Source organism: Phoca vitulina, unplaced genomic scaffold, assembly GCF_004348235.1.
Source record: "Phoca vitulina isolate PV1807 unplaced genomic scaffold, GSC_HSeal_1.0 scaffold23, whole genome shotgun sequence".
NCBI lineage: Eukaryota > Metazoa > Chordata > Mammalia > Carnivora > Phocidae > Phoca > Phoca vitulina.
This window is the reverse complement of record NW_022589726.1, coordinates 25,020,832-25,092,920: the sequence shown is the minus strand read 5'-3', so window position 1 is coordinate 25,092,920 and position 72,089 is coordinate 25,020,832. Positions and strand designations below refer to the sequence as shown.

Sequence of the window (72,089 nt, the reverse complement as noted above, 5' to 3'; positions counted from 1 at the left end):
TGAATATGTTTTTCCAGGCCTTTCTGGCTTGCCAGGTCTCTGTGGATAGGTCTGACATTATTCTGATGTTCCTCCCTCTGTACGTAAGGGATCTCTTCCCCCTAACTGCCCTTAAGATGGTTTCCTTGGTTCTAAGATTTGCAAGTTTTACTATTACATGCCGGGGTGTTGGCCTGTTTTCCTTGATCTAGGAGGGGTCCTCTCTGCCTCTAGGATGTGAATGTTTGTTTCATTCCCCAGATTAGGGATGTTCTCAGCTATAATTTGCTCAAATACATCTTCTAGTCCTCTCTCTCTCTCCACCCCCTCCGGTATTCCAATTATTCTGACATTGGAACGCTTCATGGTGTCACTTATTTCTCTGATTCTATTTTCATGGATTCTGAGTTGTTTTTCCCTGGCCTCCTTTTTTCCCTTTTTATCTATTATATTGTCTTCCAGGTCGCTTATTCATTCCTCTGCCTCAGTTACCCTAGCTGTTAGATTATCTAGATTGGATTGGATCTCATTGATAGCATTTTTAAGTTCTGCCAATTCAGCTTTCATTTCTGCCCTTAGAGACTCTATGTTGCCATTAATTGATTTCTCCATTCTAGCCATTGTCTTCACAATTGCTAGCCTGAATTCCATCTCCGACATCTTGGTTATATCTGCATCCATTTGTAAATTTGCAGCATAAGTCATGATCTCTGAGTCTTTTCTGTTTTGGGGGTTCCTTCTCCTAGTCATTCTGTTGATGGGTGTTTGAGGGAATGTATAGAGTCCAAATTATTGACCAGAACCCAAGCAAGATGCACCTGTTTTCTTGGGACCTTAGGGTTGCTGGCCTCTTGTTTTCCCAGCGTATCTTCCGGGGGAGGGGCCTGCCGCGCTGTTACTCAGGCAACCCTGTTTGGGCGGAGTTGCCCTGTGCCCCTGTGGCGGGGGATGGGCTCAGCGGGAATCAGTTTTGGGGGCTTTTGTTCTCTGGCGGCTTTCCCTGGCAGCATTCCCCGTCTCTTCTGCGAGTCAGAGCAGAAGAGGCCACTTCCAACCCTCTGCCTCAGGGCAGAGAGACCGCAGTCTGTTCTTCAGTGAGCTCTCCAGGCCACACTGTCTCCGTTTCTGTCCGTGCTGTTATAAACTGCAGCGCCCTGGGTTGTGCGCCCCTTCCAGCAGAGAGTTTTGACTTGAGATCAGTTGACTCAGGGTAGGGTTTAGGAAGACTCTCATACCTCTGAAATGGTGTTCAAAATTTTGTGTGTATATGCAAGCATGTCTTTAGAGCAGAACTTCTTGATCTTGGCATTCTGACATCTGGGGCCAGATAATTTTTTGTTGTGGGACCGTCCTATGCATTTAGGATGTTTAGCATTACCCCTGGCCTCTACCTACAAAATGCCACTAGCACAGCCCCCATCATCACTATCAAAAAATGCCTCCAGATGTTACCAATGTCCCTGGAGAACAAGTGATAAGGAGAGAGGGTCCACTGCTTTCATCAGATTCCCAAACAGGTTAAGAGCCACGGCTTTAGTCTGTAGAACTGGGGTCCTACTTACCTCCCCATTGATTAGGGCCCATGCTGGTCTGGCCTTTGGAATTCCCCTCGAAATGAAACCCATTGCTGTCGTGTTGTCCCACTCTCCTGGCTAACAAAGTGATGGGACACCATCACCCCCCTTCCCCCTGTTAAGTACAATCACCTAAAGATCTGTTATTTCAAAAATCTTTGACTAAGATCTCCCAATTGCCAAATGGCTTCAGAAAGTCTAAGGATTAATTTTAAAGAAGGGGAGGCATAAACCTCTTAGTTTGTTTATCTTGTTTTGATTCCCCATCATACAACCCAGTGCTTGACTCATGTAGTCAGTACATATTTGGCTAATGATTGAGTAACTGAATTGTGAAACCCACAGCATCTACGAGAGCTTATTCTTTTTTTTTTTTAACATTTTATTTTTAAGCAATCTCCACACCCAATGTGGGGCTCAAATTCACAACCCCAAAATCAAGAGTCACATGCTCCACCAACTGAGCCAACTGGCTGCCCCCATGAGAGCTTATTCTTAATTAAAAGATCCATAGTATGAGGCAGTTCTGGAGTTACTCTATACCATTAACTTGGACTCATTGGCAATAGATTCTCTCTTTTCTCCATGTAGGTTTGGCCTGTGTGCCGGTCACCGGTATCCCTCAAGGCATGTAGCATCCCAAGTCTCCTTATCATCTCCATTGGAACCCTCATGGGGTGTAGGATAGTTCTCATGCTTTGCTCTCCTTTTGCCAACAGGTCCATGGATTTTATTATTTGCTTTCCTTTTCTCTTTAAAACCACAACCCCTCCCCACTGCCCTTGGTGTTCTTTTCCAAATCTAATTCTGAAGTAGAATACAGTTATCTCTAGTGCCGTACACACACACACACAAACACACACCCCTTTCTTGCCTACCCTACACAGATTGGGTTAAACAAAATTGAGTTACACAGTGTTTCAAGAGATAACCTAAAACATAAAGACATAAAAAGATTAAAAGTACAAGTGTGAAATACCCCTCAAAAGAAAGCTGATGTAGCAAGTACAACAGCATCACCAAAGTTAAAGAGGTTTGCTACATGACAAAGGGTCTGATTCACTGGGAATACAAATCTAATGTTATATGTACTAATAAAATAACTTCAAAATATGTGAAGCAAAATTTGACAGAACTGTACAAGCAACTTGACAAATCCTCTATTACAGTGATATTTTATCGTAACATTCTCAGTAATTGGAGCAAACAAACCCTAATTTAATAAGTATATAAAGATTTGGCAACTACTAGCAAGCTTGATCTAATACACATATATATTTCAAATCTTGTCCATTCAATCCACTCTTCAATTAAATATTTCACACCAGTTTCTCTATGTAAGCCTTCACTTTCTCATTTCTATCCTCTCTTGGCTGATTTCCTTGCTACTTCACTGAGAAATTCTAAGCAGTAAAAATTTTTCCAGACTCCCTCTATCACATCTACCCACTCACTAGCATCTGCACCCATCCATACTCTGCCTTCCCACATTTACTACAGATGAGCTCTCTGTGCTTCTCTGTAGAGCTAGTCCCTGCTCTTGTACCCTGGAGCCCAGCCTCTCCAGCTTTCTTCCTCAAGTCCTTTCTCTTTCATTCTGTGGGATCACTCCTATTAGCATTCCCATTAGCATGACCCCATCTGCCCTGTGAATACTACCCCTTTCTCTGCTCCCCTTTGCTAGTAACTACCTTCTGCCTCCCAACACCTCTCCTGTGATACTCTCAATACTTCATACTCTAGCCTGGCTTTCTCATTCATGTCTCCATGAAACTGCTCTTGTTGATGGCTCCATTGCTAAATCCAAAGGTCTCTTCTGAGTTCCCATCTTACTGTACTATTATCAGCATTGACCCTGTTAATCACGCTCTCTTTTCTTCATTAGCTTCTAGGACACTCACCTTGTTGGCACTCCCCCCCCCCCCAAAGCTTGGTGCTTCTCAGTCTCTTTTACTGGTTCCTCATTTCCTCTCAAACCTCTTACCATTGGAGAGCCTCGGGGCTCCCTCCTCTCTTCCCATACTCACTCCCTTGGCACCCTCATCCAGTCTCTGTGTTAAATGCTCTCCATAAAGGGTAGCTACACTTGTGCTGAGCACAGCATTATGCATAGAAAAGCTGAATCACTATGTTGTACACCTGAAACTAACATAACATATATCAACTATACTCAAATAAAAACATATAAAAATTAACAATTTTTAAAAATTTAAATGTTGTCTATATGCAAATGACTCCAAAATATATATCTCTAGCCCAGGCTTCTGTCCTGAAATCTAAGTTTGTATATCTAATTACATACTGAACATCTCCACCTAAAGAGCTCATTGACATCACAAACTTAACATGTTTAAAACCTAACTTATAATCCACCCCCCCCCAAAAAAAACCCTAGCTCACCCAGAGACTTCCCTATCTCAATGAATGATGATTCCATCCCTCCATAAGCCCAGGCAAACCATCGAGTCATCCTTATCCCCTCTGTCTCATACCACCTTTATTCTGTCTGGAAATCCACTGGCTCTATCTTTAAAATAAATCCAGAATTCAACCACTTCTCTCTACTACCATGTTACTACCTTGGGTCCAAGCCACCATTATCTCCTCCAACTGTTACACTAACCTCCTGAATTTCCTGCTTCCATCCTTCTCCTTGTAGTCTCTTCTCAACCCAGTAGCCACAGTGACCCCTAAAAATATAAATATCATGCCACTTCCCCAATCTCCCTCACTCAGAGTAACAGCCAAAGACCTTATAAGGAAGGTCTTATTATCTGACCTCATCTTTCACTATACTCTGTTGCTTGTTCCCCTCCAGTCACACTAACTCCTTGCTGTCCTTTGAACATACCATACAGGCTCCCACTGACCAACATCTCTATCCATGTAATCTGTCTTCCCACTTAGATCCTTTGCACTCTCATTCCTGCTGCCTAAAAATGCTCTTTCCCTAGATACCCACATGACTAATGTCCTCACCTTCTTCAGGTCTTTGCTCAAATATCATCTTTGGAGAAGCCTTCCCTGATGCCTTTATTTACAATTGCAAAACACACCCCTGGCCCTCCTGTATTACTTTTCCCCCCTTTATCAGATTTTTACATACTTCTAATTTACTTACACACTATATTCATTATTTATTATCTGTCTTCCTCTACTAGAATATAAGCTCTTAAGTGCGAAGATTTCTATTTCATTCACTGATGTATCCCAGGCACCTCCTGGCACATTGTACATGCTTAGGAGGTATTTGTTAAATGAAAGAATGAATAACTGAACAAATGAACAAATGAATAAATGCATAGAACTTTGCATCCAATATTCTTGTCAAAACAAGTGGAATAATTACAAAATTTGAGCAAGTACTATTCTATAAATGAATCTAAACATATCTTAAAAATCACTACCATACATAGACTAGCGTGGAAACACACTTGCAACTCTAAAAGAGGAAGTACAGAGTCTCTCTGAAAGCAAAAAGAGGAATGCCTCACTCAGAATTCTATGCTCAGGTAATATTAATGGAAGAAATAATACCTATGAAATTTTAAATATATGTATAGCAGTAAAGATATGTATAGCTTGGAAACTGGAGTGCAATGAGGATAGAGTGTTCTAGGCAGAATGAAAGAACATGAGCAAAGATCCCAAGGCAGTAATGAGAGTATAAAGAGCAAGATGCACTGAAAAAAGCCTGGAGTGAGGAGATGGTGATGAATGATGAGGTCAGATTGAAAATTAAGTAGAGACCACTTCACAAAGATCCATGTGGCCTATTAAAAAATGTAAACTTTACCCTAAAAGCAAGGGGACTTCCAGTTCCTTCATCTCTTCACCAATGACCTTTCTTTCCATCCTATCAGCCACCCATCCTTATGGTTCCATCCTAGACCTCATCAGCACTAGAAACTACATCACTTCTAAAATCTTAATTTCAAATATTACACTTTCCAACCACCAGATTACTTGTTTATGTGATCTAAAAACCTTCACTTTCACCAAGACCCCCAATACATTGATCCCATGACTTTCTCCCTGATAATCAGCCCTGCCCCTTCTTTCCTTCCCTCATCTAGCCTAGCTTCTATGGTCCACCATCATAATCATGCTCTTTCCAAAGACTGTGCTCTCTCCAGGGTCTTTATCCTTTCATACTACTCTCCCAGCAAAACTCTGACTCTTAATCTGCTTTCCTCATATATGCACTGGCATTTGAAAATTGGTAGAGAAAAACCACATATGTAAACTTACTTGTTTCACTTGAAATTCATACTATAGACCGCAAATAGGTACTCAAAAAGACCCAGAAATCCTTCTCTGTTTCTCTGATAGATTTTCTTCCTTACCTCCTCTTTCATTTAATTTCCTTTTTCCTCTAACCTTCCATCACCCTTCCTCAGCCTTCACCTTCATTCTCAGCAGATGACTGCCTCATGCTTCAGTAAGAAGTCATAAATGAGAAGACTCTTCTCTCCCTCCACCTACAAGCAGACCTGCCTCTGCACTGCTCTTCCCTAGGAGTCCAGTGGAGAAAGTGCTCTCTCCTCCTATAGGAAGGCACCTCTTAAACCCAGCCCTTCATCCAATACCTTTTGCTGTCATCAAAATTGGCTCCTCTCTCCCTTTCCTACATTGTCATCATCCCCTTTCAATTCAGTCATTCCATTGTTATCTTAATATTCCCTAGTAACTCCAACTTAAAAGAAAAAAGACCTCACTTCATTGCATAAACCCCTCCAGCTTTCATGTTCTCTCTCCACTCCCCTACACAGCAAAACTGCTTCAAACTCTTGTATACTCAACCCTGTCTGCTGTCTTTTCATTCTCTCTTCAACCCCCTCCAGCCTGGCTTTCACTTCCTACCACTTCCTAACCATTCCAGTTATGGCTATTTTTGTCAACATCACTATCATCCTCTCTATTGTCAAATTCAAAGAACATATCTCTCCTTATCTTACCTCTCAGCAGCATTCCAGGGTCCTCTTCTGCTCTTTTCTCTCCACATTTTTTGTATGATCCCATACAATAGTTTTAAGTACCACCTAGATTTTGATGACTCCCAAATTGATATCTCCAGGAATGGTATCTCCTCTCAACCCTAAATGACCATAACCAGCTTAAACCAATGCCCAGTTTTCTGACTCACTAGCTTAATGAGTCCAAAATTGAATTTCCAATCCAAACCTATTCCCCATACCTTCACCATCTTAGAAATGCCTTCATCACTCATTTCCTTGGTCAACCCACAAGCCTCAGAATCTTTGCAATCCCTTCATTTACCTCATCTATCACATTTAATCCATCAGAAAGCCTCACTGATTCTAGCTTCAAAACTTGTCTCAAATGTGTCCATTTCTTTCTGTTCAAAAAAACCATCAGCTTTGTCCACTGTCATTGCCCTATTTCTCATCTAGTCTACAGAGTAGCCTTTTTCTTCCCTTCTTTCTTTCTTTATAATTTATACTTTTTTATTGACTTAGACTGTTTACTGAATTTGAATATAAGCTGTGTGGACAATGGCCACATCTAACTTGCTCACCATCATATTCCTATACTCTAGCACAGAGCCTCACACCAACACATAATTGTTGAATGAATTAAATAAGGAATCAATAAAATAGTAAGAGGAGAGTGACATGATCAAATCCATGTTTTAGGGCTGTGGTTCTTACCTGGGGGCAATCCCTTTCCTCCCACCCCGGGATATTTGGCAGGTCTCGAGATGTTCTTTATTGCCATGACAGAGGTGAAGGAGGATTTGCTAATGGGTAGAGGCTAGGTTGCTGATAAGCATTCCACAAGGCACAAGACAGCCCTGCATGACAAAGAATTATTTTACCCAAAATCCCCATAGCGCGAAGGTTAAGAAATCCTGTTTTAGAGAGCTCAAGACAAAGTTTAAAGAATAGACTACTGCTAATTAATCTCTTCCTCCATTGGCAATAGGAAGAACACTTAAGAGGTCATTCCAAGTAAGGGAGGATATCCTGGAATGGAATAAAGCATGCGCTATAAAGAGAAGTAAACACATGCTTAAGATGTATGGATATAAGAGAAATGTTTAGAGCTGACTGTATTTTGTGATTATACGGGGGGACAAGAGAGTCAGATAAACAGACAAAGATATCCACGATTACTTGCAGTCTTCTGGTTTAGATATCTAGATACAAGCAGTGTTTTCACAGAGTCTGAAAATACAGGAAGTTTAGCTCACTTGCAGAGGAAGATGCAATCAGTCCTGAATAAAACATGAAGTTAATAAATGGTTGTGGAACTCACAAGATGAGCCTAACAAATTCCATTGCTAAAGTAAACCCAAGATATAAATTCTCAGAGATAAATCAAGACACATCTTATAAAGGTGAAAACAATATGGCATGAATAAATAGCATGCAGTTATAGTTACAGTAGATATTTCACAGAAGTGAAGGGATAACATGATACAAGGTAAAAAAGAATAAAACTTCAAAAATTCAGTGATTAAAAACACCCAGGGAAAATAACAGATCACACAATAAAATGTGAACTGAACTTAAAATAGGTAAAGACAATAAAAAGAATAGAAAATCTTTAAACTGAATGTGTAATTTCTTTTTTTAAAAAAAAGATTTTATTTATTTATTAGAGAGGGAGTAAGAGCAGGGCAGGGAGGAACAGAGGGAGAGGGAGAAGCAGACTCCCCACTGAGCAGGGAGCCTGACGCAGGGCTTGATCCCAGGACCCTGAGATCATGACCTGAGTGGAAGGCAGTTGTTTAACTGACTGAGCCACCCAGGCACCCCAAACATGCAATCTCTTTTAGCACAAGTGATCAGTGAAAGGACTAATTTGTATAGTTTGCATAAAAGTAGTTTAGAAGTTTTATGATACATGGAGAAAAGATAATAGTATCCCACTTAAAACAGTGGCATTAGGGCTTCTGATTTTATTTCTGACCTTAATGACTTGAAGTTCTTCATCATAAAGAAGATTACTATATGTTTATAGGACCACGATATAAAAACATACTTCTGACCAAGAGAAATTGTACTTTAAGATCAAGGCTTAATTGTAAAAGACTAGGACATCTTAAATTAAGGGTTGTGGTAGGCTGAAAAACACACCTCATACCCCCACCCCAAGATAGCAGGTCCTAATCCCTGGCATCTGTAAATTTTACCTTATCTGGAAAAAGGGTTTTTGCAGATGTGATTAAGAGTCTTGAGATAGAGAGACTACCCTGAATTGTCTGAGTGAGCCCTACATGTAATCACATGTAATCTTACAAAAGGGAGACAGAGGGAGGTCTGATACAGACAGGAATAGAGTAGACACACGGAAGAGGAGGCCATGTGACTATGGAAAGAGACTGAAGCAATAGGGCCACAAGCCAAGGAATGCCAGGAGCCAGCAAAAGCTGGAAGAGGCAAGGAACAGAGTCTCCCCTAGAACCTCCAGAAGATGCCAGTCTTGCCAACACCGGGATTTCAGCCCTGTAATGTTGATCTTGGACTTCCTGCTCCTGGAACTGTGAGAGAACACATTTCTGTTATTTTAAAGCCACCACGTTTTCAGTAATCTGTTATTATAGCAGCCACAGGAAATTAATACAAAAGTATCTCTTAAATGTTTATAATGTTAAAATAGTTTCAATTGTACCAATATAGAATAGAATGAAATACAGATAATACTGTTATAAACTGGATTGTATCATTCCAGAATTCATATGTTGAAGGCCTAACCCCCCAGTGTGCTATATTTGGACATAGAGCCTTTAAGGAGGTCATTAAGGTTAAATGAAGGCATCAAGGTGGGGCACTAATCTGATAGAATGATGACCTTACAAGAAGAGACACCAGAGGCTCTCTCTCTCCACACAAGCATGGAAGAAAGGCCATGTGAACACATAGTGGGAAGGTCATCTGCAGGCCAGGAAGTGAGGTCTCATCAAAACCAACCCTGCTGGTCTCTTGATCTTGGACTTCTGGCCTCCAGAACTTTGAGAAAATAAATTTCTGCTGTTTAAGCCACCGAATCTATGGTATTCTGTTATGACAGCATAACTTAAGTAATACAAATATGCTTTCTACTTTGCCCTTATCAAAACACCATCTTGCATCATCATGTCACCAATTGTTTACATTTTCCTCCACAACTGAAGTTTGTGCTCAATGTTATACCACGTAAGAAGAAAAAGACTGGATTGTAGAAAACTATCGCATTTCACACTGCACCTGCCAAACTTTGGAAATGGCCATGCCAAGCCTAGGCTGACTTAGGCCAGCTCTGCATGCCACGACCACACTTCCCTGGCTTCCCTCACTCACCCATTACTTCATTTAACAAGAGAGCTCTCAAAAAGACAAATATGTGGGAAAACTGGAAGGAAACTCACATATCATTTAATTTCAAATCAAACAAATATATTTATTGTGGAATTATTGAATTCCAGGCTCCCTGCTATTGATGGAGAGGGGAAAATACAGACAGATTTTCTAAACTTACAGAGCTTAAAGTCTATCTAGATTCATGAGACCGGGAAAACAAAAGATGAAGAGGTAATTACAACGGTGATGAGGGTGTTGGGAAGAGGGAGCACCCAGTAGAAATTTCACCTGGGAGTCCAGGGGAGACCTGAAGGCTGGGTGAGAGTAGGCGAGGAGAAACGTTTGTCGGTGGGGAGCAGAGAAGGACAACAGTCTGGGATTAGCTTGTGCAAAGGCTTGTGAGAGTTACAAGAGTGTAAAAATTTAAGGAAATGGAGAAAATCCAACATGTCTAGAACGTAGAGAACAAGAATGGAAGTGAAGAGAGATGAGACCAAAGAGAGGAGCAGGAAACAGATCTCAGAGGACACCGTAAACTAGGTGAGGGAGGTTGGTCTTGGTCTTAGCTTGGGGAAGAACCACAGAAAGATTTTAATGGGAAGGATGGCATGATTAGATTTAAATGTTACGTTTGATAAGTTCTTTATAAATTTTGGATACTAGCCCTTTATCTGATATGTCATTTGCAAATATCTGCTCCCATTCTGTCGGTTGTCTTTTGGTTTTGTTGACTGTTTCCTTTGCTGTGCACAAGTTTTTATCTTGATGAAGTCCCAATAGTTGATTTTGCCCTTGCTTCCCTTGCCTTTGGTGATGTTTCTAGGAAGAAGTTGCTGTGGCTGAGGTCAAAGAGATTGCTGCCTGTGTTCTCCTCTAGGATTTTGATGGAATCCTGTCTCACATTTAGGTCTTTCAACCATTTTGAGTCTATTTTTGTGTGTGGTGTAAGGAAATGGTCCAGTTTTATTCTTCTGCATGTGGCTGTCCAATTTTCCCAACAGCATTTGTTGAAGAGACTGTCTTTCTTCCATTGGACATTCTTTCCTGCTTTGTTGAAGATTAGTTGACCATAGAGTTGAGGTTCCATTTCTGGGCTCTCTATTCTGTTCCATTGATCTATGTGTCTGTTTTTGTGCCAGTAGGAAGGGAAAAATGAAGGGGGGGAAATCGGAGGGGGAGATGAACCATGAGAGACTATGGACTCTGAGAAACAAACTGAGGGTTCTAGAGGGGAGGGGGGTGGGGGGATGGGTTAGCCTGGTGATGGGTATTAAAGAGGGCACGTACTGAATGGAGCACTGGGTGTTATATGCAAACAATGAATCATGGAACACTACATCAAAAACTAATGATGTAATGTATGGTGATTAACATAATAAAAAAATTAACTTTAAAAAAAGATTCAAATGTTAAAAGAATCAGTCACCTATAGCCTGGAGTAAGAGTTGGAAGGAAGCTAGAAGGAATGCAAAGAGATCTGGGATGTGCATGGCTGTGGGGCTGGACAGAAGGGCCAGATTAAAGACATGTTAGGGGAATGCATAGCCCAGCCTTGGAAATTGGTTCTATATGATGGGAGTGGGGAGAAAAGAGGAAAGCTGACTCCCACATTGCTGAATTCACTGTCCTACTTTGCCATTTATTGAAAGAAGGAAATGCTGGTAGAGACTAGGGGTGAAAGAAGAGCTCATTTGAATTTGAGATATCTGTGAGACAGCCATATCAAGATACGCATTTTCTGATTTTAAAAGTGATATGATTTAGAGTCAATTATTTGGAAAAAGAAGAACAAGGAAAAAAAAATCAACATCATCTTTAACCCCACTACCCAGAGACAGCTACAGTTCATATGTTTGTATAGCCTTGTCTCTAAACCTGTATGTGCACACACACACACACACACAATTAGGTTATTAACATACTGTTTGGTAATCTGCTTTTCCCTTTAACAATGAATCCTGGCCATTTTTATAAATCATCATTTTTTTCTATAATATCAATTTCAATGGCTGCGTAGTATTTCATTATATAAATTTGCTAAAATTGATTTAACCAATTCCCTATTAAAATATAAAAATATATTATGACAGGGCTTTTCGGACAGTGAAACTACTTTATGTGATACTATAATGGTAGATACATGTCATTATACATTTGTCAAAACCCCTAGAATGTGCAATACCAAGAGTGAATTCTAATGTAAGCTATGGACGTCAGGCAATAATGATGTGTCAATGTAAGTCCTTCAGTTGTACAAATGTACCACTCTGGTGTGAAATGTTGGTAGTGGGGAGGCTGTGCATATGTGAAGAGGGGGGACATATGGGAAATCTTTGTACCTTAGGCTCAATTTTTCTGTGAACCTGAAACTGCTTTAAAAAATAAAGTCAAATATATTTTGATGAGTACCTTTCTATATAAAATTGTTTGCACATTTCTATTTCCTTAAGATAAATTCTAGTAAGTGGCATTGTCTAGTCAAAGGGTATGCTCATTTAACAACTTGTTTGTGTTACCAAATTGCCCTCCAGAAAGTTTTTAATAACTTACACACCTACTAAGAGAGTACACTTGAGTTGATTTTTGATCTCTGACTCAACACTGCCCATAATGTGTTTCACTCCACAACTCCATTTACCCCATCATCAAAATAGTGCTGTAAAAACATTATTGGATGTTTCTGTCAACAACATTCCTGTTTTCTTAACCACAATATAGTACCAAGTCATTCTGTCTTTTGATTACAGCTAGCTGCATCTCTGAGAAAATGTATGCCATGCTAATTTGTCTTTATTTAAAATTTCAAAGAAATTCCCACATGGATCCCAGATGTTGACCATTTAATACAAGAAGGTGTTTCCTCATTATACAAATATGGTATGTGTCCAAAATATTGGCATTGTTTAGTTTATGAATCACTTAAAATAACATCACAAAAAACAATGGTTCACGTGTGAGTCATAAATTAAACAATGCCAATTTTTTGATGTGCACCACATTTGTATAATAAGGAAGGAAACACCTCGGATTAAATGGTCAACATATGGAATCCATGCGAGGGCTTTAAAAAATTAGGGCTGCATTTTCTTAAATTGTAGTGTAGAAAGAAATCCAAAATGGAGGCAACTTTCACAAAAATTTTCCTGCCCCAAATACTCTTGTAAGTAGTGTATCGCTTAATTGGTACAAAACCTTAAGTCAAAGCAATATAAGTCAAATTCCATTACAGGGAATGCCAAGGAATGCCAAGTCTTTTGTTTTTGTTTTTCTAGATCTTTTTCTGTAATATTGTAGAATACAGTCGTGGTGGGTTGAATAGTGGTTCGCAAAAAGGTAGGTCTATGTCCTAACTCCTGGAACCTGTGAATGTGACCTTATTTGAAAAGGGGTCTTTGCAGATGCAATGAAGTTAAGGATCTTAAGATATGATTATCCTGGACTTGGAGTCAGCTCTAAAACCAATTACAGGGGTCATTATAAGAGAAAGGCAGAGAAAAATTTGTGACACAGACACAGGAGAGACGACCGTATGAGCCAGAGGTAGAGGTTGGAGTCACACAGCCCAACCTAAAGACCTCCCTAGAGCCACTAGAAGCTGGAAAGGGCAGCTTCCTAAAATCTTCTGAGGGATTTTAGGGATTTCTTGATTATGGATTTTTGGCCTTCACAACTGTGAGAGAATAGATTTCTGTTGTCTTAAGCCATACGGTTTGTGGTAGTCTATTATGGCTGCTCTAGGAAACTACAGTGGAAATTCGTCATAATAGAATTAACTATACATTATGATTTAATTATATCACTTTATTTTATTCAAATTGATGTACCTGATTTTTTTTAATTTTGGTTAACATCAAACACTTGATGATTCTGCTTTGGGTTTAAATAACACTGAAGGCTACCTTTTAACCTCAGAATGTTCTGATCCCAAAAGGTTTTCCTCATAATTTCTGTTACTCATGCAACTTTGAGAGAATGTCCATAGAGTTGTGGGAACTGGGGAATTCTGGACTAACTAGGGAGAACAGCCTTATCATCTCAGCCTTCAAAATGGCGACAGATGCCGGACACCCAATAGTTTGCTTGACTTCTACCCACATCGTGGGCGATAAAACATAGCTAAAATGAGGTATCAGTGTGACTGTAAAGCACAATTAAAAATTCTGCCCTATATTAGTATGTTTGCTACTGGCAAGGTATTGAAATCCAAGTGTGTACACTCCCTTGGACCTTGACTGGATGGATATGTTTTGATAAACTTCATGATGGCTTTTTGGAAGAAGTTCTCCATTTGGTACAGGAGCTCCATGATTATTCTTTCCATAACCTGCCATCCCCCAGCCCCATTCCCTGGTCCACCTCAAGAAGCGAAAGAGTTAGCAATGGAAAATTATATAGCCATCATAAATAGTTTCAGCATTTATTTAATGGCATGGGGAAATGTACTCTGTAAAAAGTTGAGTTAAAAAAAGCAGGATAAACTGGATACATACTATGATCCAAATTTGTTTAGTCATACACACCTTTATATACACATACATTCAAAGTGAAAATTTTTCACAAAAGAGCTAAGTTGGCTGTCTCCAAATAATGGAATTACACACGTATTTTTGTTAGCTATATTTTCAAGTGTGTTTCTTCATAATGAGCATGTATAACTTTTACAACCAAAAATAACAATGTAACAGAACCAAAATAATAGCTGGAAGATAAGAACCATCTTTGTGGGGCTAGTCCAACATTCTTAAGGTATTTGCTTATTTCAGAGATGGTTGATAAAGGATATAAATTAATTCTGCAAAACTTCCTTATATATTCGAGAATACTTATCCTGATTTCCCACCTCACTTGTGTTATTTGCTTTTCCTTCACTGTTCCCACCCACCATGGGTACAGGTTGATCTGAGGCTGAGAAAGTAGAAAGACCAAAGTAGAGGGTCGGATGCACTATGAACAAAAGAATAATGAATTCTTCCCTCGGGCTCTGACTCCTCTTGGGACCAACGTGGCCTGATTGGAGGAGAGAGAGAACACCAACGATGCCAGGTAGCTTGTATTTTTCTGAATAGTGGAGCACTTAATCAACTTCGTATCACTCCCCCCAACCGCACATGGAGAGATAGGGGTTTTGGAGGACGTTCGATTATTTTTTGCTTCAAATTTACTGGATCCAGTTACCAACAGCGTAGAATATATCAAAAGTTGTTTGGCAAAAAGACTAATTCTAAGTTTCTTGAGGGCAAGGACCACGTTCTCCCTCACATTTGCTTACACAGAGCCTAGGACAGTGCCTCACACTGAGTACCCAATAAGTGTTGAAATCCAGAAAGAAAAAGTACTTTTGTGGATTTCAGATGACTGCAGAGGCAGGGTCTAACAGGCTTATCAACACCGTGGAATGAGCCTTCTGTACTAAAGGCCAGCAGAGCTTGAAGAAATCACTGGGCATCAGGGGGCAGGTCACGGAACACGTTGGCGAGCGTGTAGCTTTAAAAAAATGCATCAGAATGCAGAATGAAAGGGGCCAGAAAGGACATGGGTGGCTTGAATGAGCAAATTTAATTATGACTTTATATTTGAAAAGAGAAAAACATGTGTAATGATTCTCAGAGGGTGGAGTGGGAGGTGTGGCTGAAGAGAATGTATGAAGTATATGCACAAATCTGAGCACATACCCAAAACTGGCTGGAAGGTATGGCATGTTCATATGTATGGATTTTTAAAGTCTGAGAACCACTGGACTAAGCAACTGGGTTCCCCATCAACCCATGGCATCACTAAGAAAATAGAACTGCCTTTTCAACATCAATGATCATGGCTTTCACTGTCTCCCGACCCAGTGATCAGGCCTACCCTGCTATATACTTCCAACCCTTTATATTTAGCTTCATAAAATATTTATCTTTGTAAAAGCTAGAGGATGGCGCTAACCATTTCTTCTTCTCATCAGCCTAAAAATCCACATGACAATGTCTTCTAAAAATTTTAAAAATACTTTCGCCTCCAGGCTTCTCTGGTTCCGGTGCTTACTAGAGCAGAATTTGCCTGGAAAGCAGACAACAAATACACTAATATGTGACCACATGGAGAAAAGGAATCTGCATCTAGAGAACAGAGGAAAATACACGTGTATGTATTTTAGGTGGAGGGAGGTAGAGAGAGAGTTGGCAGAGTACAAATTAAGAGAGAAGGGAGACCCTTGTCAATTAGAATATCAAGCTCAGCAGTTCTCTCAAGTAATTCAGGCAAAGAAGGCAAAGGGAAGGCACAACAGGCTTATGTATGTGCACCAAGTGTATGCATTTGTGTGTGTTTCCTATGTATCCCTAATATATTCATCTAAAGTATACTTTTCCTAAGCCTTAAGGCATTCCAGAGTAGAAACCAATTAAAATATTTATTTGTATATTTGACTATCAGGCCAACCTTACAGAGAGAAAAGCCTCTGCTGAGTCTCAGAGCTTGGTGTGAAAGTCTGGGGTTAGATCATTTAAGCACCAATTAGCCCACATCTAAAACCTGGCTTATCAGGTGGCCATGAAGCAGGCTGCTCTTGTTTGATCTTCAGATTATTCTCAAGAAACATTAACCATAGATAAGCACTTCAAAATTTTTGGCAGTGAGTGATAAAAAAAATAGTTTCATTTCACTTTAACACTCCTATGGGACTATTTTCTATAGAGGCTTCATAGTTGAAGGATTTTGCAATTCTTTACTTTCCCTAAACTTCAAAGTTAATAGAGAAGAGAACACTAGAAAGAAAACCATTCCCCAAGTAAGAGATCATAAAGTACAATACGCTTCTGAATTTCTTTAATAAATCTTACCGCAATCCCCAAAACATTATGTCTTACAATGCATCCCATAGCTGGTGAATACATTCTACAGCAGTATGCACCCCCGTATGGTTGGTATGATTTCAAGATTTGAAACTTGATGGCCAGGGTCCAAATCCCATTTATTAACCTCATGACCTTGGGCCATCACCCTAACAAGGGCCTTTCGCCCTCGTCTGGGTAACAGAATCCTGACAGTAATAGTGCCTACCTCCTAGGGCTACTGTCATGAGGACTGCCATGAATTAACTCACCCTAAAGGCTTAGCACAGTCTCTGGTGCATAGAAAAGACCCAATAAATGTAGGTGAGGTTAACATTCTACCAAGAAAAAAAAACCCAATACTATAAATCATTTTAAGACAGGTTTTAAATTTTAAATTGTTGTCAGCAGATCCCTGCTCCTCTTTCCCACAGACACTGAGACAAGCTTTTTCCGAGAGGACTTTTAAGTAAAACATCTCGTGATAAAGACACAGGCTAGCATACCCCAATTCAAATCATGTTCAGACAAAATCATTACCTGATGCTGACTAAAACTGTCGTCTTCTGAGATATTACCTTCTTTAAACGCTAAAGCCTCAAAGTCTATAACTAGGAATGTAAGCAAATTAGAAGCCACTCTCTTTATGCAGCTGTCTAACAAAATTCCACATCATGAACTTCTAATAATGTTTCTTGTCCACAGATTAATAATAACCTAGTTCAAAACCACATCATTTCCTTCTTCTGCCTCATTTCCTTCAAAGTGAAACATAATTTTTTCTTGGACCTGGAATAAAAATTTCTAGATTAAGCAAATCGTTACCAGAAATGCAATTTTATATCACTACTATTTCAGGAACAACAAAACACACAAAACATCTGTGTGGTGCTTGTTAATACATAAAAATAACCTAATATATATAGTGTATACCACCTAAGTGGAAAATTGAGTCTATAACTAGAAGTGCAAACAGAAATCCACTACCGGTTCCATCAGTATTGTGTTTTGAAGTCCAGTTGGGAACATTTTAGGAACTGTGACACTTCTTTAAATCTTGGCCGGAGGTCACAAACTGCTTGGCATAGATGTTTCATTTGCCCAACACAATACTTTTAAAATTATTAAACTCAAATATTTTTAGGTGGGCCATGCCCGTTATTTACTGACAGGCCCTTAAAGGCATTTCATTTTGCAAACCTTGATTAAGGCCCATCCTTACAGAGAAGAGATCAAAAGATAATCATTAGTTAAATGGGTACCTCCCTCAATGATGTCCTGATGAAGTCCAGACACTTGGAAAATTAAGGGTCCTAATAGTTTCATTCAGAAATTCTTCTAGTTTTCTTGTTGGATTACTTTTAAGAATAGACTTTCAGGGTATGTATCTAACAGTGGCTCATTCGATTAGGGTAGCTGAGCTGAGTTGTTAAGTTCATTTATAGCTGGAGACTGAAAGAAATCAGAAAATAGGAATTTTTAAAAAACACGTTGGACCAAAATCCAAATTTTACATTATTTTCAGAAAAATAACATTCGGTCAATAGTTGGTTTTTCCTAATATAAAAGGAAATGAATTTGCTTGGTGCAATATTTAAAGAGGAACTAATTCCTACTAATGTATTTCAATGAGTATTTATATATATATACACACACGTAGAGACACACACATATATACACACATACTCAGAGCAGGGACTGAGCCAACTATAACTCTCATTCTTTTCAGTTCCTTCGTACTTTCTGGGAGATTCTACTCCACTTACAAATTAAGCCTGAGTCTGGGAGCCAAACAAGAGAGCAATTGAGAGGGTTTCCTAAAGCATTAGTTCATGCATCACTCCAAAGGTATTACTTTTTAGGCACTGATGAGGCACAAGCTAGCTGGTTTTAGAGTCCAAATGTTATTAGTTAAGCATCCTTTTAAATTAACGTAGAGGAAGCCTTCCATTCAGACTGCCCCAGTAAGTACACCCTTGTCTCCAGCATCTTCCGAACACAAATACAAGGCACCCTGCTGTGACTTTGCTTCTGGGGCCGCTGCCCCTGAACTCTGTTGGATGAGTCTTTCTGAAGGTTCTGGCGAATTCTCCCTCCATCTTGGACTCGAGTGCTGCTGGGAGACTTCCCAGAGTGAGGGACACGGAGAAGGGAGCCCCAGAGCAGACCTTGAGAGGGGATCCTCTTGAAGGCCTACTTCCTGGACACACCTGTTGGAAAGCACTTCCTTCTCTTTGGAATTCCGCCACTTCATTCTTCTGTTCTGAAACCAAATTTTCACCTATTGACAAAATAATTGGACAAAATGATCACTTACTCCATGTTACTTCACTTCAGCATTGTAAACTGTAATGCCTTCTATGAAATACCTTATTGTGAGAGCCAGCCTAGCAAAGTCCTTATGGCTTTCCACTGGGCTCCTTCAAAAATATCTGAACAACTGGTTTAGTATAATATCCCCACACTGATGAAACAAAATGACTGCAATAAGCGGGTTACAGCCTGCAAGTCTGACATCTTTCAAAACTGATTTAACACTCAACAGTTTAAAACATCATTTAATCCATGCTAAATTATTTACACAAAGGAAAGGCTATCGGCTAGTAATAGTGTTTACTTTGTGCAAGGTGTCAGGCCATGCAGGCTGTTGGATTACATAATTTGATCCTCACAATGACTGCAACAAGTCCTCATTTCACATGTATGAAAATTGAGGTTCAGAGTGAAAAACCAGTTCAAGGTCACTCAGTAAAATGGAAGTACTTAGAACAGAATCCATGACTGTCCCACTCCAGGGCCCAGGCTCTTGTAACATTCAGATTTCATTAGGAACTTCTGGAAAACTAAATTAGGAATGCATTTTATAATGCTCTGATAAATTCCAGGCTTCAGTTTCCAAGTTTAATTACTCCTAGGATTTATCAAACTTGAATAATTAGGCTCAATAACAATCAATCGTTATTAACCCCAAAGTGCTTATGATGGTGGTTTCTAATTTGAGCCATACTTCTGCCCTACCCCACCAGAGTCTGTCTTTACTATTAACTCCCCCCTTTATCTACTGCGTAGTCAACCGTGCCTGATCAGAAAACTTCACAACTGGTTTCCTGATATTTTAAAAGTCAATCATATTGTTTTCCTGAGCATTATACTGCATCTTTACTTGAACACTTTAGTGGGTTTCTATTTTTAAAACAAAAAACTAGGAAGTTTTTACCTTAAAAAATAATTATTAAAGTGTTACCAACCAATGTTTCTCCCAATGAAGGAAAAATTTCTATCTGAGATGATCTTTCCAGAATGGCAAAACAATTCCTTCATTCTTTCAACCTGACTGGCAATTTCAAAATGGCTGCAAAGAACCTGACCCCAGGCAAGTGAATCCAAAAGACTGCCATCTCAGTTATAATTCTGTGGTTAAGGCTTTTCATAAGAAAACAGCACTAATGTGTACATACCAGAGCATTTGGTTCTAGTCATGAACTCATTTATTATTTGCAGCGGGCATTTACTCCTAGAAAGCCTGCCAAGCATTTCTAGTGGGTTTTCACTAAGACATTTTATTTGTGCCCATTGGTGATTCTTGCCCTTCTCATCACATTCATTATTTTCTTCTTTCCTTAGTTTTTCTGTAGACCTTGAATTTTTTGAGTGATATCTCAATGAAAAAAAATCATGAAGAAAGTTTCTTCACAATCAACAGTATTGAAACAAATGTACATATTTGGGGAAAACCGTAAATTAAAAGTTCTACCTCTCAACAAATACAAAAACAAATTCCAAATGGAAACAGCTAAACACAAAAACAAAACTATAAAAGTTCTAGAAAAAAACTATAAGAGATTGTCATTACAGTCTTAGAGAGATGTTTTTTTTAAGCATTGACATAAAACACTAAGACCACAAAAGAAAAAACAGAGCTGCCAACATAAAAACAAGAAATTTCTGTGTAAAGACACCACAAACATATGAAAAAGCCACAAACTACCTAAAAGAATTAAAAGCAGAGACTTGAAGAGATATTTGTATATCCATGTTCATAGCATTATTCACAAAAGGTAGAAGCAACCAAAGTGCCCACTGATGGGTGAATGCATAAACAAATACGGTATATACATACAATGGACTATTATTCAGCATTAAAAAGGAAGGAAATTCTGACACATGATACAATATGGATGAACCTTGAAGATACTATGCTAAGTGAAATAAACCAATCACAAAAGGCCAATACAAGTGATTCCACTCATTTGAGGTACCTAGAACAGTCAAATCATAGAGACAGAAGGTGGTGGTTGCCAGGGGCTGGGGGGAGTGGGGAATGGGGAGTCACTGTTTAATGGATACAGAGTTTCAGTTTTACAAGATAAAAAAGTTCTGGAGATGGATGGTAGCCATGGTTGCTCAACAATGTGAATGTACTTACTGCCTCTAAATTGTACCCTTAAAAAAGGTTTAAATGGTAAATTTTATGTCACGTCTATTTTACCATAGTAAAAAAAAAACAAAACTCAAACCTGAAGAGTTTGCAATGGTTGTAACAGGAAAATGTTACTAAACATAATATTCCAAATATTTTGATGACAGCTGAAATAATTGCTACAAATAATATGAATAATAGCCAAAAACTGAGAGCAATCCAAACACCCACCATTAGAATGGATAAACCGTTGTATACAGTGTAATGGAATACTACAGGGCAATGAGCTCAAAAGAGTGACTGCTGCATGCAACCTCACGAATGAATTTCACAAACATAATGTTAAGGAAAAGAAGTCATATATACCAAAGAATCTGTACTTTATGATTCTATTTATATAAACTACAAAAATAGGCAAAACTAATCTATGCTGTTAGAAGTCAGGATAGTGGGTAGCCTTGGAAGGAGGAGGCGGTAACCAGGAGGGAATACGCAGGGGGCTACTGGCCTAGTGATAAGGTTCCTCTGCTTGATCTGTGTGTTGGTTATACAGGTGATTTGTACTCTCCTTCAAAAAGTCAAGATATATGTAGAATATGATCCTGTTTTTTTTGTTTTGTTTTGTTTTTGTTTTTTTAATTTTTTTATTGTGAATATGATCCTGTTTTTATTTAAAAACGTATATACACAATTCTGGGTCTCAATTCTAGGTCCTTATTTATAAAATAGGAATAATCAAAGTAGCTAGCTACCTCATAGTGTCATTGTGAGGATAAATGACATCAAATGTAAGGACACACGGTAGGCATCGTGCAAGTGCTCGTGTTACTGTGTTTGTGCATATACAACACACATATACATTTACATTAAAGATAATACGTGGTACATCATATAAATTCAAACAAGAGCCACTTATAAATGACAGTAATAACTAAGGAGTTGGGTTGGAAGGGGAGGAGATGAATTTTCATTTTTAATTTTACCAATTTCCCCTTTGTTTGAATTTACCATAATAAATACCATGTGTTGTGTAATTAGATGTATATGCAAGTAAGAAAATATGAAATTACTTCTGAGATGTTTACCAAATTTGATAACATAAAAAGTATTCATTCCTCAAGGCACTTGAATTTTAAAAACAATACAATCAACTATGTGAAACTATGCACCTGTGAATACGAACAGGAAGGTAACATACGAAATAGGAAAATAGTTTGTTTTCTTGGAATGGACAGATTATGGTCATCCCCTCATAAAAATGTTCTCTAATATGCGTGCTGCCTTCTCGTTCCAATAATCTATTTTTAAGAAAATGATATGTACTATCAAAGACGTTCACACTATCTCAGCACTGTCAGATCAAACCTAGCCATCTTTTCTCTTTTAACACCTACTTCAAGTTCTGACTCAACCAGGGGTCCTGCAACCTCCCAAACCTGCACATTTTCTCCACACCAACTCTGGAGTTTTGTTTTTTGTTTTTTTTTTTTTATCCGTACCAGTGGGATGCAGACCAGCCCTACTGAGCTTCTGTGCGTCCTAAGTCAGGCCCAACGATTCCTCTAAGGATGAGACGCTTCCCTCACTAGACTCCCCAGGCGTGTAAGAATCAGTCATGGGGATTAACATAAATCTCCAGAGAGATACATAACTTTGAGGACCACTGATCTAACTGCTTTATTTGGCAGTATATCTAACCTACCAGGTGAAGTCTCCTATGTTATCATATATTATTATCTAACCATTTGCGAGCTTCTGCTTTGTTTTCCCAGTTGCTCATATAAATTCCTGGGTGCACAGAGTGTATCTTAATCAGTGCTTAATCAACACTCCCTCTTACTGCCTACTTATTAGTACAGCGTCTTGCACACACAGACCATCAAGATATAGCTACTGATTTATCTATCATATATGCAAAATTGCTCTGCGACATGGATAGAATTCCTATATTTGTCCCTGTTTTTTACGTGAGAAGCTGAGGTTAGGGATCTGGAGTACCACACAATGAGGAAAGCACAGATGGGCTGATGTAGGCCAATTACCCTCTACCACAGTATGTACTGCTTCCTACAACTAGAAAAAGTTGGGGGGTGGGGACAGATCACTTCCCTAGGGAAAGGAAGCAAGGTTAAGGAGAGTTTCATCCAAAAATAACTGGTTTAATAAAGTCCAAAGTTAGAAACCAGGTCATTTGTATTGAGCGAAGAACAGTAGAGCATGGTAGTTACACAGGGCCTCTGCTAGCCCTTCAATGCCTTTATGCTAACTCAAAAAATAAAAAAAAAAAAGAAGATAGTAGGAAGGGAAAAATGAAGGGGGGGGAATTGGAGGGGGAGACAAACCATGAGAGACTATGGACTCTGAGAAACAAACTGAGGGTTCTAGAGGGGAGGGGGTGGGGGGATGGGTTAGTCTGGTGATGGGTATTAGAGAGGGCATGTTCTGCATGGAGCACTGGGTGTTATACGCAAACAATGAATCATGGAACACTACATCAAAAACTAATGATGTAATGTATGGTGACTAACATAACATAAAAAAAAAAAATCCAGGTGGATGTAGCCTTGCACCAGGAAAGCCAGTTTGGCAGGCGGAGCACCTGCTACATTTCAGTTGCTGCCATGCCTCTTCGCCCTTGTGCCTTTGTGCAGTGCATATCCTACACAACGATACATGATAGCTCCAGGTTAAATAGAACACAAACTCCAGAGTCAAGTTGCCTAGGGTGAGAGCCCAGCTCCAAAGCAGCTGCACTACATGACATCAGACCCATGTTTACTTCCCTACACTTTCTCATCTAGAAAATGAGGACGATTATGGTGCTTATTTTATACAGTGATTATAAAACGATTAGTCATAAAATACTAGTACCTTAATGTGTAAGGAAGATTTGTAGGTGTTGCAAATATGAAACTACTTTACTGTACTTGACATAAGCTCAGAGTGCAGAGTAATGAAATCTATTTGAAGGTATTTATGAGTCACACATTTATGACTGGATTTTGGATTGGAAATGAAGAAAAAGACAGGAAAATTGGTTCCTGCTTTTGTAGATTATGTGGTCTACTTCTCTGAAACCAAACAACTAATGATGTAAATGCCACATCTTAGTGGTTCTCTTCATTTGGGGAGAATTAATCATGCAAAAACCTAGACCTCTCAGCAAATGGACCTATTTTCAAATAGCAATTGTGACATATATTTCCACCCACTCAACATCTGTGAAAATCATTTCAGTAACGCTTTAGGGTCCAGCACCATACCTAGTACAACAGACATTGCCAAATGCATGGATTTCATTGTATTCCTTCGGAAATCAGGAGCAGTGGACATCTTCCTGCTCATTAGTACCTGTGATTCCTTTAGTCCCAAGCTGAGGGCAAGTTTCTTTCGGTCTGTTTTGCTGATATATTTCTGCTTCTGAAACATTTTCTCCAGAGCCTTTCTCTGATCCTCAGAAAAAACAGCTCTTCTTAAAATACCCCTCCGAGCTTTGGAGTTAGAGTCCTGTGTCAAGAGAGGCAGCACACTCTCTTCTCCTGGAGGGGGAAGACAGGTACAAAAGCCCAGTTAGCGTTAGTGAGGAGAAGCCCGTCTGCCCTTCCCAGGACAGTATCTTCCTTCTCTGTACCACGGCCAAATCATCTCCTCTCCGAACTCTGCACACTCAGAGCAGTGCTTCTTCCATGGTTTTGGTCATGGACTCCACTGAGAAATCCGATATATACTCTTGGCTCCCCAATGAGAAAAAAGTATGTATGCTCGCCCTCCCAATTTCAGTGCCATGTTAGAAAGTCTATGGTCCCACGTTACAAAGCTCAAAGGCAGAACGAATAGTAGGTGGGTTAAACATTCCATTTTTCTCTAATTCTTCATTTATTTATTCATTTGTTTTTTCTCTCAACAAAGTTTTGAACACTTACCATATGCCAGGCACTCTGCTCAGTGTTACACATTGAGACACAAGACGAATACATTTTATTGTACGCATTACCCATAAGATTTAGTGGAAGGCATTTATTGAACTAGCATCACAAGTGTGAGGATATATTCCAAAGGAGGCTGCCTTGAGCGCACAAAACAAGGATCTGATCTTAATCTGGGATTTCAGGGAAAGCCGGTAGGAGTCAGAGATGTTCAATCTGAGAAGGGAGGTTTGGAAGATCCCCAAGCACTACCACTCCCCAATCCAGCTGACCATCAACTCCTTCAGGTTAGAGGTATTTACTACTTTTTCTGCCTTCTGTGGCTAGCACAACTGGCTCCCACCCTCTAAGAGTTTCATTCATCATTCATTCATTCATTCATTCATTTAGCTTCCCAGTTATGGTAGGAAGAATAATGGCCTTCCCAAAGATGCCTATGTGAATATGTTCCCCAGAACTTAGAAGTACATTACATGACATGACAAGGGGGAATTTAGGTTGCAAATGGAATTACAGCTGTTAACCAGATGACCCCGAGATTAGAAGAGTATCCTGGGGTAACCAGGTGGGCAATGTAATCACAAGGGTCCTTATGAGTGGAAAAGGGAGGGGAAAAAAGGAAGTCATAGAGAGATTGACTTTGATGCTACACTTCTGCTTTGAGGATGGAGGAAGGGGCCACAAGCCAAGAAACGCAGGCAGCCACTAGAAACTGGAAAAGGCAAGAAACAAATTCCTCCCTAGAGCTTCCAGAAGGAACTCGGCCCTGCTGACACCTTGATTTTAGTCCAGTGAGACCCATTTCAGGCTTCTGACCCCCATTACTGTAAGATAATAAGCTTGTATTAAGACAGTAGGTTTGTGGAAATTTGTTACAGCAGTAAGAGGACACTCATACCTGGTATCCGGATAACTGAGCTTATTTGAGGAAACCAGACCAACAGCACATGGTCCTTGCCCTCAATGAGCTCACATTCTCATCGGAGGACTGACATGAAGATCACGGTGGAATATAGGCACCAGGGGAACAGGGACGCCAGTTTATGGCTGTAGCTGGTACGCATTTTGGTGCTTAATAATTATTTCTAAATAAAAAACAAATTAATGTCTTAAGCACTACAATAGAATGATCTTATGAAGTGCTCTGGCATCACAAAGGAGGAAGTAATTAATTCAGAGAAAACAGGCTGAGCCAAGTCTAAAAGACCAATCCAGTTCAAGAGAGAAAGAACCAAGGCCAAGCTAGGCAGAGTGACTACCACGTCTAGAAGCACTAAGGTAGTGCTATAAATACATAGAACAAACTGATGGTTGCCAAAGGTGAGGGGGGTGAACGATGGGGCACAAAATGAGTGGAGGGGAGTGCGAGATACAGGCTTCCATTTATGGAATGAATAAATTACGGGAACAGAAGACAGCATAAAGAATGTAGTCAATGATATGTAAGAGTGATGTATCAGGACAGATGGCAGCTGTGCTTGTGGTGACCACAGCATAATGTACAGACTTGTTGAATCACTATGTTACACACCTGAAACTAATGTAACCTTGTGTGTCAATAATATTCAACATTTTTTTAAAAAGCACTAAGGCATGAAGGAATAAAATTTATGGCAGGAAAACTAAGCAGTCTGCAAGGCTGGGAAGGGCATGAAGCAGAGGGGGCAAGATGGCAACCATATCCAGCCCGCAGATGGGCTTTGTTTGGTCTTAGAATTCTGATGTGGTTGTTCACGTTTAATAATTAGGAGATTTCATGTGAAGTCCAGGTTTCTGACATCTCTTCAAAGGTAACCACACTAGGCTCATCTTCCCAGAAAGCAAAGAGCTACCAGAGTGAACAGCAGGTGTCCCCTTTTGATGGGATGTGTGGCCCTCAGTTTGCCACAGCCTCACCTAGCTTGCTTCGTACCTGCCAGGCTCTTGAAGACATCTGGACCTTTGACATAGAGATTATAGAGTGGAACAGAGCCAGATCATAGAGTACTACAAGAGTCTGGGACTTTATCCAATAGTAGTGAAGATCAGTAGCAGATGTTTAATCAGGGTGTGACATGATAATAATAAACACACACAGAGTACTCTATACCATTATACTTACTCTGTGTTAAGCCACTGATCTGCATTAATTCATTTAATCCTGCCCAGCCTATGCCCCAAATGTTATACTATTCTTCTCCCCACTTTACAGATGAATAAAATGAAGATTAGGCAGCTTAAGAAATTTTGTCCAAGGGGTACATGACTAGAGTTCCAAACCCAGGACAACTAATTTCAAAACAAATGCTCCTAACACTACACAATGTATTCTAACTCAATCTGACTTGTAGTTTAGGGAAAAAATGTCAAAAATTAATAAATCTTGTCAAATCTACTTCTGTAATATGATAGCTTCCTTTTTTACTTGTCTAAAAGACTACAGATTATCTCCCAGTGAGTCTCTCAGCCCTGGCTTACACCTCATTCTGTTTCATCCTCACCTTGCAAGAAGGACTGGCCTCTCTCTCTTTCCTTCCAGCTCTGTAACATTTCCATCTCCTCAGAAATGCCATAGCTCCTGGGATGTAGTCAAGCCTAATTTTTTTACAAAGGTCTACTTTTATTGGTGCTCTTTCGATTCATTGTATGAGATCTTACAATTCTGTTAATTCTCCATCTACAGCTTTTTTTTTTTTTTTTTTTGCTTGTCACATGCCAAGGCCATACCTTGAAGTCAGGTTTTGACAACTGGATTCACTGCTTCCTTATCAAAGATTTAAGTAGTTTTATGAAATATTGGTCAATAATAAAAAATATTCTAAATATCTCAATATGTTCTTTTTCTAAATCTTCTTCTCTGAACTTTCCTTTGTGTAGAGACTATGGAATTGGGCCTTCTGCATTAGTTACGAGATTCATCTGTTGGTGTGATCTCTCTCCAGGAAGGCCAGGACAAAGGAGTTTGGAATGTGTAATATGGAAGAACTGGGTTTGGATCATGGCACTTACCTATATCACTTAAAGCAAGTTACTCAACCTTTTTCAGCTTATCTTACAAGGTTGCTCTAAGGATTCGATGACCTAACACAAGAAAATTTCAGTGCCTGGCCCACAGTAAGGATTCCACGAATCTATCTACTTTTGCTTGTTGGTTTTCATTAGATTCTTATAAGAACCATATGTCACAGACATCCTCCATACAGATGAAGAAGTATTCAGGGCTGTTAAGGTCCAAAGCCACACCAAGAACACAGAGCTCAGCTGGTAGCAGGACCTTCTGAATCCAAATGTTTGGCTCCTTCCTCTGTGCTATGCTGTTTCTTTACTCAGATATCACATGTCAAAACAGAAGGGAAGAAACACTTGTAAACACAGACCTCCTGTCTGTGACTACAGGCTTCTGCACCCTGTCCTGGACCAGTGTGTGAGCGTGGACTACAGGGCATCTCCTATACAGCCCGATGATTGTGCCCTCAAATTCCACCACACCCTATCACTTGACATTTTGATTCTGGTATTTTTAATTTGTAAATGTATATACTCTATCATTATTATAGCCATATGTATTAAAAATTGGGGAAAGAAACATAAATATCCAAAGGTAAAGAAACGTGTAAGGACACGATGCTATAACTACTTGGTGAAATTTTAAAGAACCATTAAAGATGAGAACTGCGACAAGCAGGCAGCAGCAAAGAAAATACACTATACTGCATATGATAAATAAGACACATACTATGTTTATAACTAAGTAAAAATGCAGAGAAGAGACTGAAAAGGCAAAAATAAACATAAAATAGGCTACTATAGAGTTATGGACAAATAATTCATCTCTAGTCTGCATTTTAAGTCTGGTTCTACTTTCTAAGGAAAATAAAGCAAACATTGTAGCAACCTTTTTGGGAATAATCCTCTTTTTTTAAAGATTTTATTTATTTATTTGACAGAGAGAGAGAAAGCACAAGTAAGCAGATCTGCAGGCAGAGGGAGAAGGAGAAGCAGGCTCCCCGCTGAGCAAGGAGGCCGATGTGGGGCTCAATCCCAGGGTCCTAGGATCATGAACTGAGCTGAAAGCAGACGCTTAACCAACTGAGCCACTCAGGCACCCCCGGGAATAATCTGGTGGAGTGATGGGGATGTTGCTGAGTGACAACTGAAGATGAAGCCAATCCATCTCTCAGGTGCTCACAGTTGATTAGGAGAAGTCCGAGAGGTATACAGCCAGCCACAACACAGCGAGATAAATAACTGCAGACCATGGCATAAACAAATGAGTAATATAAAAAATAAAAATAAACAGATACAGAATTTAAGGCATGTAGAAAAGAGGCTTTAAAAGCCAGGGCCGGGGTGCCTGGGTGGCTCAGTCGTTAAGCGTCTGCCTTCAGCTCGGGTCATGATCCCAGGGTCCTGGGATCAAGCCCCGCATCGGGCTCCCTGCTCAGCGGGAAGCCTGCTTCTCCCTCTCCCACTCCCCCTGCTTGTGTTCCCTCTCTCGCTGTGTCTCTCTCTGTCAAATAAATAAAATCTTTAAAAAAAATAAAAATAAAAAAATAAAAAATAAAATAAAAGCCAGGGCCACCAATTCAAGGTGCTACAGGCTCTACCAATTTGGGAGTATTATGATGATGATGATGATGATGATGATGATGATTTTGTACCGTGGCTTCCATATATGTGGGGCTCAGCAGGGGCTACTGTATGTGGCCCCTACATGTAGCATGTCATGTCATCTTTACAACAATCCCCAGAGGGGGGTACTATCACCTCCATTTTCCATAGGGAAAAACTAAGGCTCCAAAAAGTTAAGTTGTGCCCTGGAGGTCACATATCAAAGAAGAGTGAGGTCAACTGATGCTCTTTATAATTATACCAAAGACTGTCAAAGTTATAAGTGGGCAGACAAAGAGGTCGGGAGGTGGAAAGAGTCATATTAAAGTGGCAGAGTGACCAAGGATAGAAAAGTTTCAAAGGCATGATTCCCTGGGTCCTGAGATGGCCCTATGCACGATCCTACAGGGAACCCCTGTGTGTAATGGGGTTGGGGAAGGGCATTCCAATTGGAGGTGTGCTCTGTGTAAATGACACTGTCATACAAATGACACGGGGGAGGGTGGGGACGAGGTGGGGAACAACAGAGAAATAGAGCATAAGATAAACTAATGGAACCCTTCATACTTTCATGTGTGAGGATGTAGGGTGTACGTGTATTTTATATAATTCCTGTGGATCTGAAGTGTGGAGAGAGAAGATATAGAACTTCCCTAACTTGCCCCATTAAAACTAGAAGTGTACTTTCCATTCTCTATATAATCTAGTATTTGGGAATGCTACAATACTTCATTATCATATAACCATATTGATTTGCTAAAAACCTTTCCCTAATATTAAGCCAAATTCAATTTCCATTAAACTCCACTCATTGGCCCCAATTCAATCCTTTACACCTATACTGAATGCAGTATATCTAATTTGAAGATAACGCTCAGGTTCTCCCTATTATTTCTCTTCTCCAGGCCAAACATAATCGCTTTAGAAAATTCATGACCAGGCATAGAGACCCTTCACCATTTTAGTTGCTACTTCCGGACACGGTTTTATATGCAAATGTGCTCACTGTGCCTTTTAAAGTGGGGCTCCAGAACTGGACAGGTGTAGGTTGTCTGACCATTACAGAGGCTAGTACAACTATTATCTCCCTTGTTCTGGGTACTGTATTTCTAAAAGCATAATCCAACATCCCCATATCATTCTGTAGACACATAGTGAGCTAAAAGTACAACCCTTTCCTTCTTTGTTATGTTCAGCCAATTCTCTCCCTCCTCTATTTTGTACTTGTGCACTGGTTGTGGGGAATCTCAAATCAGGACTTTATCAGCTGCCCCATTAGATGTTATGGTATGTTCAGGCGAGGGCTGTAGACAAGATCAGGAACGAGCACCCTCTATCACTAAGTAGCTCTGCTTCCCATCCCCCAGCCTCCACTACTTATGAACACATTTGGGGAGAAAGGGAACTCCATTCCTGGAAAGTTACTCAAATATGTTCACTGCCTCTGCAGAACTGTTGAATAGAGCCATCAACTTGGAAAATCTCTTGTCTTCGAGTCTCTGACTCCTTGAAACATTCTTCCTGGTTGACCGAGTGTCATTTATCTCTGGAACACCCCTCCCCCCTTCACTCCTGAGAAGTCAAAACCTATATTCAACTTACTGCACAAGCCTGATTATGTTTTCAACAAAATAATCATGCTTCTTTCTCTATTAGCACAAAATGCTCCACCCCTCTGAAGATGTTAGAGTGCTAATGATAAATCCTTACAGAAGGACTGCCGCAGGTCTTGTCAGTTTTCTCGGGGCACCCAGCACTCCAGCTAATAACAGTGAAAGAGAACACAGTCAGGTCAGATGGCAAGAATACTAATCAGAGCATCGCCCATCTTTGACAGTGACACTCACCGGAACAACCTACATTCTCAACAATAAAAGTAATAGCCCTTCCCTGCTGCCTTCAACAAAATCCTAAATTCAAATTTGGAGAGTATTATTATGTTCTCCTAAGGTTTAGCCAGGAGAAGAAAAGAGTAACATGATCTTAAGATGTAGAATATAAGGGGCACCTGGGTGGCTCAGACGGTTAAGCATTTGTCTTTGATTCAGGTCATGATTCCAAGGTCCTGGGATTGAGAGCCCTTCCCTGCTGCTTCTTCCTCTCCCTCTGTCATTCCCTCTGCTTGTGCTCTCTGGCTCTCTCTGTCAAATAAATAAAATCTTAAAAAAAAAAAAAGAATATAAGAACATCTCCCAAGGAAAAGGCAGAGCAGTGTGTCCCAGAAGAATATTTCCCTGTTCAGATTTTCAAAACGTTGCTTCAAATTTAAACTTTGTCTTTTAATGCATAAAATTTTTGAAAGATCGCATTCAAGTTGGGTACTCAAAGACAAAGTGAAATCATTATCTGATTAATTCAATTAGCTATTCTACATAATTAAGACTCCTGTACCTTTTCAGGTCATTGTTGTTGTTTTTTTAAGGTCATTCTCCGCATAATTTCCACGACTTTCCATTTCATCTTAGCTGAGAAATGTGATTTTGAAAAGAACCTTATGGATGTAATATCAAAGATTTTCCTTCCACTACTCTGGGGGAGGGGAGAACTTTACCACTGCCTTTTAATTTTTCCCCACTGTCAGGGTTGTGCTTAAAGAGCCTATTAAACCATTTATTATACGTGAGAAGGGCACTGGAGGAATGATTGTTTCCACATTGCAACAACAAGGTAATCATAAATCTAAAAGGTTAACAAGAAAAATGAAATCAATTTTATACAAGTGAATCATGTTAAAAGAGTCAAAATGATATTTTACTTGCTAGTTATGAACCTGTTGATCTGATCCTATGCTTTGGAAAGAGTGAACTCAATATTGTGAAACAATGATGAGGACCACAGATTTCATTGCTTATTAAAACGTTTAGTATAAACCTTGATTTTGACTGTCCACACATGTCAGCACATTTTGGCTGAAATTTAATATGAGATTACTTGAACAGTTCATTTTCCTTCTTCTGTGTGATGGAAAAAAAATTTAATGCTTGGGCATAAAAATTGTTCTTATTATTAAAGAAAGAAGAAAAAAAGAAAATCTAGTAAATGCCTTAAATAATAAAGAGTACTGTGCAGATATAAGCCTTATTAGCGTTCCTTAGTATCATGGTTATTTATGTAAAATTCTTTAATGACAGCATAAATCCACCATTTCATTATTATTTGCTGCTAATACGATGAACATTATAAACAAAAAAATAAAAAATTCATTTCAGATTTATAACTAATGAGACACCAAAGTTTATTAAAAACACTTGTGGCATCTCTCAAGAGTTTTAAAATGCCAACTTCAGAAATGAAAACAAACCAAGTACAGTGTTCTCTATGCTTGATCTGAGCTGTGCTGATTTACCCCATGTTTTATTAAATAAAAAAAGATAAACATAGGACTTTATAAGCCTCCAGGGAGAGAAACCACAATTCACCAATGTTATGCCAAAGGCATGAAGTGCGAAGAACCGAGAGGCAGATGGAGGAAAATGAGTCTTGCTTGAAGTAATTTTTTCAAGCAACTGAAAAGATGAAGTTCTCTAGGAAATGTCTTTAGAGTTACTTATGTGCTCTATTGATCAAACTGGCCCAGGCCTTAGTGCACTTTTTGGGTTTAGAGACTCTTACAAAAACACTGCTAAAAATGAATAAACATATACATGCATACATACATGAATGTCCACCTGTTACACAGGACTTTTTATCCATTTCCACTTACCTGACCTACACTGCCAGAGGTTCTCTAAATGGAAGTCCAGTATCCTACCAAGGTGGAGTGACCGAAACTAGGTGTGGGATCTCTTTCAATCTCTACCCTGGAGATGCAACACCAAAGATTTAATTCCAGAGATGCCACTATGCCATGGTATCAGCTAATCTGGGACTGACGCTCCACTCTAGCAGCCTTTTCCTGATACTCTAATCCATGGTGACAAATGTATCCTTAATTTGCACAACACTTTTCACTTGCCCGCATAGGAGACCACCTTGAAGGAGCGAGTAAAAGGTTTAGTCATGGTTTTCTATTTTTCTATTTGAATCAATACATTCTAGTTAAATGGACAATTAATAGGTCACTTCCAAAATAGTGGTGTATCAGTCCTGGTTAATAAACAATCCCCAGAGTTGATAATGGGCTCTATGTATTCAGCAAGTCCTGTATACACTCAGCTCATCCACTAAATCCCTTTTCAGGTGGACAGGGTTATATGGGAAGATGAGCTAGAATGAGTCTATAAAAGTCAGTTTCATTCACTGCTTTATTTTTCAGTCAAGTGCTTTAAATGGTGTCCAGAAATTCACTCGGAATGTGAGACAGGAGAAAAGATGGACACACAGAGCCTTGCTTTATGACCGTACAAAAGGGCAACTGACCCTTGCCCGAGGCTTTTCCATGTGAAATGGCTCCTAAAGTTCATCTGCACAGTGAAAAATCGTGGTGAGGTCGCGTGTGGATGAGTCAAGTGAAAGTGATGATTGGTCACGGGTCTGTCACCCATTGTGGCTGGGCCCCTGCCATGTAAAGTGCTCTGTGGGAAAGTATCGGCCCCCTAAAGAGATGCTCAGAAGCCTGCAGCTCATTAAACGGCCAGCATTTGCTGCCTCACTTGTCAGGAATCATTCTGTTGAGCAACTGCTCTCCTGAAACATTCATAAAACACATGAACAGAGAGGCAGCAGGGACCTGAATTCAACCGTGATAGAGCTCTGTACTTCAGCCTAACTCAACTCAGATTTCACTTTTTGCCTGACAGAGGGGTTAACCTGAATAAATGTTTTCTCTTGGGCAGCTGAAATAAATGTGCCCCTTTACTGGACTTCTTTTTCATAAACTCAGATTCTCTGCCTACAGATTCTTATTTGACCTAGAAATCTCAAGATCAAGGTGAACTTAATTTCTTTTTAGTTTGACATTGTTTTCTTTGGGTATGTGAGTGTGTGTGTGTGCGTGCACCCTCTGAAAGTTTTTCCAAGTTGTCGTTCTCACTTCAGCCCTGGACACTTTAAATTTTGTAATGTTCAAGGAGAAGTTCTCTTGAAAATATTTCCTACAACTCCGGTTGGTTTTCTTCAAGATCATAAAGAAGAGGTATTTATCTCCTTTTACAACCTGGACAATTTCAATTATTTTCTATGGACACCCAGTTCTGTGTCACATTTTAAGCTGAATGGAAATTTTACACAGCACTATTTCTTAGCCTTCCTTCCTTTTTTTCTTCTCTAAATGAGTATTGCTACACATTTCAGAAAGAGCCAAACTGGTCCCTCTGAGATCTTTTATATCAAATGGAAAACAAGTTGCTTTCCTTGGTGTGTCAGCCCTGGGTTTCAATGCCATTAGAAACTGCTCACAATTGCTCAGTGTGCTGAGGTCTGATAAATCTCTGGAAACCTCCTGAATAGGATCGCTGTGATTTTTAGTGAGGATTTAGCTCCTTGCCATTGCATTACCAATTAGTTTTCCAGAACACATTAAATCCTGCTGCTTTGGTTTACAGAATAACTGAGGCATTGCTGATGAAGCATAAAAACTTACTTGCAAAAGCAGTGGGGGATGCAGGGCGCCGACAGGACCCACCACAGCATGCCGAGTAGAATGGCGGGGCAGTCAGGAAAAAAGGTTTGGAAGATGCTGTGGAGAAAGCATTGATCTCATTGATGAGTCATTTCTTTCAGACAATATTCAAAATTCCATTTTCCCGAAAGTCACTTCATTTTCTGAGCCTTTACTTAACTAGTTATAACTTTTACTGAAATTAAAGTCATTCTAAAGTAGCCTTTATCTGCCAAAGAGATCGCCAAATAGTTTAATCAAGATTTGGAAGATATGTTGGAAAGACTCAATGGATCAAAACCAAACTTAATTTTCTGTGTGGTCATAATTATATGTAGCAAGTATTCCTTTATTTAAAATATCCCAGAGCAACACTGTCCAAGAGAATGATCTGTGGTGATGGAATGTCCTTTATCTCCACTGTCCACTTGAAAATAAATATTTTTATTACTCTCCCTACATATTCAATGGCAACTTTTTTCTTATCTTAATCATTATTTAGTGAATATTATTTTGATATGAAAATATACATTTTTCAAGAACACAATAATTTCAGACTTGTATTTTAACCAATTGATAAGCATGTGTTTATTTTCGCCAATATTTTTGCAGGCTATATAAAAATAAGTGCATTGCCCAATAAGAATTTTGGTTCTTAATGCCTTCAAATTGCAAATTAATCATAAATCATAATATAATGGAAAGTTGCCAATATTCATGTTCTCAGCTTTTCAATATCCAATTTTTCAAATAATAAAATGTTTGTCTTAATGATATCTTGAGGCATACACAGCTGGCTCAGTCAGTGGAGTGTGTGGCTCCTAATCTCGGGGCTGTAAGTTTGAGCCTCACACTGGGTATAGAGATTACTTAAAAATAAAATCTTTTAAAAAATGGTATTTTGAAAATATAGCAACTAAGCAAAGTATGAAAAGGAAATCCATTTTGGTGTTCAAAAGTACTATAAAACTTGAAAAAAAAATTCTTTTTAAGTAGGCTCCACACCCAATGTGGGGTTTGAACTCATGACCTGACATAGAGAGTTGCACGCTCCACCAAATGAGACACCCAGGCAGCCTATAAAACTTGTTTTTAATTTCACTGTTATAAGTTATTCTAATATTAACTATAAAACCATCAAAGAAATGATAAATCATTCATTTTAATTTAACATCTTATGTTACAATAAAATGGCATTATTTAGGCAGTTACATTTTCCATTATTCTCGGACTATATGAAGTACTTTGAAAAATGAAAATCTATTTTTATGTATAAAAGCTGTCATATTATGTTTATTCTCAAGCATTTCTGTTAACTCATTTCAGCTCCAAAATAAACACTCCATAAATAATTAAGTTACGGCTATTGTGCTGTTTAGCACAAAATGCAATGCTGCATTTACATACATACAATGAAACATCATGATAGCTGGAAAAACACACATAAAAGAAATATTTTTACTTAATATAAAGTGTAGAAAATAAGTACACTAGTAGTGATACTGTTACCATAACCATGCAAAATACATGCAAATTACAAATTTTACTATTCTAGCCAAGATGTTTCTCAGTCTAACCCTACGGCCCTAAAAATAGAGAGATAAAAGATCTAAAAAAATGAATGGTTCATTTGAGACTAGTGATCAATTAAATTCATTTGTGATAAATGAAGTTTTGAGATACATGATCTTAGTGTTAAATTTAACCATAAAAAGTTTTTACTGAATACTTTGTTATATTACTATATATTATCTTATCTTAATAAAGTAAAACTGCAATCAAAATAACATGTTATCTACAGTAATAAACTCGTGTGGCTAAGGAACTACATGTTACATGACCAGGCTTCAGGTTCTATTGCGTAGAATTTCTTCACCATTTTAAAAAGCATCTCTTTGACATACATATATTTACACAGATTAGTTGATTCCTGATTTCCATGCATAAATACACCTTGTTTAAGCTGGCTTATGTGAAAATTGCTGTGAAATTCCAATTAAGTGCTCCATTTCTTTTTTTTAACATGTGCCTACTTTGACATAAGTCAAATGCTAGTCCAGCTGAGCATGTGATTGCAGGGGTGTCAAATGGTACGTGGAAATAACCATTTAAAACAATGAAATGCAAAAAAAATGAATAAAATAAAATAAACAATGAAATGCATTTAAAAATATATCTTACACTTCTAAATTTTTGTAAATGACATGCTCTTTAAAGCAATGAGCAAAAAAGGAAACTCAATTGTGATAAAAACAAAGTAACAAGTTGACAGACCTGTTAAAACTTTAGCCTGGTGATGGGTATTAAAGAGGGCACGTTCTGGGGCGCCTGGGTGGCTCAGTCGTTAAGCGTCTGCCTTCCGCTCAGGTCATGATCCCAGGGTCCTGGGATCGAGCCCCGCATCAGGCTCCCTGCTCAGCGGGAAGCCTGCTTCTCCCTCTCCCACTCCCCCTGCTTGTGTTCCCTCTCTAGCTGTCTCTCTCTCTGTCAAATAAATAAATAAAATCTTTAAAAAAAAAAAAAAAAAAAAGAGGGCACGTTCTGCATGGAGCACTGGGTGTTATACGCAAACAATGAATCATGGAACACTACATCAAAAACTAATGATGTAATAAGGTATGGTGATTAACATAACATTATAAAAAAAAAAACCCCAAAAAAATAAATAAAACTTTTGTAAGCCATTAAGAACTACTCAGAAGATGCTCTGAAAAAGGCAGAAAACAAGGCAATTTCACCCTGGATGATATGCATTTCAAAGCCCATCAATGCAATCTAAATGCAGTCACTTTATCACTGATCCTATTGGGAACAATCTGTCATGGGCTTACTGAACGATATTTATGACAATAATATTTAAGGAGTGTCTGCTACACACGGGGCACTGGACTAGCTATGAATTTAGCACATGCTTTCTCATTCATTCATTAGCATTCAGCCTCAAATGGGTATGCACCTGGAATGTGATGAGTACTCTTTTCAGCAAATTTTTTTTAAAAGGACAAGAGAAACATAAACGTTAGCATAATAGTTATTAGCCAGGAAAGATAAGGATTTCATGCAGAGACTGCCAGAGCTGGAACCCAGAAAAGGGACTATCTGCCAAGTTTTCCATAAGAGAAAAACAAATGGCCCTTCCTATGGGGGGGAAAAAAAAAAAGGCATGCTGTCAGGTGCTACAGCATGATGTCAGGTTCTGTTAGCACACGTTTCAGGATACTCCGAATTTTGTATCCCACTGACAAATCTAGTTTCCAGTTTCTGTGGGAATCTGCTACAAGTCACAAACAAATCACTTAAAATTCTTGGAACTGAACTGTCTGAATCCAAATGACTAAAATCACTTATTCACAGAAAACCTCATGAACTTTTCACTTCTTAATCAGATGTTCTGACTTAACTGAAGCCACAGAATCAAAATATCTATTAACTATTTTGAATATTTAATTAAGGTGGGAACTTCAAGCCAACTTAATGGTGAACTGACCTGATTTCTTTTTAAACTTAACTAGATGGTTCTGTGATACAAGCATCTCATAGCCAAGGATGGTTACAAGCCTACCTACAGATAAATCATTTTCAAAATTCTGTTGTTTAGAAAGCAAGCAATAATTTTTAAATTGCTTTTCTGTTGTTATTTTCACTCTTTCACTGATGGAGCAGAACAATAGGTATTTAAAAGGGGTGAAACCACATTCTTTTTATTGTCAGTGCAAAACTGTGGTACTAACTGACTTGAGTTGACATTTCAAAGAAAGAATACCAAAGACCACTAATAAAACCTTCAAATAAATTTCAGGAGTCCACCGCAATGCTATGCCAATTGGCAGCATCTTTTAAGGATGAGGAGAAATGAGAAAAAGTTCCAAGATGTCTTACTAAGGCAATCAAAGGGTCAAAACATACCTCCAGGAAATAACAGGGAATTAAGTAATTTTTTAAAAATGGTTTTAAATGACCTTCTTCAAGTGCCTGGTACATGGACACCGGGAATAAAGAAATCTAAACTTCTAAATCTAAAATAATACACAATTGGAATAGAGTGGACCCAAAAACGAGACTCCAAAGAATGGCAACCAGATGCCCTGCGTACTAAGACCTAAGAAATATCACTTACCTAATGAGGTGTGATTTATTTTATCACACAACCTGGAAGGAATTCATTTATGTGATCCACATGCAAATTTGCCTTCAGTCACAAGGGAAAGCAAGTTAACTAAATTCATCCTTTATCTTCCTGCTCATCAGAAAACAACAGAAGTCCACATTTTTTTTCCTCAATGAGTATTTCAGACACAGAAAAACAAAGGTCTTAATGTTCTGGTACAGCTCATGAGAAGATAAATCAAGTGTAGTGTCTACTTGTTTGATTCTATCCTTTTAATTCTGTGCAAATAATATTTACTGCATCTCTATCAAGTGCCACACAGTGTACTGTGTATGGGGATTACAAAGATGAAAAAGGACCGTTTCCTTCCCTAGAAGAATTTCTACTTAGTGCTTCTTAACTTACAGATTTACATCTGCTGGTCAAAGAAATGAAATGCGAATTTTTCTGTTCTCCAAAGTTAGTTTTGTTCTGTAAAATCTGAGGCATTCCCCAAGAAAGAGATGAGATTTGAAAAAATTCATATGGTGCATTTTCCTAACCATTGGTTCTCAACCCTGAATACACACTAGAATTACCTGGAGTGCTTTTCAAAGATACGGATGCCCAGGCCACACACCAATGGGGCTAAATCACACTGGCTAAGGGTGGGCTCCTTAGCACGGCATTGTTTCAAAAGCTGCCCAGGTCATTACAATGCATCGCCAGGAGGGAAACACTGAAAAGAACACAAAACAATGTCTGACACAGCAGGCACTCAATAAATGTTAGCCTTTACTCCTGCCATCATTATGTAATTTGAGATCAGCTGCGAGACAATGCATAAAAAGCAGCATGGTCAAGACTTCCACTGAAATAGAGAAGTAAAAAGAAAAGATTATTGTTAAGAAGGCTTTGTCAAAGAGGGCTTTAATCAGGAACAACATCTTAATCCACACCTTAATTTGGAAGGTATTTAAATAGAACGGCAAAGGATGAGAAAGAAGGCATTCCAACAAGGAAAGGTGGCATGAACGAAAGGAAGGGGGGTGAGGTTAAGAAAACCAGCCCGACTGCTGGCACAAGGCCCAAAGACTGAACGTTAAGGAATGTAGTTGGAAGAGCTAAATGCTGCTGATGGAATGAAGGTGTTGAAGAACAGAGTATTTTTATTTGATTTAATCGTCAAATGGGGATAAATAAGGTTTCTCCGAGTAGCTTGGTAATATGACGAAGCTCTATTTTAGGAAAATTCACCTGGCAGTACTGGGTTCGATGTGGTGGAGCAAGGTGGGGCTACATGGGAGGATCCCCCTGCAGTTATAACGTAAGAATAGGTGATGACAACCCTCTGTTTGGACACTGCCGCTAGCATCTTCTCTAGCTTCACCTCACCAGCAGGTGAGTAGGGGCTGGCCTCTTCTCAAGCTGTGGGGCCCCAGTTCATTGCAATCAGCAAATATGATCACTACCTCTGCTACTTCTCCCTTCAAGGCGTCTCCATAGCAGCTCTGAAAAACTGAGCTAAATTTGAGGAGACCCATTGCTCTTTTCACTATCAAGTCGATATCACAGGAGACTATAATATAACAGAATAGCATTTGTAGCTCTCAAATTCTAAAAGCCTTAATGAAGACTCCTTGAGCTCTGAGCTATACAACTCTGTGTGACTAATTCTTGCACTGGGCTACTCTAGCAGGAGACAGCCCTGGCAAGAATTGTCTCTGATAATGGTTACCCTGATTTCACCCTGTGGCAGATTTTAAACGGCTGCAAATTATTTGGCACTCCTTCCATTGAGAGGTAGGGTCCCGACTTCCCCTTGCCTTGTATTTGGGATGGTCTTGCTGCCTTGTTTGACCAAAGGATATGGAAGAAGTGACATTCTGGAACTTCCATACCTAGGCCACAAGAAGCCTTGCAGCCACTGTCTGGGGTTCTTGGAGTGTTTGCTCTTAGAACCTTCCCTTTCATAACCCAAGCATCATGCTATTAGAAGCCCAAGACACTTGGAAAGTCCAAGTGTGGATTGCTGGAACAGCTCTAGTTGAGCACCCAATCAACAGTCAGCCATGTGGGTTGCCATTTTGGACATCCAGCCCAGCTGGGCCTTCAGAAGACCACAGCTCCGGCTGCCATCAAACTTTAATGAGATTTCAAGTGAAAACCACCCAGCAGAGCCCTGTCAACCCATGGGACTGTGAGAGAAAATAATAAATTGTTCCTTTAAGCTTCTAAGCTTTGAGATGGCTTTTTATACAACAATACCCTTTTTACCAATATTTTGCTTATGGTTGAATGATGGGAAGGAGTCTTTCACATATTTCCCTGTATGTTATCAGTGGGCTTTTGCAGTTTGTGTTTGAAAGTCAAATGCTGACTCTAATCTCTGTTCTTATTTTGAAATAAAGAAACGGAGGCTTAAGGAGCTTCTAGGAATTATGATTATATAATCAATAATATAAAGACTTTAGACTTGAATCTAGGCTTTAAAATTATAGAAATGCCACTAAAACCAGCTCAGAAAACTGTATTTTTAAATTTACCCAATTTGCCATTTTTGCTTTGGAGGAATTGTTGGCAAATTTTTACTATAGAAAATACTTCAGGCTTTGCAGGCCGTAGGTCTCTGTTGCAACTATTCAATTTGTAATGCAAAAGCACCTATAGAAAATATGTAAACAAACAGGAGTGCCTCTTTTCCTGCCTTAAATAGGACTGTCTTTTGGTTTCAGATCCAATATAACTATAGAATTTGTACAATATACCTAAACTCAAACCAGCCCTAGGATAGTCTCTTTAAGAAATATGCTAGCAGTCATGGTTTTTATTCTCTTCTAATGTACAAAAATCTTCCCAAAGAATAACCTAACTCCTTCACACATTTCAATTTTTTTCTTTTTGAAAATAGAGAGAGCACGCATGTGCACGTAAGAGCGAGGTGGGATGGGCAGAGGGAGAGAGAGAGAGAGAATCCTAAGCAGGCTCCACACCCAGCGCGGAGCCTGATGCAAGGCTCTATCTCACATCCCTGAGATCATGACCTGAACCAAAATCAAGAGTCAGACACTTAACCGATGGAGCCACCCAAGCATCCCCACATACTTTAATTTTAAAAGTTGTCAGAGATTTAACATTTTAAAGAACAAGAAATTTTGAGTCCTCTCAAGAGGACTGGTAAAAATGTATATATCGTATATTCTATTTCTGACAGCCACTTTGAATTAATAAAAGTAAGGTTGTTATGGCAAAGTGCCTAAACGTGAAAGAAAAGTGAAAAACCTAGCTCATCTTCAGAATAATGATAAATAAGAAGGGAATCAATCAAGTATTCAGTAATATAGAAAAAGACGTGAATTTTTTTTTCTTTCCTTTTCCCAGATGCTTTGGTTCTGAAACAAAAGTCTAAAAACTTTAGAGGCTTTTTGATCTTTGACTTCAGAGAGAATTTTAGTGCCTTCAGTTTACTGTTCACATAACTCACAAAAATGTGCCCCTGAAATATTCCCAACTAATAGCTGGTTGACAAAATGAATAATGCTATTAAAAGTGGGATCAGTTATGGTAACTTTATATAAAGTGAGAATCACTCAGCATTGCCAAATCAAGTACTGACTGGAGGCTAAAAAGAATAAAAGGGAAAGATTTCATTAGAAGTGGAAACATTACTGAAAGTGAAATAAAATATTTTGGAATAAAATATACAAGGGTCTGGTAAGCATATTATACATTAAGGCAAAAATCCAATTTCTTACTAAGAGAGTATAAAATAGAAAAGCATGATCTAATGAAGTCTTAAATAAGGATTCTAACAAGCATTCCTAGATAAAAATCATATTGTTTCTTTTTCCAATTTGCCTTTTTATTCCTGACAGACTCCAGGTGTATTTGAATGAAAACTTATACTTACTTAACTGGCTTAAAAACTGTGTACCTTCACTATTAAAAAAAAATCACTGTAATTAGGAAAAAACTTTATTTAGAGCCTCTGTTAATCCAAGATTAAGTAGACAAACGCTGTATTAAGAGCTACAAATCAAGTCCCCTTGAAAGATATAATAAGGGGCACCTGAGTCGGTTGAGTGTTTGCCTTTGGCTCAGATCACGATCCCAGGGTCCTGAGATACAGTCCCGCATCCGGCTCCCTGCCCTGCAGGGAGCCTGCTTCTCCCTCTCCTGCTCCCCCTGCTTCTGCACGTGCTCTCTCTCTCTGTCAAATAAATAAAATCTTTTAAAAAAAGATATAAGATATATTTTAAAAGTTATAAACAATATCAACAACAGAAATAGGGTGGTGGAAAACAGATTGAGTGAGGTGTAAATGAAATATTTCACCACCACCACCCCCACACACACACACCTAAGGACACATTTGTTTAAATATGTTAAAGATAAGAACTTTCACTTCTGTAAAAACTTTCATAGCAAAGCATCTCGAAGTATTTTATGAACACATCTATTACCTGTGTTGCTTCCCTTACTTTCATGTTGCTCCCATTTCTATCATTATTCAGCAGCACACCTAAGCATAAAGTGATTTCTCACAGCAAAGGAGACTTTTTTTTCTGGTAGACACAAGAACAGGAGGAAGGAGGCACACTCAAAGAGGGATACCATGGAGTCTAATTCACAGCTTCAGTTCCAATATCTGAGGCCCATTTATGGCAAATAAATGTGGATAAAATCACTGTCAACAATCCTTTTAAATTGCCCACAACATATGGCATCCTTTGGCTTCCTGCATGTAACCCTAAACTCTCTGAATCCTATGTTTACTTATGCATAAATGTGTATGCAATTTTCTGGGCATTCAAACCATTGTGCCTCTTAAAATATCCCTCAAATCTCTTAAGTCAATAGGAGTTCAGGGGAAAGTTCTAAAATGTTCCTACTTGCCTGCTGGATTTACACCTGTTTTATTATTAAACCTCAATAGCTTCAATACATGTTAACAGATTGAGATTCCTTGTTGTTAAAGTGAAGTAGAGAAGGTAGAGAAGCATATGTAGGGGTTGGGAGTGGGATAGGTGCTAAAGTCAGAGGCAAATTAAATGCACATAAATTGCTACCCCAACTCAGGTGTAGCTCCAACTCAGGTGTTATTCTGTAAAGAGGGTGGCTTACTGAATCACTATTAGAAGGGAAGGGACTGTCTATTAGTCATTTCTCCATGAATCTGAAGGAGTTCATTAACTTGGGGAACATAGAACAGTTTGTTCAGAGCTGATTCTCACGAACTGTGTAACGTTATTAATATGTTAATATAAATCCAAAGACATGTTAAGAAAATACAAAAAATATGCACATGCAGTAAGAATATGGTTCAGTATTATCTAAAAATTCCACCAAAGGATGGTTGAGGTAACGGCCTGAGGAAGGAACTACTGGAATGGGGTCCATCCTTATCCTTCTCTGGATTCTCCATTCTCCGTCCTGGTTCTGGGTCAGCATCACCAACGTTCAAGATGCTGTGATTTTAATTTGCCAGAACAAATCTAAAGCACAATGGTAGCAAAAATAAGTGACAAACTTTGGCTTAATAAAAAATCCCAAAGTCTTCAAGTTGGACTAGACAAAACTAAGTGCAATTAATTTAAGACAGAGTCATGGATTAACAGGTAAATAGTAACTGGAATTGGGAGGTGGACAAGAAAACTAGAATGCACATTAAGTATTAATGGTAAGAAGCAATCTTAACAAGGGGCCAGAAAAATGACATGGATCTGGTCCCTCTCCTATAGTATACAGTACAACTTATTTGATAAAATCATTTTTAAAAAGATTTAAAAAAAAAGGACTCACCTACCAGAAGAAACATTTGCTTTCTAATCCTCTTAAGGAGTAGATTTAATAATAAATAAATTACATTCAGGAAATTATCTTTACGTCAAACATTTTAAAAAAATGTTTAAAATGACAAATGTCATTAAAAAGCAAGGCTATTTCCACTTATTTTTGAATAAAATGGTGACATAACCGAGAGAAATTTAAATTTTTCAGCTTTTTACACTTCAAGACTCCCTTTTATATACAAAACATGAATATTTTAACCTAGCATAATATTCACCAAATAATGACATTAATAAACTTTTGGGGAAGGATCTCTGATGATTCTAATTTACTTGCAAAACTTCCTGGTTTCCCCTAATAAACTAAAACAGATCCAAAGATTCAACCCTGGAGATGAACTATTTACTACCTTCTATTGCACTAAATGTGCCCGTCTTGAGCCTTGAGGAATGCCCTTTGATTTTTAAAGTTTTCACACTACTCTGTATAAACCACTTGACGACATATAGCTACAGAGTGTTTTTTTCTACTTCAAATACCCAAAGACTTGCCACTTTTCAAGGATGAAGCACTGAGAGCTATCCTCTCATTTATTACCTGTAAATCCATCTTATTGCTTAACTGTCACCACCTTGCAGAGACCCACAGGAAGATGAACGGGAAGGCCAATTTCTTTCCTTCTGGGCTCAGATACAAAATCACAATTGATTTATTATTGTGATACATGGAATTGGTTATTACTAGTTTCTGATATTCAACAAAAGACTAATATAAGGAATACGAAAATATGGGGCGATTTTTTCTCTTTCACAAATCCACAGAAGTTTTCACTGTTACTTCTGACAAAAAAAAAAAAATTAGCAAGTGAAGTAAATCACTGTAGGAAAAAACTGGCCTACTAGAAAGATTAAAGCAGGGGCGCCTGGGTGGCCCAGTTGTTAAGCATCTGCCTTCAGCTCAGGTCATGATCCCAGGGTCCTGGGATGGAGCCCCGCATGGAGCCCGCATCGGGCTCCCTGCTCAGCGGGAAGCCTGCTTCTCCCTCTCCTACTCCCCCTGCTTGTGTTCCCTCTCTCGCTGTCTCTCTCTGTCAAAAAAATAAATAAAATCTTAAAAAAAAAAAAGATTAAAGCAGCTAACAATTATGAAAATGCTTCGTAAGCCATAGAGCAGTATGAACATGGAATATAAGCTCCACAGGGGCAGAGACAGTCATCTGTTTTGTGCACTGACTATCCCACTGGCCTTGGACAGAGCCTGACACATGGGAGATAGTCGGTAAGCATTTGCTGAACGAATGAAATATGTGGTATAATTAAAAATGGGTAACAAAGATAATGAAGCTGAAATTACATGCAGTGGCGTAAGCCCCCTAGTTAAATGGTTCTGTATTTCACCAAGGCACCAATAAAAAGAACTCTGGGGTTTTTTCATTCGACATTTGGATTGGTACACTCAATGAGTTAAGGTTGAAAAAAAAAGCAAGTAGTCAATATGCTGAAATGACTAAAAATCACATTTTGTGATCCACTCCAAAGTAACTGTCTGAAGGATCAGAAGCGGTTGTTTGCTCACATTTCAGAAATATAAAGAAATACTGTTATCTTTCCAAAAACAGTAGCTCTTCTATCTCCTCTATATTCTCTACAGAACATCAATCACTATGTCATCAGTCAGCTAATTTTCAGGTGATAGTAACCTTGTCAGTACTCATTATAACTTCATAATTCTACACAGTAGAAAAGAATTCCCACAACATTTGGTAGGACAAAAATCTGTTACTTAAATAAAACTAGGGCAATGTTCAGAAAACTACATTCTGTGTCAAATTACAAAGATAAATGAATGTAAATGCTGGTTCTAAGCAGCATATTTGTAGGAACAAATATAGAGAGTTTTAACTTTCTTAAGCTACTTCTCTAGATTCAAAAATTAAATGCGCTTTTATTTTTTTAAATAAAAGGTTATTTGTTCAAATGAAAATTAACCGAGGAAAATAATCTTCAGTGAGGACGGAATAAAATATTGGGAAAATATATGCTTACACTATATTAGTACGCTTAAAAGAGAAATATAAATTCTTGTACTCTTATTCCAAAAAATCATTTTTGCATTTTGACACTTTAATAAGTGTACAAGAATGAATATATCCTTGAAAATTTTTTAAAATGTACTTAGGAGTACCTTTACCCAATAATTGCAATATTTTTAATGGAACAGATACACAAAATTCTTTTTCAGTTATTGAATTATCTGCATTTGATTTGTATTTGGTTTACTTAAGTTTAATCTGTAAAATCTACAAAGGTGAAAATTAAGTAACTTTCAATGGTTGAGTAACCAATCATGATCAGGAGCAATTTAAAAATCCTTAAAAATAACTTCTATGAACACAATGCCAAACCACTAAAAGCTAGGCAAATCACCACTCTTTTCGAAAATGTTATTTTTCATGACACATTATTTACTAACTCTTATCTAGGTGAACCTGCTTTATACGTTTCTAATTTTCCAAATACTTCAGAAATAACAGAGTGGCCCAAATTTCCAAGGAACATAAACCCTGCCTTTATCTGTGTTTGTTCCTTTCCCAAGGCTTCCTAGAGTTTAGGTTTTACACCATGAGAATGAGACCGGTGCTCATATAATTATATTTGTTCCATTTTGTTAGTAACCACTTCAAACTGAAAGACCAGGACAGGTTCTAAACATGTTAAATTCTATAAAGCCATTAGCAATAAATTTGATCCGGCAGTTTGCTGGGACAATGGAATCTGCTGAAAAAACGTCTATTAGTCATTCTGGACAAACCCATCGGGATTAAAAGAATGAGTTAAGATCGTCTAAGGACGCAGCAAAAAAAAAAAATTAATCCAACTGGATCTCAGCTTCTGAGTGTTTTAAGAGACTCTTCTTTTTTTTACTGCCCATTTCGGCTGCCTCTCCATATGCTTTAGCTAATATCTGACTAAACCGTCCGCATCCTCTTCCCAATCACACCACTTAGGTTTTATCCGAAAATGAAAACAAACCAAAACTGCCTTTCTTTGGGTAAGTAAATTCCCATTTATTGGTGAATTTCCTATTTCAGGTGCCAATTCAGCTGTTTCGGCTCAGCACAAAGAGAAAGTCGGTCTTGATTTCCTTGCGCCTTAGTGATCCAAAACATAAAGAATGGAGAAAGCCAAAAGTTTGCGCAGCTCTCCTTCCAAACATCTTTGCCAGAGTTCTTGAACTGCCCCGGCCATCGCAACAGTTTGAGAAGGAAAAGCCCCCAAAGCGGGCCTCGCGAACTTCTGCTGGCCAAGAACTTCCCAGGGAGCTGGTGTCGCGCGGCCTCCAGGACAGGAGCCGGCGGGCAGAAACGCTCAACTTGGGAAACCCCGTGAAACTGCTCCAGCGAGCCCAGAGATCTTGGGACCGGGGCTGCCCTTTCCCGCTAACCCAATGAGGTTCATTCAGGGTTTCTCCGGAAAGGCCTGAAAAACAAGGTAGCCCTACCACTTGTTGAAAGGAGACCGAGAGGAAGCTCGCGGTATGGGGTGGGGGAGGGGAGGTGTCACAGTTAGTGGTGGTACCCTCTTTACCCCCTAAGTGGCATCTACCACTAAAGCTCGAGACGCTCTAGGAAGGTCCCAAGCCAGAGCTGATTCCTGCGCGCTGGGGCCGGCGCTCCCCTGGCGCAGGGCGCACCGCGGAGCGCCCGGATTCCGGCCCCGCGGGGCAGGAGGCGCCGGGCGCGGCTAGGGAGGGAAGAGCTAGCTCACCTGGGGCTGAAGGCTGGAAGGTACAGTCCCGATCCGCCGGAGCCCGGCCGGGCAGCCTGGCGCCGTCCGCCGAGGGGCTGAGCACTTGAAAAGCCCAACGCGTGCCGTATGGCGCGCCGCCGGGGCTGACTTGTTCCGCCGCAGGGCACAGCTTGAGGGGAACGGGGCTGGCTGGCAGGGGCCGGACCTGCGCGCCGGCGGCCGTGGCGGCGGCGGCGACTAGAGCCGACGCCGAGCCGTGGTGCGCGGGTGGCTGCAGCCCGTGCGGCGGGGCGCCCCCAGCCCGCAGCAAGTTCTCGATCAGGAAACTCTTGCCCAAGTTGCCAAAGCCCGGCGCTGTGGGGAAGTTGAGGAGCGCGGAGGACGCTACCACGTCCCAGTACGCGCCGGCGTGGGCCGCCACGGCGCTGGGGAGCATAGTGCGGCGCCCGCGGGCCGCCTGCGCGCCCGCCTCTAGCTCAGCGCCCCGCACCGGGACCGCGCCGCCGCCTCCGGTCGCAGCCTCCCGCAGAACTGGAGCGCGCTGAGCCCGGGAAGGAGGAGAGGGCACCGAGGACGCCGCCAGGCTTGGAACGATATTATTTATTTGGGTTGGGCGTTTTTTTTAAAGGATGGGAGGAGTGAGTGTGGGAGGGGGAAGCTGTGCGTGTCTCTGGCCCGCGGCGTAGGCTCTGGGGGCGCCGGAGGAGTCCCTCCCGCTCCCTATGCAGATCCGGACTTTTTTTTTGTTTTTCTTCTAGAAGGCTGGAAGGTGTGTCTAGCCCATCCATTCATGTCAACCGGCCCACAAAGTGATAGACGCGGCCAACAATAAGGGCGGCCCGAGAGTCTGAGCTTTGGGAAAGGGAGTGGACGCGTAGCGGGAGGAGGTGGGCGTGGAGGCGACGTGAACCGGGCGCGCTCGCCCTCTCCCAGCGGCGGGGGCCCTCGCTCTGGAGCCCACGCAGCCCCCGGGGCGCGAGAGCGCGCGACCACGGATGAGGCGTGCCCGGAGGGCGGGCGGCACTCGCTTCCAGAAAGCGATCGAAGTACCACCTGTTGTCGACCCCTGGCTCTCCAGTGTTGATGTCACTTCTTCAGGAACGAAGGGGCATCCATGGGAAAAGAATAGTAGTCACTAGTGTCTTGAAGGGCACTAGTCATCAGAGAAAGTCACAAGTGTTACTGAGACATCGTGGTCCTACAGATGAAAAGTTTTAAAGAGTGGGTTGCATATGAGATGCGCCCCCACCCCCGCCTTGTTAAGGCAAAGGAAATGAGTTTTTTTCTTGAAGACCTTTTAAGAAATTTCGTAGTTTCTAGTAATTTGTTTCTAGTCACTTTTTAATAAGATTTGATTTAGGAATGACTCCAAAAGAGATGTTCTAATAAATTTTGATCTAGAGAAAGGGATCTTAGTTGGAGTTGGTTAAATGGTTGGGTCCAAAACCCAGGAAGAAAAGCCACCACCAAATTTTCCTAACCAAACCTGGCTGGGTCTTCCTCCACAGAGACCAGGATGAGAACACTGAATTACTTAGGCTTACAGTTGCTCTTTTTTCCCCCTGTAGAAATCTGGGCAGTTTCCAATTTATTAACAGACTGTTAAAGACTGGACAGGCAAAAAGTGTGTGTGTGTGGTTAAAAGTTCCTTTAACCACAAGGCAATTTAAAGTTCCTCGTTTTTAGAAACTGTATCAATGGAGTTTTAAAACTGTGACTTCTCTGTCAATTAACAATTCCCAATGCTACTCTCCTGTGCAAATTTAGATGAATTTATTTAAAATAAATTTTTTAAAGGATGTCTGAAAGGTTCAGGGTTGCACGTATAGTTTTCCTCTTTATCCTAATAATAATATGGTTCCTAGCTTCAATTTTCTTAAAAGCTGGCCAGGGTTGCCAGGCTAGTGAGATAAATTTCCTTTAAAAATTCACCTGGTTGATTTGTGTTTCATTTACACTAGGTATGTCAAAAGCTTTCTAGAAATCCACTCGCTCTATCTGCCGCTAAATGGAAGGGAATTATTTGCAAGGCCGGTGTATGTTACTAATATTCATTCACTTCGGGTTTAGTCAACAAATCTTTACTGAGCATTTCATATTTATTGAACATTTGTGGTGGTCCTGGGACTATATAGAAAGAGAAAAGAAAGGTCTGGCCCTTGCTTTTTAGAAGTTCAAAGCTTAATGAGGGAGAAAATCAAGTAATATCTGATAAAGGGACTGTAATTTGGAAGGAAAAGCGTGAGAAAACCTCCAGAGTAAGATTCCCCTAAACTGAGTCTTAAAAGGTGAACAGTGGTCAGGGATGGGATCTGAAGTAGTAACCTTTGAGATTAGCAAGGAAAAGAGAGATTACATCATCCCTGCCAGTTCTATATCATAGCCACCATTTATTCAGTGTTTACATTTGGCCAAGTATAGACTAAATAATTTGTACATATTAGCTTGTTTAACTTCATAATAATATTATAAGGTTGGTACTGTTATTGGCCCAGTGTTACTGATGGGGCACAGAAAACTTAAGTAACTTTCCTAAAACTACACAACTACCAGAGTGGTGAGGCTAAGATACAATCTAAGCTGGATGATTCCAAAGCCTTAGAACTTTTAAGTTCAACTGTCACTCTTCACAAATCTACTTGCCATGCTAAATGGTGTCATCTGGCCATGCAAGGGAGGCTAAGAAACAAGTATTCTGTTGTTCTGTAGTGGAAGGTGTCAATGAAGACTTGAGTCAAGAATAACTGTTGAGTCAGTCAAGTTGCCACAGCCAAATAAGAGGCAATTAGAGAAATCCAGACACAAAGTGATGTGGAATTTAACAAAATTAATGGTAAGAAAATGGAATGGAGGGGATAAATATTACAGTGGGTTGAATCTATAGGACTGGATGATGCAGTTCTCAACTGGGGGTGAGCCCCTCCCTACTCAAGAGTCATTTGGCAATGTCTGGAGATATTGTTGGTTGCCATGACTGGACGAAAGGATGGGGCAGTTAGCCACTGTCATCTAGTAGCTAGAAGCCAAGGATGCTGCTCAACATCCTATAATGGACAGGACAGCTTCCCCAACAAAGCATTATCCAGCCTGAAATGTCAATAGTGTGGTGTTTGAGAAACCTTGGTTATAGAGGATAAGAGAGAATGTAGGATCACTTCCAGTTTTCTGGTCTAATGACTGAGTAGATGCCCACTTAATCAGGATGGGAACTTATAGGATGAAGAGCTGGTTTTACATGGAGGTATGACCAGAAAGATGGAGACAGATGTTCTGGTTGTTTGCAAAAACTTCCAGGGAGAATACTGTAGTAAGAGAAATGAGCCTAAAGACAAATGCTGGGGAATACCAGTATTAAGGGAATGAATAGAAGAAAGAGGAGCCTTGAAGAAGACTGAAAACAAGCCGTCAAGATTTGAAGACTGAAACCAGAAGAGAGAATGGAGCCATGGACGTCAAAGGAAAGAAAGTTCAAAAAGGAGGAATGGCAGACTTTGGTAAAGAACTGCTGTACCCTCAGCAGTTTCTTTTTCCAATAGGACAGCTACCGTGCATTTCCCAGCCTGCCCTTCAGGCTATGTATGGCCAGTGCAGTAAGAGGAGAAGTGATCTGTTTCTCCTCCAGTTCTGTCCCCTAACAATCCACACAGTCCTTTGTTCATCAGCTGCCAGATGCAGAGGTCCAGGGGATGAAGAAGTCCTCAGGGCATGGTGGAACCATAAGATTAAAGCAGCCTGTGTTCCTGAATCACCACGTGGAAGACACACAAAAATGAGTATTTACATAAGTAGATCATGACATAAGCAAAAAATAAACATTTATTGGGTAATGCCATTAAGATTTAGGAGTTCCAACAGCATATCCTCACCTACCTTAATTAATATACTGACTCTGCAAATGCCTCAGATTTAAAAAAAATTAATTTGATCCATAGTGACTTGGGCAAGTACGTTTCCGTCAGCTACAATGAGGCTTCTGTTGGGAGCAAAGGAAGTAGACACCAGTTTGTGTATGATTGAAGATGCATAGAAGGTAAGAAAGGGAAGTAGAAGTTGAAGAACCATAGGGGAAAGGTAAAGGGAGTTATAGGGTCAAAAATATATATATATATATTTATAAGGTGAGAGAAAAGGGGCTGGAGGTAAAAGTGTGTTTGAAAGAGCAGTGATAAGCCCAGCACAGGCTGTATGGGCTCTTTACCTTTTGGTGAGGAAGTGTTCCAGGTCCAAGGCCTATTCTTATGCAGCCAAGTGAGCGTGAAAGACCACATGCAGGAGACTGCCTTTCCCAACAGTTATCTTTATCTTCAGTTAATATTACAGGGTGTTTTAGATAGCACCATAGACATTATAAGTTATTTTTCACATGATAAATAAGTGGTATATAAGATTCAGAGGAAAGCATTCCCACCTTTACTTGAAAGCCTTTACCTTCCAGAATGGAGCCCAAGGCTTAATTCTGACCCAGCCCTGTGTTCAGTCACTGACTTAGGGAACTCATTGCCTAAATCCAGCTATAATCTTAGCAGCATCCTGAGACCAGAAAACTGTCACATTTCCTCAAGTGAATCTTTCATACAGGATATGAACTTGAGAGGCCTGAGAGATGGACATCATTGAGCTTATAAACGTATTACAGGACTGTTTCTGTATATGCTTGCACATAAATGTTTAAATGTGTCATAGAATTCATTCTGACGTTTGCCTTCACACCTGGCTGTGGGGCTATGGAGATGGCTCTAAATCTCTTAATTTGCTTAATTAGCTGTTTGAAACTTCTTGTATATATGAAAATGAACCTAATCATTGAGAAAGCCCAATAAGCTCAGGCCATTTTCATCCCTTAAAGAACCACTTTGGTCTGTGCTGAGATCTGATCCAAAAAAAAGAGCATCATTGCAAAATCAAATGCCTTCAGGGTCAGATGGCTGACACCTATGGGTTAGCCATGTATAAAATAATAGAGAGTGAGGTAGTTACTAAATAGTGTGTGTTGGGGGTGGTCAGAGGCTGCCAAGCAAAGCCTATGCTTAGACCTGTTTGTAACTAGTCTGGAGAAGCAGTCTTGGGCTAGAGTGTGCTTTGTATGCAGTACTCAGGATTTTGGACTTTGTCCTTAAAGCAATCAGATGTGCACCAGAAAAAAAGAAATTGTAACCGTATGTAGTGATGGATATTAACTGAAACTTATTGTGGTAATCATTTTGCTATACATATCAAATCATTATGTTGTACACCTAAAGCTACAGTGTTATATGTCAGTTATATCTCAATTTTAAAAAAGCAATGAGATGTGATTTCATATCTGCATTTTAAAGGATCACTCCTATGGTATGGAGACTGTGCTAGGATCTGGAGAGTTGCTGACTGGAGACCATTTAAGTAATCCAGAGAAGAGATCCTGGAACTTTGGGCTGGGTTTGTGGCAGTAAACATGGGGAGAAGCAGGAGAATCTGAGAGCTATCTAGAAGATATCTGTGAATTTAGAGTCTGAGGAAGTCTTTTCTCTTCTAAGGAACCAAGGTACTTGGTTTTATCAGACTGTGGGAACTATATAGCCCATTGTGTTTCCCCGATATGTTTTGAATGCCAATAAGTTGAGCTCATTTTAGAGTTTAATTGAAGTAACTCTCTTAGCCCGTATTTCTCTCCTCTCCAGCCTCAGTGCACTTTAGATCTTTTATGTTTATTTGCTGGCTCTGTTATATGTGTATCCATTTAGTGCACATCCTCCAACCCTATAAGTAATAAGCAAATACAACAAACAAGTAAATCTTTTTTTTTATTTTAAACACACATTAGAATTCTGTAGTGGAATCTAAAGAAGCATCCCTAATTCCTCCATGATCAGCTGAAATCTCCTTTTGGGCAGGAGAGTCTCTGTGCTTGGTGAAGAGAGAAGCTTCTCGTAGCCCAGGTGATATGCACTCTGGATTGCTGACCTCACCGGCAGCCTCTGAGCACCTACTCCAACAACCAGACATCTTTGAAAAGAAAATGTGGTTGTGAGGAATTAGTTCTGTTCTCAACTGAAAGGTGAAAATTCAGGAGTCTCATTGTAGCCTTTTTAGTAACCACTGGAAGTCTGGCTGGTGCAGGTTTACTTAGGGAGAAACAAGTATTTCCCAGAACTGCTAACTGTGTAGATTCTCTCCACTGCCCAACACCCACTCACGACTCAGAACCTTAGGCAGATTACATCTTAATCCCTAAATTAGAGAAAAAATATTTTTTAAAAAAAGTACAGGAATATGTTAAGAGGTACATTCAACCACTTCAACAGTCGTTACTCAGTTAAATTCTGTACAGTAATAGACTTTCTTAAATATTCTCCCATTCCCTCCACGCCAGTCCATCCCCAAATACTCTTGGGTCTTCAAAATAAATTCTAAAAATCTGCCTCACCTCGGAAAGACGTTTATAAATATGTTTTCAGTTTTGATCTGGCAGGACTCATGCTCATATTGTCCTCCTTTTCCTGCACATGTCTCTTCTGGCTGGCTCTGTTGGCTTTTTGTGTATTATTTTGCCATGCCTCGGGCATTGTTCATCTCCGTGCCCTGCATTCTACCTTCAAGCTCTATTTTACGGACTTTCTTCTGTAACTGGGAGACTTCCCAGTTTCTTTCCAGGCTATTCAGTTTCTTGGCATTCCTCACTCATTGATCATTTCTAACCACTTTTCCACTTGTCCTGCTTGGCCCAAAGTGGAATGTGAGACTACTGAATGATTTTGAGGAAATTACTCTGGATGCTGCTGAGCAGCAGGTCTTTTCAACTGTTTCTCATCGTCTCAGTGGCCTCACAGCCACAGGTGCCTCTCATTCATATTGAAATCCCACAGAGTTTTTGGGTTTGCTCTGAATTACCGCTTTGGACAAAAGGGAGGATGCACATCGCATTGTGAGTTTTGTCCTATTCCCCAGTGTTTACACCAGAATTGTCCCTTCAGATGAACTTTTTTTTGCATTTACTGCCAAAAGTATGAAGTACACACAGAGAAGTTAATCCCTTGTGAAACTGCTCTAAGGCTATGAACTCAGGCTCTCTGAACCAAATTTAGATGTGTCAATCTCCTTGCTTTAAAGTGTCATTTCTCTGGCAAGAATTTGTCACGTGTAAAATGTAACAAGCACTTTAGGCAAATAAACAAAAATTAAGCCCTAGAGTATTTGTTTCTTTCCTAGTCTCCTAGTTCTCTATTGACTTTCACTGCTTTGATTCATTTGAAAACTAGAGTAATATTACAAAGCTTCTGAAGTAAGCATTGCTTGACCATTTAAATTGGGTGGTGTAATTCTCAAGTGACCCTCTTTATATCACTCAAACATATGCTCTCTTTTTTTCAGGGTCATGCACACATTTTCACACTCCCCATCATTCCATCTACACATCTCCCCTAGCCCCAATCCAACACCTCTGGTTCAGCTATCCTTTCTTCTTTTAGCCTAAGCACCAGTTGGTTCACAACCCTAGGAGCTTCCCGAGTGGCCCCTAGTACCCAGAGGGCAAGGAGAGACCAAAGAAAGAAGCAGGCCACTTCAGATTGGACAGTGGTAGGTTGGCTATGCAAAGGAACTTACATATGAGACTTCTCTTGGGTGGCCACAAGACCAGTAGATCTCCACACCCACCCACCAAATCTTAAAAGTTTATATAGAGGCCTTAACTGAGTACCATCATGTTATACCATCCAGATGGTCTCAACAACACATTGCTCTCTGAAGGCTATGTCCTTGAAAAACCTCCCAATATGGGCACAGTGGGGAGAGTGTACATTCCAAGCACAGGGGAGGGGTGAGGAGCCTCTGATTGCCCACATCCAGTGTCTAGTTCTGGGGTCAACTGGCAGTCATGATCTCTCAATTACCTCCCCCCAAACTCCACCAACTCATGACTGGCTCTTATATTCTTACACACCCTCCTCTTCCATGATGTGCCCTGAGCAGTCATCAGGTTTCACCAACATGGAGGTGACTTTTTTGGTGGCTATCTGGCTGCACTGGAGGCAGATACCACAACATCAATAGAGGCACATACAAGAGAAAACACAGATCATGATAAAGATTTCAAAATTAAGTAATAGGTTGTTTGTTTGTTTTTTCCCCACCAAGAGTCCCATGATCCACACCATTGATTGCTAAATCCCCTAGGCTATGGGTTGGATCACTCAGGGAGTTCACTTGTGTCCTCATATGATTTAATAAAGATGACACATCAGCAGACTCATCAGGTATGAACACACAGCACTTTGTTTGGACAATGGCACAGGTACCTAATTGCAAGGCATTAATCATGTCCAAGGCCATTCTATTTTGGAAGACAGCTTTTCTCATTAAAGACATTTCAGTGTTCAGTTAAGGACAGGCTTTGTTGGCTATCATTTAAGGTTTGCTTGGTGAATTTGCTAAGGGCTTCTATATGTGCTATAATGTCCTCCAGGCTAATGGAGGACACAAAGATGGTGTCCAAATGATTGTATTGGTGGGAAACAGGATTTCACGGATTGGTGGACTTTCGAAGTCATAAGTGAGTTCACATTGTCTGTAGCTGTGGTAGCATCATTACTGAGGTAAGACAGTGGTTGATTTCTTGATATTTCAGGTATGTTATACTTTTGGAGTGAATCTGTCCCTGACTAGCTGACTTTCAGATGTAGGTTGCTGATAATATTTAGTTGACATGCAAAAGTGCATCCGCTAAGGGGAGTTATTGTTTATCTATTGAACAGGATTAAAACTGATTCAGGTGGCTACTTGTTACCATGGTTGCAAAACAATCACTTTAGAAAAAGCTTATGGAAACTTTTTAAATTCTCAATTCTCCCTTTTTTTTTCTCATTCATCCAGGGCTCTAGAAGTGATAATCAAGGATTTTCCAGATCTTATCACAGGTGTTGATTCTCTTTATAAATATGGTTTGTAGAGATCTGATTTTTAGATGGAGCATTAGTTGGTGTGATATTATCCTGTGTTTATCTGGAATCATTTAGATCATCTGTCAAGACAGTGATTATGCAAAAGTATTTAAGACTCTGGACAACAGACATCAGACACCTGTGAGACAGGTAATATAAATAGAAGTATTTAAGAAGTTATCAGAAGATTCTCTAGGACTAGGCCTGATTAGGTAAACAATTCCAAACAATATTTTTTTTATTTTTTATTGTTATGTTAATCACCATACATTACATCATTAGTTTTTGATGTAGTGTTCCATGATTCATTGTTTGTGCATAACACCCAGTGCTCCATGCAGAACGTGCCCTCTTTAATACCCATCACCAGGCTAAGACATCCTCCCATCCCCCTACCCTCTAGAACCCTCAGTTTGTTTTTCAGAGTCCATCATCTCTCATGGTTCGTCTCCCCCTCCGATTTCCCCCCCTTCATTCTTCCCCTCCTGCTATCTTCTTCTTCTTCTTCTTTTTTTTTTAACATGTATTATTTGTTTCAGAGGTACAGATCTGTGATTCAACAGTCTTGCACAATTCACAGTGCTCACCATAGCACATACCCTCCCCAATGTCTATCACCCAGCCACCCCATCCCTCCCACCCCCCACCACTCCAGCAACCCTCAGTTTCAAACAATTTTCTGTGACCAACTTAAATAACCAGGCTGCCTTTTTTTAAAATTTTAATTTCAGTATAGTTGACATATAGTGTTATTAGTTTCAGGTATACAATATAGTGATGCAACAGTTCTATACATCACTCAGTTGTCATCATGATAAGTGTATTCTTAATCCCTCCACCTACTTCTCCCATCCCCCCACCTACCTCCCCTCTGGTAACCATCAGTTTGTTCTTCATAGTTAAGAGTCTGTTTTTTAGATTCTCTTTTTTTTCCCTTTGTTTTGTTTCTTAAATTCCATATACGAGTGAAATCATATGGTATTTGTCTTTTTCTAACTGATCTATTTCACTTAGCATTATCTCTAGATCCAAACATGTTGTTGCATATGGCAAGGTTTCATTCTTTTTTATGGCTGAATAATATTCTAGTGTGTGTGTGTGTGATGGGGGGGGGCACATCTTCTTTATCCACTCATCTACTGATGGACACTTGAGCTGCTTCCATAATTTGGCTATTGTAAATACTGCAATAAACAAAGGAGTTTATGTATCCCTCTGAATTAATGTTTTTGTATTCTTTGGGTAAATACCCAGTAGTGTGATTCATAGCTCTATTTTTAACTTTTTGAAGAACCTTCATACTGTTTTCCATAATGACTGCCCCAGTTTGCATTCCTACCAAAAGTGCACAAGTGTTCCTTTTTCTCCACATCCTCACCAAAACCTGTTGTTTCTGGTGGTGTTGATTTTAGCCATTCTGACAGGTGTGAGGTGATATATCATTGTAGTTCTGGTTTTTTATTTCCCTCATGATGAGTGATGTTCAGCATATTTTCATGTGTCTATTGGCCATCTGTATGTCTTCTTTGGAAAAATGTCTGATCATGTCTTCTGCCCATTTTTAAATCGGATTTTTTTTTTTGGAAAAAAAGTTTTTGGAAAGAATGTTCTTCCTTTGTTTTAGATACTTAACCCTCTTTATTGACTATATCATTTGCAAATATCTTCTCCCATTCACTAGGTTGTCTTTTAGTGCTGTTGACTATTTCCTTTGCAATGCAGAACCTTTGTATTTTGATGTGGTCCCAATACTTTATTTTTGTTTTTGTTTCCCTTGCCTCAGGAGACATATCTAGAAAAAAGTTGCTATGGCTAATGTTGAAGAAGTTATTTCCTGTATTCTCATTTAGGATTTGTATGGATTCAGGTCTCACATTTAGATCTTTAAAACATTTTGAATTTATTTTTGTGTATGAGGTAAGAAAGTGGTCCAGTATCTTTTGCATGTTGCTGTCCAGTTTTTCCAACATCATTTGTTGCAGAGACAGTTCTTTTCCCATTGGATATTCTTCCCTATGTGACCAAAGATTAATTGACCATATAGTGTGGGTTTATTTGTAGGTTTTCTGTCCTGTTCCATTGATCTATGTGTCCATTTTTGTGCCAGCACTATATTGTTTTGATTACTACAGTTTTGTAGTGTAAATTGTGATGCCTCCAGCTTTGTTTTTCTTTTTCAGGATTGCTTTGGCTATTCAGGGTCTTTTGTGGTTCCATACCAATTTTAGGATACTTTGTTCTAGTTCTGTGAAAAATGCTCTTGGTATTTTGATAGGGATTGCATTAAATGTGTAGATGGATTTGGGTAGTATAGACATTTTGACAATATTTGTTCTTTCAATCCATGGGCATGGAATGTCTATTATTTCTTTATATCATCTTTAATTTCTTTCAATAGTGTTTTATAGTTTTCAGAGTACAGGTCTTTCACCTCTTTGGTTAGGTTTATTCCTAGGTATCTTATTTTTGGTGCAATTGTATATGGGATTGTTTTCTTAATTTCTCCTGCTTCATTATTGGTGCATATAAAGGCAACAGATTTCTGTACTTTGATTTTGTATCCTGCAACTTTACTGAATTCATTTATGAGTTCTAGCAATTTTTTGGTGGTCTTTGGGCTTTTCTATATAGAGTAACATGTCATCTGCAAATAGTGAAAGTTTTACTTCTTCTTTACTGATTTGGATGCCTTTATTTCTTTTTGTTGTCTGTGGTGGCTAGGACTTCCAGTACTATGTTGAATGAAAGTGGTGAGAGTGGACATCCTTGTCCTGTTCCCGACCTTAAGGGAAAAACTCTCAGTTTTTTTCCCATTAAGGATGATGTTAGCTGTGGGTTTTTCATATATGTCCTTTCTTACGTTGAGATATGCTCCCTCTAAATCTATTTTGTTGAGGGTTTTTATCATGAATGGATGTTGTACTTTGTCAAATGCTTTTTCTGCATCTATTGAAATGATCATATGGTTCTTATCTTTTCTACTATTTATGTGACGTATCGTGTTGATTGATTTGTGAATATTGAACTACCTTTATGTCCTAGGAATAAATCCCACTTGATCATGGTGAATAATCTTTTAAATATATTGTTGTGTGTAGTTTGCTAATATTTTCTTGAGGGTTTCTGCACCTATGTTCAATGGAGATATTGGCCTGTAGTTCTCTTTTTTTGTGTCTTTACCTGGTTTTGGTATCAGGGTAATGCTGGCCTCATAGAATGAATTGGGAAATTTTCCCTCCTCTTCTATTTTTTGGAATAGTTTGAGAAGAATAGGTATTAACTCTTCTTTAAATGTTTGATAGAATTCACCTGTTAAGGCATCTGGTCCTGAACTTTTGTTTGTTGGGAGGGTGGGCTCTCCTAAAATCCTATTAGACCAATTCTACCAATTTTTTGCCCTATTTTCCAGTTCTCTTATGTAATTTTTTATCTTTTCATCACTTCAGTTCCCTAGGTAAATAATTTATCTCTATATTCCAGAAACTATCTCTCCTTTCAGCTGTTGAATTTGTTATTTAATATTAACTAGTATATCCTTTTTCAATATCCCTTTTCCTTGCCTACTAGGCCAAAAGACTAAATGTACTCTATTTCTGTTCCACTAATGGTGAATATTAACTAATGAATTTTTAATTTAAATTATTATACTTTCAGTTTTAATTTTAGATGTTCTCTTTTCAAATTTTTCTGGCCATTTTTAATAATATATTGATCTTTTCTCATTTTAATTATTTAATTATTTTTAATGTTTTTAAGCAATTTAAGCATATATTGTTAGTTCTATCAATAATTTGTTATCTGAAGATCCTAAAGGCCTATGCCTCTTGTTTTGTTTGTCATATTAAATTTGCTTCTGTTATATTGGTTTCTTATGTATTGCAATTTTGGATTGTGAAGTCTTTTTTTTTTTTTTAGAGACAGAGAGAGAGAGCATGCAAGCATGGAGGGGGGAGGCAGAAGGAGAGGGAGAGAGAGCATCTTAACCAATGTGGGGCTCGATCTCATGACCCTGAGATCATGGCTTGAGCCAAAATCTAGAGTTGGATGCTTAACCACCTGAGCCACCCAAGCACACCATGAAGTCATTTTTAATGGAGTTGTGTCTTATAGAAATCCACTGTTATCTGACTTTCATGTGTATCACTCTAGAGATACTTTGTGGCTACTTCTGCCAATTTTTCCAGCCCTGCCAAGATGAGGTCTTGGGAGGGTGCATATTGAAGAATTGAAACTGAAACCCAAGCTATATATTTTAAAAGAATAATGCCATATTTTATGCTGTAATGTTTAATTGTTTTATATCAGTAGGTTTTGTTTTTAATTTACAGGCATATCTCAGAGCTATTGTGGTTTCAGTTCCAGATCACACAAAAAAGTGAATGTTACAATAAAGTGACTCAAATCAATTTTTGGTTTCCCAGTGCATATGAAAGTTATGTTTACACTATACTGTGTCTATTTTGTGTTCAATAGCATTATATTTCAAAAATGTACATACCTTAATTTAAAAATACTTTATTGCTAAAAATGCTAACCATCATCTGAGCTTTCAGTGAATCATCCTTTTTCTGGTGAAGGGTGTTACCTCAGTGTCGATGGTTGGTGACTAATCAAGGTGGTGGTTGCTGAAGGTTGGGGTGACTGTGGCAATTTCTTAAAATAAGATGACCTTAAAGTTTGCTGCATCAATTGACTCTTCCTTTCATGAACAGTATCTCTGTAGCATGTGATGCTGTTTAATAACATTTTATCCACAGTGAAAGTTCTTTCAGATTTGGAATCCCTCCTCTCAAACTGTGCTGCTGCTTTATTAACTAAGTTTAAGTAATATTTTAAATTTTTTGTTGTAATCTCAACGATTGTCAGGAGTAGAGTCACCGGGAATAGATTTCATCTCAAGAAACCACTTCTTTGCTCATCCATAAGAAGCAATTACTCATCCACTAAAGTTTTATCATGATTGCAGAAATTTTGGTGACATCTTCAGGCTCCACTTCTAATTCCAGTACCCTTGCTATTTCCACCACCTCTGCAGTTATTCTTCCACTGAAGTCTTGAACTTTTGGGGGGGAAAAAAAAAGGAATATCTATTAAGTATTAAGTAAAGTGAAGCACAACAAAGTGAGGTAAGCCTGTTCTTAGTTTTCCCATTTTACCAAAAATGGAAATACTTTATTTTCTACCAAGAGTCAAATTAATCTTTTCATAAAATATAAATCTAGTCCTAGAACTCCCCAGCTTAAAACTCTTCAGTGGTTTTCTTTTTTCTTTTCTAAGAATAGAATAGGATCTAAGATTATTAACATGTTCTTCAAGGCCCCAATTGATCTGACCCATGACAATTTGCCAGTCTTAACTCAGTTTCCCTGAGTTACTGCTCTTTGTCAGTTCCTCAAGAGTATTATGTTCCTTCCCAACTCTGAGCCTTTGCACATATTATTCCTTCTGCCAGAAAGCCTATTCTCTGTCTCAGTCTCACTTGGAAAATGTTCATTTGTCTTTTTGGTCTCAGCTTGAATGTCTCTTCCTCAGAAAACCTTCTCTGAACTCCCCAGTCTCATAGCTAGTCAAGGTTATATTCCCATATTACTTACTTTCAGAGTACTCTGAGGATTTTCTTTAAGTATAATTAAATCATTTCTTTTTAATTTAATGGCTGTCCTCTCCACCTGAGTAAGCTTTGTGTACATGAGATTGGGTCAGTCAGTTCTGTTCATTCCTAGCAGTTAGCACATTGCCTATGTTGCAGAAGAAAATAAACAAACTTAGCATTGTGTTTTGTTTTGAAACAGATATCCACATTTTTTATTTAATATAAACTTTCTACAAAGAGCTGTATCAGGAAATCAAATTGATGTCCCAAATATATTGAATTGCAAAACTTTTAGAATGTGGAAAATAAAGAGCTTAATTGTAGACAGGAAAATAATTGTTTAAATTTTTTAAGTAATTTATATTAAAGTTCATTGTTTCTGAAGTAATAAGTCATAAACATAACAAACTATTACTATATTGTTACTATTTTTTATTGTTCATGTTTCTCAAATCTTGATATCCATAAAGAAATAAGAAACACATTTCATCAAAGACAAGCTGTTATAATGATAATACTATCTAATAAAATAAGTCCCCTTTTCTTTATTTTCAGTGGCAGGAAACTTAAAGAAGTGTGTTGCTTACAGGAAAGCACAGACCAGTCAAATTTCTTTAGCTAACCAAATTTAGCCTCCTTAATACACAGACATTTTATAAAAAGGCATCCGAATTAAACAAGTACTGTTTGGTTCAAGTAATCATTTTCATTGTCTTACTTTTTTTTTCTCATTGTCTTAAAGTTGATTTGGTTCTTAAAGGAAGATGAATATTTCTGCTTTTATATTTTTTCTTTCTCAAAGAAGGAACTTACATCACTCTGCCTCTGCACGTGCCACATTATAGGTGGCAATAAATATATGCTGAATAAAATGATCAGTTAACAACCTGAATGTCATTTAATAATGATTCATTGAACTTTATTTTTTAATGTAAACTATTGACTTTATTTTTTTATTATGTTCAGTTAGCCAACATATAGTACATCATTAGTTTTTGATGTAGTGTTCAGTGATTTTTAAATGATTCATTAGTTGCATATAACACCCAGTGCTTGGATATGGATATAAGCAGGATGTCAGAGATAGACTTCAGGGTAGCAATTATGAAGTCAATAGCTAGGCTTGAGAAAAACATTAGTGACGATATAGAATCTCTAAGGGCAGAAATGAGATCTAATCAGGCCGAACTTAAAAATGCTATGAATGAGGTGGCGCCTGGGTGGCTCAGTCGTTAAGCGTCTGCCTTCGGCTCAGGTCATGGTCCCGGGGTCCTGGGATCGAGCCCCGCATCGGGCTTCCTGCTCTGCGGGAGGCCTGCTTCTCCCTCTCCCACTCCCCCTGCTTGTGTTCTCTCTCTCACTGTGTATCTCGCTCTGTCAAATGGATAAAATCTTTAAAAAAAAAAAAAAAGAAAAAGAAAAATGCTATGAATGAGATGCAGTCTAACCTGGATACTCTAACAGCCAGGGTAAATGAGGCAGAAGAACAAATTAGTGATCTAGGAGATTCATTGAACTTTAAACTTTTTTAAGATATATCTTACAAGAGGACATCAAAATGACTCTTCTTGGATTTTCCAGCAAATATATATATATAGCTTTCTTATAAGAAGTATTCCCAAGAAGGCAATTTTTTAGCACTGATTTATATCTCTGACCTGAATTATTGTGAGAGCATCCCAGCCACATTTCTTACTTCTTATCTCTGTTTTCTTCAACCACACCACCATGCCAATATATCATATATCTTTCCAACATATCATATACCTTTCCAACATTCCTTTATTCAAAATTAATTAAATGAGTATTTACTGAGCATCTGTATGCCTGGTATTGCTCTAGGTTTTAAGGACTCAGAAGTAAACAAAACAAGTGCTGCCCTGTTCTCGTAGAACTTACTTTCCCCAGGGTAAAGAGAAAACAAATGAACAATAAATATAAATTGTGTTGGCAGTTAGATAAACTGCTATGAAGATAATAAAGGAGAGTGAAAGAACAGAGTGTAAAGTAGTTTTATTTTGGGTGGGATTTTCAAAAAGACCTTTCTAAGAAAGTAGTGATATTTGGGCAAAAATTTAAATGAAGTGAGGGCATGAGGCATGAAAATACCTACAAAAAAGGATTAGAAGCTGAGGATCAGCAAGTTTAAGGCCAGAGGTGAGTGCACACTTGGCTTTTAAGATTAGTAAGGAGGCCAGTGTGGATGGAACATGAAGAGCTGGGAGATACTGGAAATGATGTTGGGGAGATAGCCTAGAACCTGGTCATTTATAGTTTAATAGGTCATCAAGAGGACTTTCAGTTTTATTCTAAATGTGATATGCAGCCAATGGAAGGTCAAAACAGGGAAATTACCTGATTTGGTTTATATAATAGAATAGTCATTCCAGCCTGTAAGTAAGAGAGTTGGAAGAGAACTGAAGTGGTCCTAATGAGGGATAACAGTGGCATGGACTAGGGTTGAGATAATAGTGACAATAAGAAGTGGTCATATTTAGCTACATACTTAGTGTGGAATTTAGCTTCTACATCCGCTGATGGACTAGGAGTCAAGGATTACTCCTTTTAATTTTATCTAAGTGCCATGAGATACTCTGAGATGCTATGAAATCACTTTGAGATATTATTAGTTTGGGATGCCTATTAGACATTCAGGCAAAGATATTGCTTAGGGTATTCAATACAGGAGTTTGGAGTTCAGGGGAGAGTTAAAGCTCAATATATAAATTTGGAAATTATCAACATATAAGTGGTATTGAAAAGCATACAATTAAGTGAGATGTTCCAGGACAGTGTTTTCCAACCTTTTTTCATGTCATTGCCCACATAAAAAATTATACTATCTGTATACTCGAAGAGGGAAACAGACAAAGCTGCCTGAAGCTAGAGGTGATGACTAAGAACCTCCAGGGATCACATCTTGGAAACATTTATAACCTGTGTGTTCACACTGGTTAGAACGATAATCAAAAAGCATGCCATGGTCACTCAAACATTTTTAGAGATCACAAAGTAGGACAGGATTTAGCAAGAGACTGAGAAAAACTTGCTGGTGGAAAAACCTGTAGCAGGTGGCATTCCAGAGCCAAGAAAAGAAAGTGATTCAAGAAGGAAGGAGAATCAACTAGTCAGCTGGTACAGTAAGGTTGAGTAAGATGAGGATCAAGAATTGACTATTACCTGTTTTAGAGATGAGTGAACTGAGGCTCAGAGAGATTTCCTAAGGTCAGGAATGGGCCTGAGAGTCTACATTTTAAATATGATTCCCTGTGATGCAGATGCTGCTGGTTCATGGATCACATTGAGTATCAAGGCTCTTCTATTTTTTTCATATAAATCTTTATTTTTTCATTTTTTAATTTAAATTCAATTAATTCACATATATTATTTGTTTCTGAGGTAGAGGTCAGTGATTCATCAGTCTTATATAATACCCAGTGCTCATTATGTCACGTGCCCTCCTTAATGTCTATCACCCAGTTACCCCATCCCCTCACCCACCTCCCCTCCAGCAACCCTCAGTTTGTTTCCTATGATTAAGAGTCTCTTACGGTTTGTCTCCCTCTCTGATTTCATCTTGTTTTATTTTTTCCTCTCTTTCCCTATGATTCTCTGTTTTGTTTCTTAAATTCCACATATAAGTGAGATCATATGATAGTTGTCTTTCTGATTGACTTATTTTGCTTAGCATAATGCCCTCTAGTTCCATCCACATCATTGCAAACGGCAAGATTTCATTTTTTTTTTTTTTTTGATGACTGAGTAGTAATCCATTGTGTGTGTGTGTGTATACACACCACATCTTCTTTATCCATTCATCTGTCAATGAACATCTGAGCTCTTTCCATAGTTTGGCTATTATGGACATTGCTGCTATAAACATTGAGGTGCAGGTGCCCCTTTGGGTCACTACATTTGTATTTTTGGGGTAAATACCCAGTAATGCAATTGTTGGGCCACAGGGTAGCTCTATTTTCAACTTTTTGAGGAACCCCTATACTGTTTTCCAGAGTGGCTGCACCAGCTTGCATTCCCACCAACAATGTAACAGATTTCCCTTTCTCCACATCCTCACCAACATCTGTCTTTCCCTGACTTGTTAATTTTAGCCATTCTCACTGGCTTGAGGTGATATCTCATTGTGGTTTTGATTTGTATTTCCCTGATGCCGAGTGAGGTTGAGCATTTTTCCATGTGTCTGTTGGCCATTTGTATGTCTTCTTTGCTGAAATGTCTGTTCATGTCTTCTGTCCATTTCTTGATTGGATTATTTGTTCTTTGAGTGGAGTTTGATCAGTTCTTTATAGATTTTGGATACTAGCCCTTTATCTGATATGTCATTTGCAAATATCTTTTCCTATTCTGTCAGCTGTCTTTTGGTTTTGTTGACTGTTTCTTTTGCTGTGCAAAAGCTTTTTATCTTGATGAGGTCCCAATAGTTCATTTTTGCCTTTGTTTTCCTTGCCTTTAGAGACATTGCTGCAGCCAAGATCGAAGAAGTTGCTGCCTGTGTTCACTAGGATTTTGATGGATTCTTGTCTCACATTTATGTCTTTCATCCATTTTGTGTCTGTTTTGGTGTATGTTGTAAGGAAATGGTCCAGTTTGATTCTTCTGCATGTGGCTGTCCAATTTTCCCAACACCATTTGTTGAAGAGACTGTCTTTTTTCCATTGGATAGTCTTTCCCGCTTTGTCAAAGATTAGTTGACCATAGAGTTGAGGGTCCATTTCTGGGTTCTCTGTTCTGTTCCTTTGATCTAGGTGTCTGTTTTTGTGCCAGTACCATACTACTCTTCCACACCAAACTCTCCTGCCTAATTTTTTTCTTTAATTTTTCTTAAAGATCTTTTATTTATTTGATAGAGAGAGACACAGTGAGAGAGGGAACACAAGCAGGGGGAGTGGGAGAGGGAGAAGCAGGCTTCCCACTGAGCAGGGAGCCCGATTTGGGGCTCGATCCCAGGACCCTGGGATCATGACCAGCTGAAGGCAGACACTTAATGACTGAGCCACCCAGGCACCCCTTTCTTTAATATTTAAATAGGAAATAAGTTTTTTAAATAAAATGGATTATTAGATTGGGCAAAATTGAGACTTATGGGTATCTTAGCAATTATTATTTTAGTTTAGTCATGAAAATGAAAGCCTTATTGGAATGGGTTCAAAAGAATATAGAAGATGAAGAGAGAGCGGCAGTGCATTTAAGGAAATCTCTTGAGGAGTTTTACTATAAAGGGGAGCAGAGTAATAGAATAGTATCTGAACATATACATATGCATATGTGAGGGTTTTTTGTTTTCTAAGGAAGCTATTATAGCATGCTCATAGACTGAAAAATAACCCAATGTAAAGGAAAACGTGATATTTCAGGAGAAATAAGGGATAATTGTAGGAGCTAAGAGTAGGTGAGAAAATCTTTGTCTGCACAATTGGGCTACTTGGGTCCATCTACAACCACGTTAGTTGGCTTTATATAGGGAAATGGACAATTAATCTTTTTAAAAGGTAGAATGGCAGAGACTATGAGTACAGACATAAATTTGTTAGTAGATTTGTCAGTGGGAAAGTGTTAGGTGGATGAGTAAAGTATCCTCCGGACTGAAAGGGCACTTTAAGACCAAAAAATGAAGAAAGCCACCCCATACTATTTATACAGAGTTTTATTCAGGGTAACTCACTGATGGGGGATTGGGTGGATGACAATTCATGCCACTCTGCAGCTATTCTCCACAGTCTGGACCTTAATCCACAGCTTTCATAGAGTGAGGAACATTGTGGTGGGGTCAAAGGATAGTTATCTAAAGTGGCGCCTTCTGCAAAGACACAACAAAAAAAGAGAACTACAGGCCAATATCTCTCATGAACATAGATGCAAAAATCCTCAAATATTAGCAAACCACATACAACAGTATATTAAAAAGATCATTCACCACAATCGGATGGGATTTATTCCAGGGATGCAAGGATGGTTCAATATTCACAAATCAATGTCATATACCACATCAACAAAACAAAGAATAAGAATCATATGATCATTATGATAGATGGAGAAAAAGCATTTGATGACATCCTGTCATAATAAAAACTCTCAACAAAGTGGGGTTAGAGGGAATATACTTTGACAAAATAAAGGCCATATATGAAAAATCCACAGCTAACATCAGACTCAGTGGTGAAAAACAGAGCTTTTCCTCTAAGGTCAGGAACAAGACAATTATGTCCACTCTCACCACTTTTATTCAACAAAATACTGGAAGTCCTAGCCACAGCAGTAGACAAGAAAAAGAAGTAACATGTATCCATACTGATAAAAAGCTAAACTGCTACTATTTACAGATCTCATGATACCATACATAGAAAAATCCTGAAACTTCACCAGAAAACTACTAGAAATAATAAATTAAGTGGCAGGATACAAAATTGATACCCAAAAATTAGTAGTGTTTCTATACGCTAAAAGCAAAGTAACAAAAAGAAAACTCCATTTACAATTGTGCCAAAAAGGATAAAATACCTAGGAGTAAACTTAAAGAGATAAAAAACCTGTATTCCAAAAACTATAAAACACTGACGAAAGAAATTGAAGATGATATAAACAAATGGAGATATATTTCATGCTCATGGATTATAAAAATTATTATTGTCAAAATGTCCTTATTAAACAAAACAATCTACAGAGTCACTGCAATTCTTACCAAAACACAAACAGCATCTTTCACAAAACTAGAACAAATAACTAAAATTTATATCTAACCATAGAAGACCCTGAATAGCCAAAGCAATTTTGAGAAAAAAGAACAAAGCTGGAGCTATCACAATACCAGATTCCAAGATATACTGCAAAGCTTTAGTAATCAAAACAGTATGGTATTGGCACAAAAATGGACACATAGATCAATAAAACAGAATGGAGACCCCAGAAATAAACCTATGATTACATGGTCAATTAATCTATGACAAAAGAAGCAAAAATATACAATGGGGAAAAAGTCTTTTCAACAAATGGTGTTGGGAAAACTGGACAGCTACATGTAAAAGAATGAAACTGGACCACTTTCTTACACCATACACCAAAATAAACTCAAAATAGATTAAAGACCTAAATGTGAGACCTGGAACAATACAAATCCTAGAAGAGAGCATAGGCCATAATTTTTATGACATTGGCCATAGCAACATTTTTCTAGATGTGTTTCCTAAGGCAAGGCAAACAAAAACAAAAACTCTCAAGCCTACATCAGAATGAAAAGCTTTTGCAAAAAGACAACTGACTGAATGGGGGAAGATATTTGGAAATGACATGTACAATAAGGGGTTAGAATCCAAAATCTATAAAGAACTTACACAATTCAACACAAAAAAAACCCCAAATAATCCAATTTAAAAATGGGCAGAAGACATGAACAGACATTTCTCCAAAGAAGACATACAGATGGCCAACAGACACATGAAAAGATGCTCAACATTACTTGTCATCAGGGAAATGCAAACCAAAACCAGATTGAAATATCACCTCACACCTGTCAGAATGGCTAAAATCAAAAACACTAGAAACAATAAGTGTTGATGAGGATGTGGAGAAAAAGGAACCAACATTCAGGGTTGGTAGGGATGCAAATTGGTGCAGCCACTGGAAAATAGTATGGAGGTGCCTCAAAATATTAAAAATAGAATTACCGTAAGATCCAATAATTTCACTACTGGCTAAGAAAATGAAAACACTATTTTGAAAAGATATATGCACCCATATGTTTATTGCAGCATTATTTACAATAGCCAAGATATGGAAGCAACTCAAGTGTCCATTGATAGATGAATGGATAAAGAAGATGAGTTGTATACATATACAATGGAATATTAATCTTCCATAAAAAAGAACGAAATACTGCCATTTGCAACAACATGGATGGATCTAAAGGGTATAATGCTGAGTGAAATAAGTCAGAGAAAGACAAATATCATATGATTTCACTCTTAACGTGAATTTAAGAAACAAAACAAATGAACAAAGAAAAGAAAAGACAAACCAAAAATAAACTCTTACAGAGAACAAATTGGTCATTACCAGAGGGGAGGTGGGTTTGAAATAGGTGCGTTTGAAATAGGTGAGGGGGAATTAAGAACATACTTATTGTGATGAGCACTGAGTAATGTATAGAATATTCAATCACTATATTGTACACATGAAATTAATATAACACTATGTTAATTACACTGGAATTAAGATAAATCAATAAATAAAATTAAAAGAATAAAAAGGAAACCACCAACAAAACAAAAAGACAACCTACTGAATGGGAGAAGAGATTTGCAAATGATAAATCCAATAAGTGGGTTAATATCCAAAATATGTAAAGAACTTAGATAATTCAATACAGAAAAAATAGTCTGATTAAAAAAAAATGAGCAGAGGACCTGAATAGACATTTTTCCAAAGAAGACATACAGATGGCCAATAGACACATGTAAAGATGCTCAACAGTGCTAATCATCAGGGAAATGCAAATCAAAACCATAATGAGATATCACCATATACCATTTGGACTGGCTACAGTCAAATTGATAAGAAACCAGTGTTGGCAAGGATGTGGAAAAAAAGGACCCCATGTGCGCTGTTGGTGGGAATATAAATTAAAACAGCCACTATGGAAAACAGTATGGAGGTTCCTCAGAAAAATTAAAAATAGAAATACCATATGATCCAATAATTCCACTACTGGGTATTTACCCCCCCCCAAAAAAATGAAAACACTGATTTTAAAAGATCCATGCACCCCTATGTTTATTGCAGCATTACTTACAGT

At 38.8% G+C, this 72,089-nt stretch overlaps 1 protein-coding gene across 1 annotated transcript; it reads right to left on the bottom strand.

Moving 5' to 3' along the window:
- Window positions 1–14,262: 14,262 nt before the first annotated feature.
- DBX2 (developing brain homeobox 2) lies at window positions 14,263–49,837 on the bottom strand. The gene is made up of 4 exons (XM_032420613.1): window positions 48,794–49,837; window positions 35,132–35,227; window positions 24,446–24,633; window positions 14,263–18,955 (listed from the first exon to the last, which is right to left on the bottom strand). The coding sequence occupies exons 1-4, from the start codon at window positions 49,209–49,211 to the stop codon at window positions 18,626–18,628; spliced, it is 1,032 nt and encodes a 343-aa protein (XP_032276504.1). The 5' UTR covers window positions 49,212–49,837; the 3' UTR covers window positions 14,263–18,625.
- Between the last annotated feature and the right edge of the window lie 22,252 nt (window positions 49,838–72,089).

Excerpts from the sequence above, each read along its gene's own strand:
- DBX2 (XM_032420613.1), bottom strand. The coding sequence starts at position 49,211 with ATGCTCCCCAGCGCCGTGGCGGCCCACGCCGGCGCGTACTGGGACGTG. Across the intron at positions 35,228-48,793 it reads CTTCCAGCCTTCAGCCCCAG|CATCTTCCAAACCTTTTTTC; the intron begins GTGAGCTAGCTC and ends CTTTCTCCACAG. Across the intron at positions 18,956-24,445 it reads TGGGACTAAAGGAATCACAG|GTGAAAATTTGGTTTCAGAA; the intron begins GTACTAATGAGC and ends TTTTGTCAATAG.